Consider the following 72,089-nt stretch of genomic DNA (forward strand, 5'->3'; position numbering starts at 1 on the left):
AATAACAGAACGCCACTAGCCGTCACCTTCAGCCCCCAACTAAAACCCCTCCAACGCATTATTAAGGATCTACAACCTATCCTAAAGGATGACCCAACACTCTCACAAATCTTGGGAGACAGGCCAGTCCTTGCCTACAGACAGCCCCCCAACCTGAAGCAAATACTCACCAACAACCACATACCACACAACAGAACCACTAACCCAGGAACTTATCCTTGCAACAAAGCCCGTTGCCAATTGTGCCCTCATATCTATTCAGGGGACACCATCACAGGGCCTAATAACATCAGCCACACTATCAGAGGCTCGTTCACCTGCACATCCACCAATGTGATATATGCCATCATGGGCCAGCAATGCCCCTCTGCCATGTACATTGGTCAAACTGGACAGTCTCTACGTAAAAGAATAAATGGACACAAATCAGATGTCAAGAATTATAACATTCATAAACCAGTCGTAGAACACTTCAATCTCTCTGGTCACGCAATCACAGACATGAAGGTCGCTATCTTAAAACAAAAAAACTTCAAATCCAGACTCCAGCGAGAAACTGCTGAATTGGAATTCATTTGCAAATTGGATACTATTAATTTAGGCTTAAATAGAGACTGGGAGTGGCTAAGTCATTATGCAAGGTAGCCTATTTCCCCTTGTTTTTTCCTCCCCCCCCTCCCCCGACGTTCTGGTTAAACTTGGATTTAAACTTGGAGAGTGGTCAGTTTGGATGAGCTATTGCCAGCAGGAGAGTGAGTTTGTGTGTGTATGGGGGTGGGGGGGATGTGAGAAAACCTGGATTTGTGCAGGAAATGGCCCAAGTTGATTATCATGCACATTGTGTAAAGAGTTGTCACTTTGGATGGGCTATCACCAGCAGGAGAGTGAATTTGTGTGGGGGGGTGGAGGGTGAGAAAACGTGGATTTATGCTGGAAATGGCCCAACCTGATGATCACTTTAGATAAGCTATTACCAGCAGGACAGTGGGGTGGGAGGAGGTATTGTTTCATATTCTCTGTGTATATATAAAGTCTGCTGCAGTTTCCACGGTATGCATCCGATGAAGTGAGCTGTAGCTCACGAAAGCTCGTGCTCAAATAAATTGGTTAGTCTCTAAGGTGCCACAAGTACTCCTTTTCTTTTTGCGAATACAGACTAACACGGCTGTTACTCTGAAACCTATGTATTTATACTCACTTTTTACAGTTGAGCTTACAATTGGGGTAAATTTGTAGGCCTAATTATCACAGCAGACAAGTTCTCTGTGCTGCAATGGCTATTTAATTATTTATAAATAAGGTGGAACAGCTGCAACAGGAATGATTGAGAAAGACCAATACCAAAATAACCCACAGCTTGAGGGGCTAGGGCACTCTTTTACAATATGAGTGACCCTAATTCAAATCCCTTCTGTGCATCAGGCAGAGAAAAAACTGAACTTGGGTTTCCCGCATACAGTGTGAGTGCCCTAAGTGCTAGGCTAAAGGTTATAAGGGAGGCCCCTACCCCACCCCATCATTTTGTGAATCTAGTCCTCCTTTGCTTTTGGCAAATGGCCCAAAATTGAAATGAAAAATGTTGAGGTTTCGATCAAAATGAAACGTTTAGTTTTGACACTACCAAAACATTTCAGTGTTTTGGGTTTGGTCAAAACTATTCAGTGTACTCAACACAAATTTGCAAATAGTTTTGGATTGACTGAAACTGCATTTTCCAGTGAATAAAAATTATGCCAAATGAGTAAACTATTCTCCAAAAACATTTCACCCAGCAATAATCCAGAAAAAACAGAGAATGGGGGCGGGGTTTGGGAAGCAGTTGGGAGATTTGGTGGAATTTATATCAGCGTCTCTGACTGCAGGAATGTGACTGCCATTTGTAATGCAGGTGTGAAATTTGGGTGTGTTGTTAGAGCCTAGGGTACTTCTGGATACACTGGTAGGAGCTTTAGTAAAGAGGGTTTTTTGATTTGTGCCTGGCAAGAAGAGTGTGACTTTTTCTCTCTGATAGCAGTCTTTGCCACAATTTTGTCACATTAAAATTAAATGATATAATTAGCTGTATATTGTATTGTCCCATGACATACCCTCAACGCACCAATGTCCTCTCCATAACTATTTCTATTGACCTTTCATTTATAGACCCAGGTTCAACTCTTTTGTTGTTATAGTTTTTCACATAAGCATGACAGGATTCCACCTTCCGGCTCTTAATCTGGATTATACACCAAAACATCATGCACTGGGTTCAAAAGAGAGTTGTGATACATTATCAGGTATTGCTTTGCTTGGAGTAGGATATGACTGTAGTTATTTGGTCTCTGATTTATGAGTTCCAATGACAGCATTCTCTTCCCTGACCTTTGCAGATATCATCATACCCCTATGGGACAATGACTTGGTCATTGATAAGGACACCGACATGCTCAGAACTTGAACTGGGATGGTATATGGCACCTCTTGCAAACCTTCTTGTTCTCCAGAATTTCAGCTTTCATTTAAAAACCACTAAAATCTCTAGCTGTTACAGTTGTGAAGTAAACCTTAAAACACAAACAAAAAGTCCATCCAGATGACAAGAAAAAGTACTTTTTGAAATTGAGGTAGCTAATGTAGTTTGAAATGCCCCTTAACAGCTAGTGTAGCCATAGTTTAATACTTTAAAGGAATCTGTATCAGTTGAGTAAATACTGGAGCTGGCTGCAGTAGAGGAAAGTCAGGTAGGGAAAAACAAAGAGGGCCCCTTGCGGCCAGGAAGGCTGAGGAGTACAAGGCACCTCAGTTGAGTGTATTGATGCTGACAGTCAGGGCTTGCCTTAGGGAAAATAATGCTCTGGGCGAACTTGTATTTTGGCACCCCGACCCCCACTGATTCCCTGGCTCCCCATCCACCCCCTCATCGCCCCAGCTGCCTACTTGGGCTCCCCATGACTGGTCAGCAGCCCAAGAGAAAGCACAGCAACAGCAGGGCACCAGAGTCGTGTGGTGGCAGGGGAGCATGGTGACCTGAGAGCCCAAGAAAAGGGAGAGGGAACCCAGAGGAGTACAGATAGAGTCTCACTTGTGTGTGGATGCGGGGCAGAGACTGGGGGCTCCAGAAGAGCAGATTTCTCCACACACCCAATATTCAAGTGCCCCTTCTCGGTTCCAGGGAAGGTAGGTTATTGTGGGGTGGGAGGAGGTTAAAATGAAAACACTCCAGTGTACTGGAGGTAGCTAGGGTGCGTGGTTATGGTGGAAGGTTCGCTCCTGAAATATCCCCGACCCACTGCACAGACACCTCCCTTTGGGATGAGCAAGAAAAAGCTGGGGAGCATAGGGAACTGAGGGGTCAGAGTGTGGTATGGGGGACCTCAAAGACCTGGGGGACATTCAGAACTGGGGAGGTTGGGAGCTGGGTGGGCATGGAGGGGGTGGGGACCTGGGAGTACAGGAAGGGGCCCATTGGGAGCTGGGGCAGGGGGTCAGGACCACCCCCAGACTTACTCATCTCTTTCCCCTTCAGTTTCAGCCCTCTTATCTCAACCTGGAAAAGGCTGGCAAATTCCAGCTCCCATTGGCCAGGCAAGATGCCATGCTCACCTTTTATTGGGAGAATAGCTAATGTGATGCCAATTAAAAAAAATAAAAAGAGAGATTCCAGAGATGACCCTGGCAATAACAGGTCAGTAAGCCTTCAATACCAGGCAAATTGGTTGAAACTATAGTAAAGAACAGAATTACAGTATCAGACACACAAATGAACATGAGTTGTTGCGGAAGAGTCAGCACAGCTTTTGTAAAGGGAAATCGTGGCTCAATCTGTTAGAATTCTTTGAGTGGGTCAACAAACACGTGGACAAGGGTGATTCAGCAGATATAGTGTACTTGGACATTCAGAAAGCACCCCAACAAAGGCTCTGATGCAAAGGAAGAGTCCTCTCCCGGATCAGTAACTGGTTAGAAGATAGCAAACAAAGGGTAGGAATAAATGGCTAGTTTGCAGAATGGAGAAAAATAAATAGCGATGTCACCCAAGGATCTATATTGGGACCAGTGCTGTTCAACATAGCCCTGGTCTACACTAGGACTTTAGGTCAAATTTAGCAGCATTAAATCGATATAAACCTGCACCCGTCCACACGATGAAGCCCTTTATTTCGACTTAAAGGGCTCTTAAAATCGATTTCCTTACTCCACTCCTGACAAGTGGATTAGTGCTTAAATCGGCCTTGCCGGCTCGAATTTGGGGTACTGTGGACACAATTCGACGGTATTGGCCTCCGGGAGCTATCTCAGAGTGCTCCATTGTGACCGCTCTGAACAGCACTCTCAACTCAGATGCACTGGCCAGGTAGACAGGAAAAGAACCGCGAACTTTTGAATCTCATTTCCTGTTTGGCCAGCGTGGCAAGCTGCAGGTGACCATGCAGAGCTCATCAGCAGAGGTGACCATGATGGAGTCCCAGAATCGCAAAAGAGCTCCAGCATGGACCGATCGGGAGGTATGGGATCTGATCGCTGTATGGGGAGAGGAATCCGTGCTATCAGAACTCCCTTCCAGTTTTCGAAATGCCAAAACCTTTGTCAAAATCTCCCAGGGCATGAAGGACAGAGGCCATAACAGGGACCCAAAGCAGTGCCGCATGAAACTGAAGGAGCTGAGGCAAGCCTACCAGAAAACCAGAGAGGCGAACGGCCGCTCCGGGTCAGAGCCCCAAACATGCCGCTTCTATGATGAGCTGCATGCCATTTTAGGGGGTTCAGCCACCACTACCCCAGCCGTGTTGTTTGACTCCTTCAATGGAGATGGAGGCAATACAGAAGCAGGTTTTGGGATGAAGAAGAAGATGATGATGATGAGGTTGTAGATAGCTCACAGCAAGCAAGCGGAGAAACCGGTTTTCCCGACAGCCAGGAACTGTTTCTCACCCTAGACCTGGAGCCAGTACCCCCCGAACCCACCCAAGGCTGCCTCCTGGACCCAGCAGGCGGAGAAGGGACCTCCGGTGAGTGTACCTTTTAAAATACTATACATGGTTTAAAAGCAAGCATGTGAAAGGATTACTTTGCCCTGGCATTCGCGGCTCTCCTGGATGTACTCCCAAAGCCTTTGCAAAAGGTTTCTGGGGAGGGCAGCCTTATTGTGTCCTTCATGGTAGGACACTTTACCACTCCAGGCCAGTAACACGTACTCGGGAATCATTGTACAACAAAGCATTGCAGTGTATGTTTGCTGGCATTCAACCAAAATCCGTTCTTTATCTCTCTGTGTTATCCTCAGGAGAGTGAGATATAATTCATGGTCACCTGGTTGAAATAGAGTGCTTTTCTTCAGGGGACACTCAGAGGAGCCCATTCCTGCTGAGCTGTTTGCCTGTGGCTAAACAGAAATGTTCCCCGCTGTTAGCCACAGGGAGGGGGGAGGGTTGAGGGGGTAGCCACGTGGTGGGGGGAGGCAAAATGCGACCTTGTAACGAAAGCACATGTGCTATGTATGTAATGTTAACAGCAAGGTTTACCCTGAAAGAGTGTAGCCACTGTTTTATAAAATGTGTCTTTTTAAATACCGCTGTCCCTTTTTTTTTCTCCACCAGCTCTATGTGTTTCAATGATCACAGGATCTTCTCCTTCCCAGAGGCTAGTGAAGCTTAGAAAGAAAAAAAAACGCACTTGAGATGAAATGTTCTCCAAGCTCATGCTGTCCTCCCACACTGACAGAGCACAGACGAATGCGTGGAGGCAAATAATGTCAGAGTGCAGGAAAGCACAAAATGACCGGGAGGAGAGGCGGTGGGCTGAAGAGAGTAAGTGGCAGGCTGAAGAGAGTAAGTGGAGGGCTGAAGACAGGGCTGAAGCTCAAATGTGGCAGCAGCGTGATGAGAGGAGGCAGGATTCAATGCTGAGGCTGCTGGAGGACCAAACCAGTATGCTCCAGTGTATGGGTGAGCTGCAGCAAAGGCAGCTGGAGCACAGACTGCCACTACAGCCCCTGTGTAACCAACCGCCCTCCTCCCCAAGTTCCATAGCCTCCACACCCAGACGCCCAAGAACGTGGTGGGGGGGGCCACCGGCCAACCAGCCACTCCGCCACAGAGGATTGCCCAAAAAAAAGAAGGCTGGCATTCACTAAATTTTAAAGTTGTAAACTTTTAAAGTGCTGTGTGGCATTTTCCTTCCCTCCTCCACCACCCCTCCTGGGCTACGTTGGTAGTCATCCCCCTATTTGTGTGATGAATGAATAAAGAATGCATAAGTGTGAAGCAACAATGACTTTATTGCCTCTGCAAGCGATGATCGAAAGGAGGAGGGGAGGGTGGTTAGCTTACAGGGAAGTAGAGTGAACCAAGGGGCGGGGGGTTTCATCAAGGAGAAACAAACAGAACTTTCACACCGTAGCCTGGCCAGTCATGAAACTGGTTTTCAAAGCTTCTCTGATGCGTACCGTGCACTCCTGTGCTCTTCTAACCGCCCTGGTGTCTGGCTGCGCGTAACCAGCAGCCAGGCAATTTGCCTCAACCTCCCACCCCGCCATAAACGTCTCCCCCTTACTCTCACAGATATTGTGGAGCACACAGCAAGCAGTAATAACAGTGGGAATATTGGTTTCGCTGAGGTCTAAGCGAGTCAGTAAACTGCGCCAGCGCGCCTTTAAACGTCCAAATGCACATTCTACCACCATTCTGCACTTGCTCAGACTGTAGTTGAACAGCTCCTGACTACTGTCCAGGCTGCCTGTGTACGGCTTCATGAGTCATGGCATTAACAGGTAGGCTGGGTCCCCAAGGATACATATAGGCATTTCAACATCCCCAACAGTTATTTTCTGGTCTGGGAATAAAGTCCCTTCCTGCTGCTTTTGAAACAGACCAGAGTTCCTGAAGATGCAAGTGTCATGTACCTTTCCCGGCCATCCCACATTGATGTTGGTGAAACGTCCCTTGTGATCCACCAGAGCTTGCAGCACTACTGAAAACTACCCCTTGCGGTTTATGTACTCGGCGGCTTGGTGCTCCGGTGCCAAGATAGGGATATGGGTTCCGTCTATGGCCCCCTTACAGTTAGGGAATCCCATTGCAGCAAAGCCATCCACTATGACCTGCACATTTCCCAGGGTCACTACCCTTGATATCAGCAGATCTTTGATTGCGTGGGCTACTTGCATCACAGCAGCCCCCACAGTAGATTTGCCCACTCCAAATTGATTCCCAACTGACCGGTAGCTGTCTGGCGTTGCAAGCTTCCACAGGGCTATCGCCACTCACTTCTCAACTGTGAGGGCTGCTCTCATCTTGGTATTCAAGCGCCTCAGGGCAGGGGAAAGCAAGTCACAAAGTTCCATGAAAGTGCCCTTATGCATGCGAAAGTTTCGCAGCCACTGGGAATCATCCCAGACTTGCAACACTATGCGGTCCCACCAGTCTGTGCTTGTTTCCCGAGCCCAGAATCGGCGTTCCACAGCATGAACCTGCCCCATTTGCACCATGATGCATGCACTGGCAGGGCCCAGGCTTTCAGAGAAATCTGTGTCCATGTCCTGATCACTCACGTGACTGCGCTGACATCGCCTCCTCGCCCGGTATTGCTTTACCAGGTTCTGGTGCTGCATATACTGCTGGATAATGCGTGTGGTGTTTAATGTGCTCCTAATTGCCAAAGTGAGCTGAGCGGCCTCCATGCTTGCCTTGGTATGGCATCCGCACCGAAAAAAGGCGCGGAACGATTGTCTGCCGTTGCTCTGACGGAGGGAGGGGCGACTGACGACACGGCTTACAGGGTTGGCTTCAGGGAGCTAAAATCAACAAAGGCGGTGGCTTTACATCAAGGAGTATTTCAGGCAGGACTTCACAGAGGGTTCCATTAAGAAATAGTGCACCTAAGTTATTGTTCTTATTGGAACAAGGAGGTTAGCCTGGCCTCTGATTGATACATGGCTAGATTTACCTCGCTGCACCTTCTCTGTGAGTGACTGCAGTGTGACCTAGAGGAATGAGTCCCCTAGACGGGGGAGGAGGCAAATGAGTACAAAACAAATCTGGTCTATTTCTTGTTTTGATCCACTCCATCTATCTTTTACATCTTTGGCTGGCAGCAGACGGTGCAGAAGGACTGCATGCCATCCACATCTCATGGCTGCTCAGCAGAAGATGGTGCAGTAGGACTGCTAGCCATCCTCATCTCTTGCCTGCCCGGCAGAAGATGGTACAGTACGACTGCTAGCAATCCGTATCGCTTGCCTGCTCACCATAAGACGGTTCAATAGGACAGACTGCAGGACTAAAGAAAATGACCTGGTCAAGTCACTCCAAATTTAGTCCCTGCGCCCATGTCTGCCCAGGTGCTCCCAGCCGACGTGGCCAGGAGCACCTCGGACACGACGAGGACGGCTACCAGTCGTATTGCACCGTCTGCTGCCAGAAGGCAATGGGTTGCTGCTACTGTGCAGCAAAGCCGTACCGCGTCTGCCAGCACCCAGGAGACATAGGGTGACGGTTACCTGAGCGGGCTCCATGCTTGCCGTGGTATGGCGTCTGCACAGGTAACTCAGGAAAAAAGGCGCAAAACGATTGTCTGCCCTTGCTTTCACGGAGGGAAGGAGGGAGGGAAGGGGGGCCTGACGATATGTACCCAGAACCACCCGCGACAATGTTTTAGCCCCATCAGGCATTGGGATTTCAACCCAGAATTCCAATGGGCAGCGAAGACTGCGGGAACTGTGGGATAGCTATCCACAGTGCAACGCTCCGGAAGTCGACTCTAGCCTCGGTACTGTGGAAGCACTCCGCCGAGTTAATGCACTTAATGCACTTAGAGCATTTTCTGTGGGGACACACACACTCGAATATATAAAACCGATTTCTAAAAAAACGACTTCTATAAATTCGACCTTATTCCGTAGTGTAGACATACCCATAGAATCATAGAATATCAGGATTGGAAGGGACCGCAGGAGGTCATCTAGTTCAACCCCCTGTTTAAAGCAGGACCAATCCCCAACTAAATCATTCCAGCCAGGGCTTTGTCAAGCCTGAAGTTAAAAACCTCTAAGGAAGGAGATTCCACCACCTCCCTAGGTAACCCATTCCAGTGCTTCACCACCCTCCTAGTGAAAAAGTTTTTCCTAATATCCAACCTAAATCTCCCCCATTGCAACTTGAGACCATTACTCCTTGTTCTGTCATCTGCTACCACTGAGAACAGTCTAGATCCATCCTCTTTGGAACCCCCTTTCAAGTAGTCTTCTGCAGACTAAATAATCCCAGTTCCCTCAACCTCTCCTCATAAGTCATGTACGCCAGCCCCTAATGATTTTTGTTGCCTCCGCTGGACTCTCTCCAATTTGTCCACATCCTTTCTGTAACGGGGGGCCCAAAACTGGACACAGTACTCCAGATGAGACCTCAATGCTGAATAGAGGGAAATGATCACGTCCCTCGATCTGCTGGCAATGCTCCTACTTATACAGCCCAAAATGCCATTAGCCTTCTGGGCAACAAGGGCACACTGTTGACTCATATTCAGCTTCTCATTCACTGTAACCCCTAGGTCCTTTTCTGCAGAACTGCTGCCTAGCCACTTGGTTCCTAGTCTGTAGCAGTACATGGGATTACATATTCATAAATGATCTGGAGAAAGGGGTGAAGAATGAGGTGGCAAAGTTTGCAGATGATACAAAATTACTCAAGATAGGTCAGTCCAAAGCAGACTGTGAAGAGTTATGACAGGGGATGGATCACTTGATAATCGCCCTGTTCTGTTCAGTCCCTTTGAACCACCTGACATAGGCCAATGTCAGAAGACAGGGTAGTGGGCTAGATGAACCATTGATTGGAGTCAGTATGATTGTATTAGCACACTGAAGCACTCTTTTTCTGTCTTTCAAAGAGTGCAGATTTTATTTTTGAATTTTGTTTGAGGGTTTTTTTTTTAAACTTTTCTTATTTGTAAAACAAGTGCTTCAATTTCTAATTTTCTTTGCAATAGTGACAGAATCAAAGAAATTAGAGATGGAAAAATCCTTTAAAATCATCCAGTGTATCTGTCTGAAAATACAGGAATTACATATTTTATAATGCATATGTAATTCATATTAATGTTTATTTTCTCTGATGTCTATGCTTTCCCTTTTGACAATGTTAGTAACATGGTAAAACACTGGAAAAACAAGAACAAAGAAAGTTGTTATTTTAGCAACGCATGAGAAATTTACTCTGGCTAGGTCAGCATCTGAAACAGCCATCTGTTGTTTAGCTAACCTTAGTATATACCTCATTGATCCAGTCAGACATGGCTCCCCAACTAGTAAAGTTTATAAAGATTTTTCCCCTCAGCTGTCATTAAAGAACCATTGTCCTTATTTCAGCAACCAGTGCCATGACTCCTATACACTCTACCACAGTCTAAGCCGGACATTCATTAGTATACATGAGCTCCAAGATTCTCCCTCTAGTTGACCTAGTTACATATCCACCTGTTGTATATCAGAACCTTAAAAAAAAGAATCTTCCTCTAAAATTGTAGTGTAAACATAAATAAATCTTCCTTCATTGATAAATGTAAATTATTTTCAGAACTTGACTGGTGATGAGAAAGTAAATAAGGAAGTGTTATTCCCTGCTTCTCATAACACAAGAATGAGTAAAAAGAAAAGGAGTACTTGTGGCACCTTAGAGACTAACCAATTTATTTGAGCATGAGCTTTCGTGAGCTACAGCTCACTTCATCGGATGCATACCGTGGAAACTGCAGCAGATATTATATACACACAGAGATCATGAAACAATACCTCCTCCCACTCCAGGTCTCTGTGTGTATATAATATCTGCTGCAGTTTCCACGGTATGCATCCGATGAAGTGAGCGTGTGGGAGGAGGTATTGTATTGCCTGATTGCTTTTTTTCAGTTTTTATTCTGGACAGTCTATTCCCTATGCTGACTGGACGTATGCTCCAGTTCTCTCCTGTAGTCTCTTCATTTCAGCCTCACTCCGTTTACCCTCCATGCTTTTTCCTTTCCCACTCTCTCAACCTATATCCCTTCCTTTGTGTCTTTTAGCTAATCTTCTATGAACAAAAGCCCACCTCCCGCCGCACCCCCCCAAAATGAGAAAAAAGCCCACCAACACAAAACCAACAAAAATCATGGAACTATGTTTACTGACCATCATTCTTTTCACTCAGCTTGTCTCCCTCTTCCCTGTTAGCACTTTGACTGAATTGTTTATTTAGACTGTCAGCTCTTTAGGGCTGGGACTGTCTTTTATTGTTTGTGCAGTGCCAAAGGCCGCAATCTCAGCTGAGTTGGTACTATCATGCAATGAATAATAATTAATAAGTGTTTTGATAATTTTCTTCAGTGATCTGTAATCCGCTCCTTTGAAATTTCACAAGAGTACAGAACAAAGTTTGCCACTGCCAACGCTAATCCTTTTAGTTTTTAACATTAGTCATTCGAAAATAAAATACTATTTCCATTGCAAGTGGAAGGTACCACTATGGACAAATACACACAGCCTGTGACCAAAAATTAAATAACTAAACATAAAAAAAATATTGCTTAAAGGCAACAGTAAAAAGAAAGTAAGCACATGCAAGTTCTCAGTGGCTGTCACCATCCCTGAGTGGTACTGAAGTACTGTTATCCCCATTCTACAGATGGGGACCTGAGACACAGAGAGACTAAGGCCCTGAGATATTTAGGTTCCTAAATTCCATTGATTTACCTTTGAGGATCTGGGCCTAAGTGACTTGCCCAAGGTCTCACAATCTGTGGTAGAGCAGGGACTTGAATCCAAAGCTCCCAGGACCCAGGCTAGTACACTAATGACTACTCTATCTTTCCACCTCCCCATTTTAAGGATGAGAACTGAAGCATCGTGAGATTAAGGCCAATATATGCAACAGTCCCCACTAATTTTGGGCACCTTAATGATTGCACTAAAATGAGACACGGCTAGAGTCTGATTTTTCAGAGCACTTAGCTATTTATATTCAAACACTGTACAGAGGTGGATTATATCACCCCCCTGGGGATACCAGTATTAGTACCCCCATTTCACAGATGGAAAAATTGAGACAGAAAGACAAAGTGATTTTCAAGGTCACACAATGACAGAACTAGAATTAGAACCCAGAACCTCCTGTTTTCCAAGCCTATACTCAATCCTCCAGAATACATTATTTTACTACCAAAACAGTTGAGCATCCATAGCTATTTACTTCAATTATGTTTTTTAGAGTTCTGCACTTCAGGTCCTAATATCTCACATTGGTCACCCAGAAAATAAGGAATACACAAATAGTAGCCACCTACAAACATTTTATTTTATGTGAACTGCTCAGCATCACACAAGAAATTGTGGCAGAGACAGAGATAAAACTGAGTCCTCCTGGGTGGCATTCAACTGCTTTAATCACAAAGCAATTCTGTCATCCCCTCTCTCATTCTGTATACATATTCCAACTTTTACAGCAAATGAGACAGGGATCCTACAGACAACAGTTTAAGTCACTGTGCAACCTTAATCTACTTCCAGAGCACCACCCACTTTGCTCATTACATTCAGTGGCAGGAGTTCTGTGGAAAAAATAGTATGTGTTCACATAATTAAAAACTATCATGAAGCATATGCAGAAGTGGCAGAATTAAGGATGCAGGGGCAACATCAAAGCTGGCATTTCCTAACTTTTGCAACCCACATTTTCTTTTGTTTCTGTAATTTCCTAGCACTTCTTTTTAAAGGGAAAAAAAGACAAAAATGTTCTATGTACAATTGCAACAACCCCAATCACACAGCAGCAGCAAGGTTTAAATCTTTCACCTTCCGCACAGTAGATTTGTATCACTTAAGCTAAAGGATTGACTTTAGCAGCTGGAGGTGGTCATCCTCTGTGGACCAGCGCAGTGATGGTGGTGGGTTACAAACTCTGTCCCACACATCATACCTAATCCCAAGGTTCTGTTTCCCATCACAAGCTGGTCCAGTCCCACTGTCTGAACAGTACCCAGCCTGTTCTGAGGCAAGCCAACCACTGAATTCCATACGCTGTTAAGTCGTATGGGTCTGGATAGCAATTGATCACTGTTCCTAGCTCTGGGACACAGGTGTATTCCACAGGTGCAGACCCCATGCCTGGCACCCCTCTTGGCAGTGGGACCCCAAAGCCAGGCACCTAGAGCCCAAGACCAGTGCCTCAGCCATCCTGAACTCCCCAGTTGCTTCAACACATTTCTCCCAGAGGTCATCTGGCTGTGTGAGCTGTTTTTCCTGGTAATACCCTTCAGGGATCATATCATAGAACAGCTACAGGCTTAAAGGAATTTCTTAAACCCATCCTTTACTCTTAAAAAGCACGAGTTACAATTTGGTCCTGAAAGCAATCTCCCTCAGTCTGATCTCAGCCCTTTTTATGAGTCTCTGGTTTGGTCCAGCTTCTTCTGGATTGTCTGGTTCTGGCAATGAAAGTTTCATTGGCTTGGAGAAGCACACTTCTTAAACAGTCTCTTGTCCCTCTTTTTTCAGATGGAGAAAGCTCTCCCACCCAAGATTTCTGTGTAGGAATTCCAGGCCTTCCCTCCTACTCCCAAAAACAGACTGTTAGAGGTAAGCTATTCAAATGCAAAGACAATGCTGGAAGAAACCTCATTGTTCAAGCAGATCAGGATCATTTAATATGGTAGGCCCCTTGCTTGCTTGGTCACAACTTTTCTACATGTCAAGTTCCTGCTACAAAATGATCTAATTCACAATAAGTACAAGTAGTGTTCAGAAAACAAAATGAAATTCATAACTCAACAGAGATATTTCACAGTCACCCCACTCCATGTTGTGTGGCCCCCACATCCACTGCTGTTTCAATTTTATCGGTCCTGACTGAGGTTCAGCTCTCTGTGGAGCACTTATGAGGCAATGGAAAAAGTTGCATGCAAAAAAATCCTTTAAGAACTTCAGTTTTGGGCATGCAAAAAAAGTATGTTTTGTGAGACCAGTCAGGTAATAGCAATTTTCACCATATAACTGGGCTAAATTTGAATAGATTTACAGGCAACCAGCAAAATGCATACCCTGGGCTCCAAAGTTATCAATACTGCCAAATTTCAAAGGATTGCTGGACACACTGGTGTTCAGCTATTCAAAAAAACCAAACAAACAAAACAACAAAAACAGTCAATAACCTTTTATAATGGAGAGTGTTAAAAAAAGAGAAAAGAGAGCTCATAGCCACTTTCCCCATACACTATGTATAAGGGATCACATCATTATAGAAACACACTGAAAATAATGTGGATCCTAATATGAGCAGGTGACATGTGTGTGCATTTGGTACAAGGAGCTCCTGGCTCTCAGAGACTGTGTACAGGCTTTGGAGACCAGGGTGTCTGAACTGGAGGAGCTAAGGAAGAGAGAGGTGTACATAAATGAGACCTTCTGGGATACACTAGAACGGTCCAACCCCCGGTCTGACAGCCTCTCTGTTGTTGAGGAGAATGAAAGTCTCAGAGAAGGAGAACACGCAACTGGAGCTGAAGGAAATGATCCCCTAGTTTGGATTTTTCTTCCAGATGATGTTGTGGTATCCTCTTGCACTGAGGATACCTTTCTGGGGAAGGGAACTCCAGTTATTAGGAAGAGACAGGTAATAGTTATGGGGGTCCAATCATTAGAGACATATATAGCTAGTTTTACGATTATCGGAAGAACCATATGCTGACTTGCCTGCCTCGTGCAAAGGTTGCAGATCTCTTGAGATATCTAGATAAATGTATGTGTAAAACTGCCAGGAAGGATCCAATCGTTGTGGTATTTGTAGGTACTAATGACATAGGGAAAGATAGGAGAGACATCCTGGAGGCCAAATTTAGGCTGCCAGGTAAGAGACTGAAGTCCAGGAACTCCATAGTAGCATTCCTGAAATGCTTCAGTTCCACGCACATGGCCACTGAGACAAGCAGAAATGCAGGCTCTCAATGCGTGAGATGAGAGGATGATGTAGGGAGGAGGGAGTTTAGATTTATTAGGAACTGGGGAAACTTTTGGGAAAGGGAGAACCTATACAGGGAGGATGGGCTCCACCTAAACCAAAATGGAACCAAATTGCTGGCACTTAAAATTAAAAAGGTCGTACAGTAGTTTTTAAACTAAGGGCTGGGTGGAAGCCAACGAGTGCAGAGGAGCATGTGGTTCAGACAGAGACATCCCTGAGGGGTAAGTGCTCTCTAAGCTGTGTGGCAGGCTATCAAGGGCTGTGCAGGTGGGGAAAGGTGCCTCTCTCCGGCCCCAGCGCTGACGTAGGAAGAGGGTTGAGGGGAGTCCTCTTTGCAGCCCCCAACCCTCTCATTCCCACCCCACCCCAGAGCCCGCATCCCCAACCCTCTCCCCCAGCCCTGAGCCCCCTCCCACACTCCAATCCCCTCGGCCCTATCCCCGTCCCACATCAGCTCCATAGTGGTGCATGTAAAATTCTCCGTACATGGATGAAAAAGAGGGAACATTGTTTTTATGCGAGGATCTATTAATGGAGATTCTCTATGTCCTAGTAAGGAGGAGAGGATGGAAGATGATAAAATACGGGTAGGATCTGATGAGAAACAGTCAAACAAAAAGAGAGTCCCATTCAATTACATCATGTAATGGCAGACAGCAAAAAAGTGACAAGTGATTAAATACAAATACTAAAAAATAAGATCGAATAAGATGTGCCTCATATTAAATAAGGATATTGATAGAATACGGATAACAGAAACTTGATGGAATGAGAATAATCAATGGGACACAGTACTACCAGGGTACAAAATATATTGAAGGACAGAACAGGTCACGCTGGTGGGGGAGTGGCACTATATATGAAAGAAAGCGTAAAATCAAAGGAAGTAAAAATCTTAAATGAGCCAAACTATACCACAGAATTTCAATAGATAGTAATTCCATGCTTTAATAATCAGAATATAGCAGTAGAGCTATATTACCGACCACCTGACCAGGATGGTGATAGTGATTGTGAAATGCTCAGGGAGATTAAAATTGAATCATAGACTATCAGAGTTGGAAGGGACCTCAGGAGGTCATCTAGTCCAACTCTCTGCTCAAAGCAGGATCAATCCTTCTTGTAGTGTGGGGCCCAAAACTGGACACAGTACTCCAGATGAGGCCTCACCAATGTTGAACAGAGGGGAATGATCACATCCCTTGATCTGCTGCCAATGCCCCTACTTATATAGCCCAAGAGGGCACACTGTTGACTCATATCCAGCTTCTCATCTACTGTAACCCCTAGGTCCTTTTCTGCAGAACTGCTGCCTAGCCATTCGGTTCCTAATCTGTAACGGTGCATGGGATTTTTCCATCCTAAGTGCAGGACTCTGCACTTGTCCTTGTTGAACCTCATCAAATTTCTTTTGGCCCAATCCTATCATTTGTCTAGGTCCCTCTGTATCCTATCCCTATCCTCCAGCATATCTACCACTCCTCCCAGTTTAGTGTCATCTGCAAACTTGCTGAGGATGCAATCCACGCCATCCCCCAGATCATTAATGAAGATACTGAACAACACCGGCCCGAGGACCGACCCCTTGGGCACTCTGCTTGATATCGGCTGCCAACTAGACATGGAGCCATTGACCCACTACCCGTTGAGCCCGATGATCTAGCCAGCTTTCTCTCCACCTTATAGTTCATTCATCCAGCTCATACTTCTTTAACTTGCTGGCAAGAATACTGTGGGAGACTGTGTCAAAAGCTTTGCTAAAGTCAAGGCACAACACATCCACTGCTTTCCGCTCATCCACAGCCAGTTATCTCGTCACAGAAGGCAATTAGATTAGTCAGGCATGACTTGCCCTTGGTGAATCCATGTTGACTGTTCCTGATCACTTTCCTCTCCTCTTAGTACTTCAGAATTGATTCCTTGAGGAGCTGCTCCATGATTTTTCCAGGGACTGAGGTGAGGCTGACTGGCCTGTAGTTCCCCGAGATACTTCCCCTTTTTTGAAGATGGGCACTACATTAGCCTTTTTCCAGTTGTCCGGGACCTCTCTTGATCGCCAGGAGTTTTCAAAGATAATGGCCAATGGCTCTGCAATCAAATCCGCCAACTCCTTTAGCACCCTCGGATGCAGTGCATCTGGCCCCATGGACTTATGCTCGTCCAGCTTTTCTAAATAGTCCTGAACCACTTCTTTCTCCACAGAGGGCTGGTCACCTCCTCCCCATGCTGTGCTGCCCAGTGCAGTAGTCTGGGAGCTGACCTTGTTTGTAAAGACAGAGGCAAAAAAAGTATTGAGTACATTAGCTTTTTCCACATCCTCCGTCACTAGGTTGCCTCCCTCATTCAGTAAGGGGCCCACACTTTCCTTGGCTTTCTTCTTGTTACTAACATACCTTAAGAAACCCTTCTTGTTACTCTTAACATCCCTTGCTAGCTGCAACTCCAAGTGCGATTTGTCCTTCCTGATTTCACTCCTGCATGCCTGAGCAATATTTTTATACTCCTACCTGGTCACTTGTCCAATCTGCCACTTCTTGTGAGCTTCTTTTTTATGTTTACAATCAGCAAGGATTTCACTGTTAAGCCAAGGTGGTCACCCGCCGTATTTACTATTCTTTCTCCACATCGGGATGGTTTGTTCCTGCAACCTCAATAAGGATTCTTTAAAATACAGCCAGCTCTCCTGGACTCCTTTCCCCCTCATGTTATTCTCCCAGAAGATCCTGCACCATCAGTTCCCTGAGGGAGTCAAAATCTGCTTTTCTGAAGTCCAGGATCCATATTTTGCTGCTGTCCTTTCTTCCTTGTGTCAGGATCCTGAACTCGACCATCTCATGGTCACTGCCTCCCAGGTTCCCATCCCCTTTTGCTTCCCCTACTAATTTTTCCCAGTTTGTGAGCAGCAGATCAAGAAGAGCTCTGCCCCTAGTTGGTTCCTCCAGCATTTGCACCAGGAAATTGTCCCCTACACTTTCCAAAAACTTCCTGGATTGTCTGTGCACAGCTGTATTGCTCTCCCAGGAGATATCAGGGTGATTGAAGTCTCCCATGAGAACCAGGGCCTGTGATCTAGTAACTTCCGTTAGTTGCCAGAAGAAAGCCTCGTCCACCTCATCCCCCTGGTCCGGTGGTCTATAGCAGACTCCTACCACGACATCAGCCTTGTTGCTCATACTTCTAAACTTCATCCAGAGACTCAGGTTTTTCTGCAGTTTCATATCTGAGCTCTGAGCAGTCATACTGCTCTCTTAGATACAATGCAACTCCTCCTCCTTTTCTGCCCTGCCTGAACAGTTTATATCCATCCATGACAGTACTCAAGTAATGAGTGTTATCCCACCAAGTCTCTGTTATTCCACTCAGCAGCTAGTCCTGAACACACAAGAGGAAAGGCAACTCTTGATTTAGTCCTAAGTGGAGCACAGGATCTGGTCCAAGAGGTGAATATAGCTGGACTGCTTGGTAATAGTGACCAGAATATAATTAAATTTAACATCCCTGTATCAGGGAAAACACCACAGCAGTCCAACACTGTAGCATTAAATTTCAGAAAGAAGGACTACACAAAAATGAGGAAGTTAGTTAAACAGAAATTAAAAGGTCCAGTGCCAAAAGTGAAACCCTTAAAAGTGGCATGGAAACTTTCTGAAGACACCATAATGGACGCTCAACTTAAATGTTTATCTCAAATTAAAAAAACATAGTAAGCGAACCAAAAGTGCCACCATAGCTAAACAACAAAGTAAAAGAAGCAGTGAGGCAAAAAGGCATCCTTTAATAAGTGGAAGTTAAATCCTAGTGAGGAAAATAGAAAGGAGCATAACCTTTGGCAAATGAAGTGTGAAAATATAGTTAGGAAGGCCAAAAAAAATTTGAAGAACTGCTAACCAAAGACTCAAAAATAGCAATTTTTTTTTTTTGAGGTACATCACAAGCAGGAAGCTTGCTAAACAACTAGTGGGGCCACTGGACGATCAAGATGCTAAAGGAGCACTCAAGGATGATAAGGCCGTTGTGGAGAAACTAAATTAATTCTTTGCAACAGTCTTCCCGGCTGAGGGAGAGTCTCAAACCTGAGCCATTCTTTTTAGGTGACAAATCTGAGGAACTGTCTCAGATGGAGATGTCATTAGAGGAGGTTTTGGAGCAAACTGATAAACTAAACAGTAATAAGTCACCAGGACCAGATTGTATTGACCCAAGAGTTCTGAAGGAAATCAAATGTGAAATTGCAGGACTACTAACTGTCATTTAAATCAGCTTCTGTACCAAGTGACTGGACGATAGCTAACTTGATGCCAATTTTTAAAAAGGGATCCAGAGGTGATCCCGGCAATTACAGGCTGGTAAGCCTGACTTCAGTACCGGGCAAACTGGTTGAAACTATAGTAAAAAAACAAAATTGTCAGACACATAGATGAACGCAATTTGTTGGGGAAAGATGGTTTTTGTAAAGAGAAATCATGCCTCACCAATCTATTAGAATTCTTTGACGGGGTCAACAAGCATGTGGACAAGGGGGATCCAGTGGATATAGTGTACTTTGGTGAGGGACCTTGTCAAAGTCTGGACATCTAAGGCTCTTAAGCAAAGTAAGCTATTATGGGGTAAGAGGGAAGGTCCTCTCATGGATTGGTAACTGGTTAAGAGATAGGAAACAAATAGTAGGAAGAAATGGTCAGTTTTCAGAATGGAGAGATGTAAATAATGGTGTCCCCACGGGTCTGTACTGGGACCAGTGCTATTCAACATATTCATAAATGATCTGGAAAAAGGGGTAAACAGTGAGGTGGCAAAATTTGCAGACAGATGACACAAAACGACTCAAGATAGTTAAATCCCAGGCAGACCGTGAAGAGCTACAAAAGGCTCTCTCAAAACTGGTTGCCTGGGCAACAATGGTAGATGAAATTCAATGTTGATAAAAACAAAGTAATGCACATTGGAAAACATCCCAACTATACATATAAAATGATGCGGTCGAAATTAGTTGTTACCACTAAAGAAAGATATTGGAGCGACTGTGGATCGTTCTCTGGAAACATCCTCTCAATGTGTAGCATCAGTCAAAAAAGTGAACAGAATGTTGGGAACCATTAAGAAAGGGATAGAAAATAAGACCGAAAATAATCGTATTGCCTCTATATAAACCCATGGTACGCCCACAACTTGAATAATGCATGCCCATGTGATCACCCCATCTCAAAAAAGATATATTGGAAGCGAAAAAGGTTCAGAATAGGGCAACAAAAATTATTAGGAGTATGAAACGGCTTCCGTATGAGAAGAGATTAGTAAGACTGGAACTTTTCAGCTTGGAAAGAGATGACTATGGGGAGATATGATAAATAAAATCATGACTGGTGTGGAGAAAGTAAATAAGGAAGTGTTATTTACTCCTCATAACACAAGAACTAGGAGTCACCAAATGAAATTAATAGGGAGCAGGTTTAAAACAAATAAAAGGAATTATTTTTTCCACAGAATGCACAGTCAACCTGTGGAACTCCTTGCCAGAAGATGTTGTGAAGGCTAAGTCTATAACGGAGTTCAAAAAAGAACTAGAAAAGTTCATAGAGAATAGGGCCATCAGTGGCTAATAGCCAGGATGGGCAGGGATGGTGTCCATAGCCTCTGTTTGCCAGAAGCTGGGAATTGGTGACAGGGGATGGATCGCTTGATAATTACCTGTTCTGCTCATTCCCTCTGAAGCACCTGGTACTGGCCACTGTTGGAAGACAGGACACTGGGCTAGATGGACCATTGGTCTGAACCAGTATGGCCATTCCTATATTCATAAAGTTCATATTCACTATATGGATGCATACCGTATATACTCTTTCATAAGCCGAATATTTTTGATAAAAAAGCGACGCATCAAAGAGCGGGGGGTCGGCTTATAAACAGGTCTACACCAAAATTTGATGATTTTAAACTCTAATATGAAATAATTGAATTGAATATCTAATACATTGTTGTTTTGTTTACCTGGAGCATCTGCAGGCATGGAGCCCCTCAATTCCCTGTGGCCAATGAGAACTGTAGGAAGTGGCGCGCAGTGACGGTAATTTTGGAAGTGAATACGTATTTGTTCAGTTATTGTTCAGTCAGGGTAAGCTACTGGCGGGTCGGGACGTTTTGTTTACCTGGAGTGTTCACAGGCACAGAGCCCCTCAGCTCCCAGTGGCCGCGGTCTGCCGTTCCTAACCAATGGGAGCTGCAGGAAGCAGCACCACTTCCCGCAGCTCCCATTGGCTGGGAACAACAAACCACGGCCACTGGGAGCTGAGGGGTTCTGTGCCTGTGAACGCTCCAGGTAAACAAAACATCCTGCCCCATCAGCGGCTTACCTTGATGGGCTGGGATCCAAAGTTTGCCACCCCTGAAATATAGGGTCGGCTTATGAAAGGGTCATACAGTTTTTAGTATTTTTACCTATCTATCTGGGGGGGTCGGCTTGTAAACAAACAGGCCAATGAACGAGTATACACGGTATATAATTAATACTGATTTTTAGAAAAACGAACTTACCATTAGCTATTAATGGTGAGCAACTGCCATCTTTGGTGGATGAAGATCTGCATACTCATACGTAAACTTGACTAGCTTACGTAAACTAAGGCTTTGTCCATGCACAAAAGTTTTACTGCTCTAACAATACCACTTGTAGTTATAGTAGTAAAATGCTGCCCCACTGCAAAGCACATTTATATTGCTAAAGATGTCTTCACACTAGGGGTTACACCAGCATAAATGTATTAGTAAAAAAATAAGTCAAACCTCTGAAAGTTATGCCAATACTGTGTGTATATCAGTTACAGGGATTGACAAAATCACACAACCAAGTAAAACACTGCGTTTATACCTGTTTAATTTTTTTAATTAGGCTTTTGATTGATAGCATTTATGATATACCAACAAGTAGTTGTAGCACAATTATCACTGTTATTGCACTACTTACTACAGGCTGTTCCACTTCAAATTACTATAATTATTTTATCTTGATTCTGAACTGTAACTAGCATTAAATACCTTACAACTTTACAGACAATGAAAACGTAGCTCCACTATTGCCTATTCCCTTAAGTGGTGGAAAAATTATATTCATTTACAAACATTTTAATGATTACCTCCACGCTTACTAGAGAAAGTAAGAAAACATCATCATTGGAGGATTTGTTTTTCTATTTTATTATTGAGCATCATATATGAAATGTTAGTTTGAAATAGCATCATACCAAAAATAAGAATTAAAAATACATGGAACTCAAAGTAAATTTAAGTTCTAAACACAAATATTATTTTGAGAGTCTAGTTACTATAATGACAGTCATTTACACCACTTTTTCTGATTACAGGCCATAGCTATTATAGAAACAGATCAATCTACCAGCTAGTGAGAAACCCACAGCTCAGTAGCCATTCACGTGTATCCTGGTACTATATGCAATCTTTACAGCGATCACCATTTCATATGCAGAATTAACTTAGTATTTTCCTCCGGAAACTTACTAGTCTTTTGAGGGACATTTTCAAAGAACAGGCGTTTTGCTTGCATTAAAAAACTGAAATTATGCCTGTCGTTGCTTGTGTCTGGGATGAGTTTTACAGTACACAAACAGTCGTCCACGTCTGCGAACAATAAAACAGTCCTTACAACGCCTTTTGATTACACCTTTTGTTTTCATCCCCATAACCGTCTGTACGACTGGAAGCTGGCTGCTTGCAAGCAGTGGCTGACCTGCCAGGCTGCGCTTCTTGGCGACCAACGCTGGCGCGGCCGCTAGGAAGTGTCCGAAGCCCAGGGAAGAAAAGGGCAGGCGCGGGGGCGCGCCGTGCCGCAGGTAACGCAGCGGGGTGGCGGCAGCCGCCAGTAGGGTCTTCACGAGCAGAGCCGCCATGTTGTCACACCTGCGGCAGAAGAAACAAGTGAGCCCCAGGCGCGCCCAGGCAGGGCCCTAGCGACCCCACCCCACTGGCCACCAGCGCAGCCACCAACAGACCGCGCCCCGCCGGCCGCGGGGAACGGGCCCAAGCAGGCACCCGGGCTGTCCCGGCTCACAGCGGGGCAGGGAAGCCCCTGGACCCCGGCGCTGCCATGAGCGGGACACAGCCCGGCCCGTGCGAGGCGGGCCCCGCTCGCCGATAGGGAACTGGCGAACCCGGGCCAGGCCCCCGCAACGGCATCGCCCCCCGTCCGAGCCACCGACCTTCGCTCGCCAGCGCCGTAGCAGTTGCGGCAGGGACTGAGGCGGCGGGGAGCAAGGAGCGCGGCTCGGGATCGGCGGGGTCACGTGAAGAAAGCGGCGCTGCCAGCTGTCGCGAGCCGAGCCCTCGCGCCACAACCCAAGCGAGTCCGCGCCTGCGCCACCCCAGCGCGGCCCACAGGGAGGGACGGCGGGCCCCATACTGCGGTGTCACGTGCCGAACTGCGCCTCCTCCGGGGCAAAGCGTGCTGCGCATGTGCAGTGGCAGCACCAGGCTGCTCGATCACGTGGTGGAGTCAAAATGGCAGCGTCGTGCTCGACCTTCCGCGGAGTGTTGTTGCTAAGGCGCCTCGCTCCACTTCGGGTGGCGGCCGCTCCCCCGCAGAGAGGCCAAGGCGCGCGCGTGTCTGCGAGTGGCGAGAGCGTGACGCACACGGGACAGGTAACGTTACTGTGCGGGCTGGGGCTGCTGGCTTCCCCGAGCTGTGCCGCCCCGGGTGGGGTCGCTGAGTGGCCCCAAGGGACGCGGTCCCGGCCACAGCACAAAAGCCAGGGGGCTTCCCGGCGTTGGGAGCTATTTGCCGGCTCCGGGGCGCGCGGCTCCTGCGCCGCTCTCCTATTTGGGTTTCCTGTGTCTTTAGTGCTTTGCATGTCCTGGGGGTAGGGTGTCACTCCCCTGCCCCTTCCGCTCCCTTTTAACCTGGTGTGTTGTGGTAGCCAGAATCCCCAGTCAGATCAGGGCGCTGCTGCGTTTGTGCACAGTACAAATATGTGATCAGGTCTACTTTGTTGGAGTGTTCAAATCGGTTTGTGCTTTTGATTAAGGGCATCCACGCTAGCGATTCCCTGTTGCTATAATACTTGCACCTGCGCTAGAATTAGCTTTTATCAATGGAACTGTGTGTTGTTCTCTTTAGCAGGCCCCTCAGCTGATGTATGTAATTCACCAGCTGAGGGCATGTCTACACTTACTGGGGGATCAGCTGTGCTGCAATCATTGCAGTGAGTGTCGATTTAGTGGGTCTGGTGAAGACACCCCAAATCAATGAGAGAGCACTCTCCAATCGATTTGTGTACTCCACCTTCCCAAGGGCTTGTCTATGCTTACTGGGTGATCGATGCATCAGCGATCAATTAGTAGGTCTAGTGAAGATCCCCTCGACTTCTGTACTCTACCTGAACAAGAAGCGCAAGGGGAGTCAACAGGAGAGCGTAATGTAGTGTGGACAACGCAGCAGGTAGATCTAAGTATGTCAACTTCAGCTATGTTATTCACTTTGCTGAATTTGCATAACTTAGATCAATCTCTCCCCATAGCGTAGACATAGCCTGGATGGGAGACGCTCTGCTGTCGACACAGCGCAGTGTAGCCACGTAACTGAAATTGCACAAATTAGATAGATTTACCATAGTAGTGTAGGCCAGACGTGAGATTGCACTTTCACTGCCATGCTCTTTACAGCCCCTCACAGTATTTCTCCTCCCCAGCAATGCCCCCATGGGTCCTCTCTATATTCCTCCCTTACTTTCTCTACAGGCCCTGGATAATAATTCAGTTGTGGATTGGTGACTGAGACTACAGCCCTCACAGTATGTCTCTCCCTCTCTGTATGATTTCCCCTTAACTCTAGTAATTGTCTCCTGTCTCTGGTTCACCAACTGAGGAGTGTCACAGAACTAAAGATAACTACTGCAAGTGTTTGGTACGTGGACATATACGGTAGACGTGGCTGAGTGGATTATTATGTGAGGATTACGTGATGAGAGTGCAGTCTCATCTGATGATCCCCAGCTGGATTGTTTGCTAAGGACCTAGGGGCAGATTTTGGGGAGGTAACTGGAAAATGGATGGAAGGGGACACTTTTGGGGAGAGTAGAATACTGTGTGGGGGTGAGTAGAATGGGGAATGGCCAGGGCTCTATTAACCTTTTGTGGGTCTGGCACCAAACATATTTGTGGGCCCCCATGTAGTCGTTATGGGCCCCTTCTGAATGTGACCCCGGCATCATTGGCCCTATAGTAAACCCTGTACTGCTGGGATGCGGATGAAAACATTTATTCAAAAAGAAAATAAGATATTTGAAGCCACACTGTATCGATACCTCCACTCAGCCTGTTGAGAACAAATTGGGCTAACATCAATATACTCAGGGTACTCTTGAATTTGGTTTATTTATGTGGGAGTGGTTGTTCGTTTGTTTTTTCTTTTTTTGTTAAAACACTCAGGGCCTGCTTGGGGCCTGAGCACACAAGTTTAATTAGCACATTTTTGAGCCATATTAAGCCCAGTCAGTGGAATTGCACCTGCACCTCCCCACCGCCTCCACCCAAAATTATGTTTTATGAATACATTTTTTGAAAGCTGTATTTTCTACTTTGGTACAATAATATTTACAAAACCTTTTTAAATGTTAGTTTCTTTAGCCTGTTTCTCCCTTTGCCTCACCATCTCTTATGACTCCAAGTGAAACTGTTAAGTTACTGGGGTGGAGTGTGGGGAATTGTTGGTGCCCATCTTTTGCAGGGAGAAAGGGCCACTGGGAGAGACATGCTTTACCACCAAGGCTACCACAATCCAGCCTCAAGCCAGTCCCCCATCCTTCACACCTGGGCTCTCCCCCTTGTCCATCATACTGTTCTCCCCTCCCTGCCCCCAACTAAATCCCACTTCACACAAGGGCTCTCCTCAATCTCCTTTATACTGCCAGTATACTCCTGTGGTAATTCTGCACCACTGCACATGCAGAATTTGCACAGAAATTAATGTTGTGTGCACAGAATTTCCTTTTTCTCCCACAGAAATGGGCTGCAGAGCTGTTGGTGGCCACGAGGGGCTTCTGGACTATACACTGTGGGGGGAGGAGGGAGAGAGGAGCAGCAGGGGGGTTCCTGGAGGAAGGAGGCAGCATGCAGGAAATTCCACAGAAGCCTGGGACCCAGTATCAGGCTATTTCTTCCTCTGGATCCCTAGGCTCTGGAGGGTGGTGGTGGGGAGGGTGCAGGGGGAGGGGTGCTTGCAGTTGGGCTCTGGGCAGTAGGGGGTCCCTGGGCTAGGAAGGCTCCACATCTGGGCTCTGGGTGAGGAGGGAGTGTGTGTGTCTGGACTGGGGGGACCCCTGTGACTGGGCTCTGAGGGGTAGGGGGTGCGGGTATCTGGGCTGGGGGGGCCCCACGCTAGGTTCTGAGGAATAGTGTGTGAGTGTCTGGGCATGGGGAGCTCTGCAGCTGGGCTCTGGGGGAACAGGGGGTGTGGCTGTTTGGGGGGGCACCCCATAGCTGGGCTGTGGAGGAGGAGGGGGGTATGAGTGTCTGGGCTGGGGGGGTACCGCGGCTGGGCTCTGTGGGTGGTAGGGGGTGTGGATGTCTGACCCTCCCCCTCCCCCCCCCCCAGCTGGGCTGAGTGAGGGGGCAAAGAAACAGGGGTTTCTTTCTCTGCTCCTGCGGGAATTTTTTTGTCTGTATTGTTAGACATAGTTGCTGACAGGTATTTCAAAATGAATTACCAAATAATTGAAACTGGTGTGATTACGTAGTGTTGTTTTGACAAATAAAATATGCAGAATTTTGCGGAATTTTAAAATATTGTACACAGAATGTTTAATTTTGGGTGGCAGAATTCCCCTAGGCTCATCCCCCACTTTCACCCACAGGGCTGTCGCCTCCCTCCTACTGTCGTTCCCGAGCCAACCCCCACCTTCAACCCAGACTCTTTTCTCTGCCCCCTCTCCCTCCCGCCAGTCACCGCCAGGTCCTCCATTGCACCCGGACTCGTTTCTTTCCCCCAAACCGTGCTCTACCACCTCCCCTCCCTGGAGTGCAGAGAAATGTTTCTGGGCATTCCCACTGGCAGGGGGCATGGCAGCCAGCACCCCCAATGGTGCTCAAGGGCTCCCCCTTCTCTTCCCCCCCATCGCAAAGCTGCAGGGTTGAGACAGTGCCCAGAAGCCCTTAGCCAGGCATCAGGGTCACCTGGGCGAGGGTGCTGGGGGGCACACACTGGGAGTCACAGCATTGCTGCTACCCACTGCCCCATCAAAGCAGGGGAGATGCAGGAGTGGGAAGGGCTGAGCCAGGAGCCTCCACCCTGTGCCCCATGTGGGTGGGAAGCATGGGGGGGATCAGCACCCCCAGCACCAGGAACCTTCTCCCTGCGCCATTTCCTTGGTTTGGATTTTTTTTTTTTTTTTTTGGTCTGCTCCACTGCCACCTGCAGTTAAACTGGGGCAGTGTGGCATGGGGCATTTTGGGAGTAGTCGTGCAGCTGGCGGCGCAGGTCCAAAGGCCCTGGTGGAACGCAGCAGTGTGCGAACTACAACTCCCAGCATACTCCGTAACACCAAGTCCCTGTTGCGCCTGCATGCTCTGCTTCCTGGACTGCTGAGCATTTTCAGCAGGTGCTGGGAAGTTGCTGACTCTTCACATTGCCAGGCTGTGGTTAGGGCTGGATTAACCTTTTGTGGGTACCCATGTAGTCGTTATGGGCCCCTTCCAAGTTTGGGCCCGGCACGATGGCACCATTGTAAACCCTGTACTGGGTGTGGCTGTGGGGCAGAGAGGAGATTCTCTAGTGGCAAACACAGGAGGTTCACTGACTGAAGGAGTTGTCTACTCTGACAGCAAATCTAAGAGACCAGTCCCTGGTTTGAAGACTTTTTAAGATTAATTTTCATTATAGTGTAGATTTAAATGAAAACTGAATTTGAAGGGGAAGAGGAAAGCTAAAATTGTCATGATGATCACAAGCATCCTACAGGCGTAACATTTGTGCCACTTTTTCTCTCTGTCCTCTGTGTAGGAGGAGCCTGCTTAATGGGAGATTTAGTTTTTAACCCTGCTCAGACTGTAGTCAATTTGACAATGAGCGTTCTGAGAGCAGACAGCAGTGTCACAGCTGCTTGTTATCCCCAGAGCCCCTTCTGCCAGAATGATTGGTCAGAACTAAGGCTTGTGCTTAGTGTTTCCATTTCCTTCCACTCACTGCGGCAGTGTCAGAGAAAGGCAGAATTGAGTGCTTTGGTTGTCCCTCAAAATGTACTTGCAAAGCAGAATTTATCTAGTATCTCCAGGTGATGATAAAGTGAGATACATACAGTACTTCACAGGTACTTTTGTAGGGCAGAGTAAAGAGTTGGAGAGTAGTATTAATTATAGAAACAAACTAGTTAATTTTAAAATAGGAGTTGATTATTTGGGGAATGTCATAGTTATAGAGTTTAAGGCCAGAAGGGACCATTAGATCATCCTAATCTGACCTGTAAGTTGCAGGCTACCAACACCATCCAGCACACTGGTCTAATTTTGGTTGTTGGGTTTAAAGTATTACAGCTCACAGGAGACTAGGCTATTATGTGCCAGAGACAGAGAATAGGAGGTACCAAGGCATACCAGGACCCAAGGCCTACAGAATAGTAGGAAAGTGATGATCTGATAATCCTGACAAGTGACCCACACCCATGTGCTGCAGAGGAGGCAGAAACCCATAGAGTCATTGCGAGTGTGACTTGGGGGTAAAATTCCTTCCTGACCTCACATATGGTTAGATCCTGAACATGTAAGCACCTGAGAGAGAAAATGCTCTGTGCCACCTCAGAGCCCTGGCCTAGCCCACCAGTGTCTCATCTCCAGCTGTGGCCATCCCTGATGTTTCTGAAGACTGAGATATTTTTTTTTAAAAAGAGTACAGTGAAGGGGGTGGGCAGTGGATCCTGCTCTGAACACCTGCCGTTAGCTAGCTGAAACCCTGAAACAACAGTAAGTTACCAGGACCAGGTGATGTTCACCCAAGAGTTCTGAAGGAAATATGAAACTGCAGAACTACTAACTGTGTTATGTAACTTGTCATTTAAATCAGCTTCTGTACCAAATGACTGAAGGATAGCTAATGTGACACCAATGTTTAAGAGAGGCTCCAGAGGTGATCTTGGCAATTACAGGCCAGTAAGCCTAACTTCAGTACCAGGCAAATTGGTTGACGCTATAATAAAGAACAGAATTATCAGACACATAGATCAACTTGTGTTGGGGAAGAGTCAACAGGGTTTTTGTAAGAGGAAATCATGCCTCACCAATCTATTAAAATTCTTTTGAGGGGGTCAACAAACATGCGGACAAGGGTGATCCAGTAGATATCGTGTACTAGGACATTTAGAAAGTCGTTGATAAAGTCCCTCACCAAAGACTCTTAAGCAAAGTAGGCAGTCATGGGATAAGAGGGAAGGTCCTCTCATGAATCAGTAACTGGTTGAAAGATAGAAAACAAAGGGTAGGAATAAATGGTCAGTTTTAACAGTGGAGAGAGGTAAGTAGTGGTGTCTCCCAGGGATCTGTACTAGGACCAGTACTGTTCAATATATTAATAAATGATCTGGAAAAGGGGCAGACAGTGAGGAGGCAAAATTTGTAGATGAGACTCAAGATAGTTAAGTCCAAAGCAGACTACAAAGAGTTGCAAAGGGATTTCACAAAATTGGGTGACTGGGAAACAAAATGGCAGATGATATTCAATGTTGATAAATGCAAAGAAATGCATATTGGAAAACATAACCCCAACTATATATACAAAATTATGGGGTCTGAATTACCAGTTACCACTCCCTAAAGAGATCTTGGAACGGACCATGTTTATGGATTGGATGCAGATATAAATTTTGTATCAGAGCAGGGATCTATTAAGACAGAAGATATCATAATGTCACTATATAAATCCATGATATGACCACAACTTGAATACTGCATGCAGTTTTGCCACCTTCTCAAAAAAGATATATTAGAAAAAGTACAGAAAAAGGCAACAAAAATGATTAACGGTATGGAACAGCATCCATATGAGGAGAGATTAAAAAGACTTGGAGTTTTCATTTTGGAAAAGAGATGATTATAAGAGGGGATCTGATAGTGGTCTATAATCATGACTGTTGTGGAGAAAGTAAAGGAGGACCTGTGGAACTCATTGCCAGGGGTATGTTGTAAAGGCCAAACTATAATGGGGTTAAAAAAAGAACTAGATAGATTGATGGATGATAGTTCCATCAATGTCTTTTTAGCTAAGGTGGTAAGGGATGCAACCGCATACTCTGGGTGACCCTAGCCTCTGATCGCCAGAGTGGATGACGATGATTGCCTATTCCATTCATTCCCACTGAAGCACCTGCCATTGGCCACTTTCAGACGATAGAAAGGCTAGATGGACCATTAGTCTGACTCAGTATGGCCGTTCTTATGTTCTAAATGGTATCATTTGCCCATTTGAAATATTTTGTGGGAAGTGATAACTCCATCCTCAATCCCCATCCTCGAGATGTCAATGAACTTGAAGCCCAGAAAGCCAATTTCACTTTTGTTTTGAACTGCCAGCAGATTTTTATTGTATTTTAAATATTCGTATCCCTTAGTCATGGTAACTGCTTTCTAATTAAGATGCAACTTATTTTGTATTTCAGGTTTATGAAGAAAATGACTACAGGAAGGTTCGATTTGTTGCACGACAGAAGGAGGTAAAACACATTGTATCTAGACTCCTCAGGATATGATTTTAATTTTCTTGGGTAATGATGCCTTAAATATTCAGGTTTATTAAAATAAATATTTTTAATGTCCACAATTTTAAAAATTTGTTACAAAGTAGAAATTACGGATCTGTTTTACTCTGTCTTCGAACCAGTTACTCCTCCAGACTCTCGCTGATGTGTACTGCTTTGCTTTGATGTCAGACTCCTCTGTTCCACAGCTTTGATCTAGGGAATTGTCTACATGTGGATTCAGAGTAACAGCCATGTTAGTCTGTATTCGCAAAAAGAAAAGGAGTACTTGTGGCACCTTAGAGACTAACCAATTTATTTGAGCATAAGCTTTCGTGAGCTACAGCTCACTTCATCGGATGCATACTGTGGAAAGCAGAGAAGATCTTTTTATATACACAAACCATGAAAAAATGGGTGTTTACCACTACAAAAGGTTTTCTCTCCCCCCATCCCACTCTCCTGCCGGTAATAGCTTATCTAAAGTGATCACTCTCCTTACAATGTGTATGATAATCAAGGTGGGCCATTTCCAGCACAAATCCAGGGTTTAACAAGAACGTCTGGGGGGTGGGGTAGGAAAAAACAAGGGGAAATACCTTGCATAATGACTTAGCCACTCCCAGTCTCTATTCAAGCCTAAGTTAATTGTATCCAATTTGCAAATGAATTCCAATTCAACAGTCTCTCGCTGGAGTCTGGTTTTGAAGTTTTTCTGTTGTAATATCACAACTTTCATGTCTGTAATCGCATGACCAGAGAGATTGAAGTGTTCTCCGACTGGTTTATGAATGTTATAATTCTTGACATCTGATTTGTGTCCATTTATTCTTTTACGTAGAGACTGTCCAGTTTGACCAATGTACATGGCAGAGGGGCATTGCTGGCACATGATGGCATATATCACATTGGTGGATGTGCAGGAGAACGAGCCTCTGATAGCGTGGCTGATGTAATTAGGCCCTTTGATGGTGTCCCCTGAATAGATATGTGGGCACAGTTGGCAACGGGCTTTGTTGCAGGGATAGGTTCCTGGGTTAGTGGTTCTGTTGTATGGTATGTGGTGAGTATTTGCTTCAGGTTGGGGGGCTCTCTGTAGGCAAGGACTGGCCTGTCTCCCAAGATTTGTGAGTGTGTTGGGTCATCCTTCAGGATAGGTTGTAGATCCTTAATAATGCGTTGGAGGGGTTTTAGTTGGGGGCTGAAGGTGACGGCTAGTGGCGTTCTGTTATTTTCTTTGTTAGGCCTGTCCTGTAGTAGGTGACTTCTGGGAACTCTTCTGGCTCTATCAATCTGTTTCTTCACTTCCGCAGGTGGGTATTGTAGTTGTAAGAAAGCCTGATAGAGATCTTGTAGGTGTTTGTCTCTGTGTGAGGGGTTGGAGCAAATGCGGTTGTATTGCAGAGCTTGGCTGTAGACAATGGATCGTGTGGTGTGGTCAGGGTGAAAGCTGGAGGCATGTAGGTAGGAATAGCGGTCAGTGGTTTTCTGGTATAGGGTGGTGTTTATGTGACCATCATTTATTAGCACTGTAGTGTCCAGGAAGTGGATCTCTTGTGTGGACTGGACCAGGCTGAGGTTGATGGTGGGATGGAAATTGTTGAAATCATGGTGGAATTCCTCAAGTGCTTCTTTTCCAAGGGTCCAGATGATGAAGATGTCATCAATATAGAGCAAGTAGAGTAGGGGCGTTAGGGGACAAGAGCTAAGGAAGCGTTGTTCTAAGTCAGCCATAAAAATTTTGGCATACTGTGGGGCCATGCGGGTACCCATAGCAGTGCCGCTGATTTGAAGATATACATTGTCACCAAATGTGAAATAGTTATGGGTAAGGACAAAGTCACAAAGCTCAGCTACCAGGTTAGCCGTGACATTATTGGGGATAGTGTTCTTGACGGCTTGTAGTACATCTTTCTGTGGAATGTTGGTGTAGAGGGCTTCTACATCCATAGGGGCCAGGATGGTGTTATTCAGGAACAGCTATTAACCCACTGGGTTAAGATAAACAGGAACAAGGCACTCTAAGGGCTTGTCTACACTTACATTTTATAGCGCTCTAACTTGCTGGCTCAGGGGTGCGAAAAATCACCCCTCTGAGCGCAGCAAGTCTGAGCACTTTAAAACGCTAATGTGGACAGGCTCCAAGCGCTGGAAGCCTTGCTCCCAGCGCGCGGAGCTAATCCCCTTGTGAAGGTGGATTACCAGGAGCACTGAGAAAGCTCTCTCCCAGTGCTCACGTGCACCCACACTCACACTTCAAAACCATGCTGCGGGAGTGCTCCCGCGACAGTGCTTCAGAGTTTCCAGTGTAGCCATGCCCTTATTCTGGAATAAGTGTGTCTACATATGTAGTTATCTGGAATAGCACCATGAGTAGACAAGCCTTAAATGTGTATTTACTAACTCCTACTCCCTCAAATATTGTTACTCTGGAGAATTTCCTCTTACACTTTTTAAAACTTTTATATATTGGTTACTAAATTTTAGGTAATAACAATATATTTTATTCCATCTACTCAATGAAAATCAAATTCTCCCAAACTGGATTAAATCCATAGATTAATGTAAAAGTATTCAAGGAAAATGATAGCGATTAGATATTTGATACATATTTATTATTTGAATTGTGGTAGCACTTAGAGTCCCTAATGACATGAAGCCCCTATTGTTCTAGGTGCTGTAATAACACATAGTGAGAGAGGAACCACATTTCATACAGAATTTTAGTACTATATTACTGTTTGACTGTCCTTTATAATAATGAATGATCTTTCTGTGGAAGCTTACTTTGTCTTGATCTTTCCAGCTGCAGTTTCAAATAGAGCAACAATAGTGCTCAATTATAGCAGAGTACTGATCACGATTCGCTTAGTTAAAATCACATAACATTTTCCATTATAACTGACTTTTCAGTTGTTACAGTTGGTTGAAAACTTTCTATGTTTTGTCTTAGTCTAAAGGCTGAGTTGTTTTGTAAAGTTGAGCAAGAATGTTTCATCTGTTTTTTTGAGCATGACAAGGTTGATGAAAGAATTGGAAAACGTACCTTATTACTCAAAGAACTGTTATGATAATTGGACCTACAAATTTACTTTACTTGTTAGCTCAACTGTTAGCTCAACTTACACTAATAAGCAGTGTAAGTTCATGAGATGTCACAATAACCTGTAACAAATATTGACGGGAAAAGGTGCAAAAGTGAGACAGACTGAATTAGTCCAAACAAAAAAGATAAGACTCAAGGACTGTGTTAAGATCATGCTTGGTAACAAGAGAAGTGTAGAACCAGAAATCAGTGAATCAAAATTGGTGTGTATGAAACTAGGTGTAATTGGTGGACAAAATAATGAGGGGATGGGCTATTCCTCCCATCATTCCCTTTTGGGGTCCTTAAAGAAAGCATTTGGGAGAAAAATTGGTTACTGGAATGAGCTTCGTTATCATGGCTGCTATCCTCCCTCCCTCTGGTCTCCTTGGACTCACGATGAGGATGAAGAAGGTTCAGAGAGATGTCCTGAGCAGACCAGACCAGGCAAGGAAGAAGGAGCCAAATAACATTGCTACCTCCACTGGCTTTGGCTAAATCCCAAATACCACCTGAGATGTGAGACTTTTTCTTACCCTTCCCCCACTTGCGTGTTCTTTTTCCTTCCCTACCTGATTTCTTCTCTTTTACGATTCTTTTTCCATCTCTCTAAAAAGAGTCTGGCTTAGTCTGCTAAGACTTTATATTTTGCAACACTGCTATAAGCCTGTGACTAGCAAGAGGCAGCTAAAACCGATGCCTTAAATAACCTGACGCTTGTATGAGTTTGCCAGGCCTGAGAGTGCATGATAAGACTGTACTGTGCCTGTGTTTCTCCAGCAGTAAGGTTGCAAGTGAAAGTCAACACCAGAGACACAACTGCAGCTTCTGTCTTTGCTGTTCTTTTTCTCTCCCTTTGTGTGTGTGTTTCTTGTTTTGTCATCTTAGGAAACAGGATTGGACTTTAACAACAACAGCAATAACAAGAGCTCTAGCTCATCTCTACTAAATTCTTATTTCCCCAAAAGGACAGTTATTACTATCTTTAATATCACTTAAAAGATTGTCAAACAAGGATTTTTTTCCTTCTTAAAAAGTCTCCGGTTAAAGGGAACAAGGGGGGCATGTTGAAATGAAAGTCTTCTTTATATTTCAATATATATATATTTTATATATATAAAGTCTGCTTTATATTTCAGATACTTTGACTGTTATCAACCTTCTTTTCTGTATCTTTAATAAAAAGTTAGGATTTTTAATGGTCTGTTTGCCATGATTCTAAGCAGGCTTATGTCTCTGTATACCAAAGCTTGTTTAAAACTGCTTAATGTCGGACAGTAATTGGGTCATATTGACACCTTTAACTGCTTGGGCTCGTATATTCCATTGGCCTTCTTGGCAACAAGGGCACACGGTTGACTCATATCCAGCTTCATCCAGCTTTTGGATGAAAGGAAAGCAGTGGATGTATTGTTTCTTGACTTTAGCAAAGCTTTTGACACGGTCTCCCACAGTATTCTTGTCAGCAAGTTAAAGAAGTATGGGCTGGATGAATGCACTATAGGGTGGGTAGAAAGTTGGCTAGATTGTCTGGCTCAACGGGTAGTGATCAATGGCTCCATGTCTAGTTGGCAGCCGGTGTCAAGTGGAGTGCCCCAGGGGTTGGTCCTGGGGCCGGTTTTGTTCAATATCTTCATAAATGATCTGGAGGATGGTGTGGGTTGCACTGTCAGCAAATTTGCGGATGATACTAAACTGGGAGGAGTGGTAGATACGCTGGAGGGATAGGATACAGAGGGATCTAGACAAATTGGAGGATTGGGCCAAAAGAAATCTGATGAGGTTCAATAAGGATAAGTGCAGGGTCCTGCACTTAGGATGGAAGAACCCAATGCACAGCTACAGACTAGGGACCGAATGGCTAGGCAGCAGTTCTGCGGAAAAGGACCTAGGGGTGACAGTGGACGAGAAGCTGGATATGAGTCAGCAGTGTGCCCTTGTTGCCAAGAAGGCCAACGGCATTTTGGGATGTATAAGTAGGGGCATAGCGAGCAGATCGAGGGACGTGATCGTTCCCCTCTATTCGACATTGGTGAGGCCTCTTCTGGAGTACTGTGTCCAGTTTTGGGCCCCACACTACAAGAAGGATGTGGAAAAATTGGAGAGAGTCCAGTGAAGGGCAACAAAAATGATTAGGGGTCTGGAACACATGACTTATGAGGAGAGGCTGAGGGAACTGGGATTGTTTAGTCTGCAGAAGAGAAGAATGAGTGGGGATTTGATAGCTGCTTTCAACTACCTGAGAGGTGGTTCCAGAGAGGATGGTTCTAGACTATTCTCAGTGGTGGAAGAGGACAGGACAAGGAGTAATGGTCTCAAGTTGCAGTGGGGGAGGTTTAGGTTGGATATTAGGAAAAACTTTTTCACTAGGAGGGTGGTGAAACACTGGAATGCGTTGCCTAGGGAGGTGGTGGAATCTCCTTCCTTAGAAGTTTTTAAGGTCAGGCTTGACAAAGCCCTGGCTGGGATGATTTAATTGGGGATTGGTCCTGCTTTGAGCAGGGGGTTGGACTAGATGACCTCCTGAGGTCCCTTCCAACCCTGATATTCTATGATTTTCGTCCACTGTAACCCCTAGGTCCTTTTCTGCAGAACTGCTGCCTAGCCATTCGGTCCCTAGTCTGTAGCGGTGCATGGGATTCTTCACTTCAGGACTCTGCACTTTTCCTTGTTGAACCTCATCAGATTTCTTTTGGCCCAATCCTCCAATTTGTCTAGGTCCCTCTGTATCCTATCCCTACCCTCCAGTGTATCTACCACTCCTCCCAGTTTAGTGTCATTTGAATCCATATTGAGGGTGAAATCCACGCCATCCTCTAGATCATTAATGAAGATATTGAACAAAACCAGCCCAAGGACTCACCCCTTGGGCAGTCCGCTTGATATCGGCTGCCAACTAGACATGGAGCCATTGATCACTACCCATTCAGCCCAACGATCTAGCCAGCTTTCTCTCCACCTTATAGTGCATTCATCCAGCCCATACTTCTTTAACTCGCTGGCAAGAATACTGTGGGAGACCGTGTCAAAAGCTTTGCTAAAGTCAAGGAATAACATGTCCACTGCTTTCCCCTCATCCACAGAGCCAATTATCTCATCCTAGAAGGCAATTAGATTAGTCAGGCATGACTTGCCCTTGGTGAATCCATGCTGACTGTTCCTGATCACTTTCCTTTCCTCTAAGTGCTTCAGAATTGATCCCTTGAGGACCTGCTCCATGATTTTTCCAGGGTCTGAGGTGAGGCTGACTGGCCTGTGGTTCCCTGGATCCTCCTTCTTCCCTTTTTTAAAGATGGGCACTACATTAGCCTTTTTCCAGTCGTCTGGGACCTCTCCTGATCGCCATGAGTTTTCAAAGATAATGGCCAATGGCTCTGCAATCACATCTGCCAACTCCTTTAGCACTCCGGCCCCATGAACTTGTGCTCGTCCAGCTTTTCTAAATAGTCCCGAACCACTTCTTTCTGCACAGAGGGTTGGTCACCTCCTCCCCATGCTGTGCTGCCCAGTGCAGTAATCTGGGAGCTGACCTTGTTCGTGAAGACAGAGGCAAAAAAAGCATTGAATACATTAGCTTTTTCCACATCCTCTGTCACTGTGTTGCCTCCCTCATTCAGTAAGGGGCCCACACTTTCCTTGACTTTCTTCTTGTTGCAAACATACCTGCAGAAACCTTTCTTGTTACTTTTAACATCTCTTGCTAGCTGCAACTCCAGGTGTGATTTGGCCTTCCTGATTTCACTCCTGCATGCTTGAGCAATATTTTTATACTCTTCCTTGGTCATTTGTCCAATCTGCCGCTTCTTGTAAGCTTCTTTTTTGTGTTTAATATCAGCAAGGATTTGACTGTTAAGCCAAGCTGGTCGTCTGCCATATTTACTATTCTTTCTACACATCAGGATGGTTTGTTCCTGTAACCTCAATAAGGATTCTTTAAAATACAGCCAGCTCTCCTGGACTCCTTTCCCCCTCATTTTATTCTCCCAGGAGATGCTGTCCATCAGTTCCCTGAGGGATTCAAAGTCTGCTTTTCTGAAGTCCAGGGTCCATATTCTGCTGCTGACCTTTCTTCCTTGTGTCAGGATCCTGAACTCGACTATCTCATGGTAACTGCCTCCCAGGTTCCCATCCCCTTTTGCTTCCCCTACTAATTCTTCCTGGTTTGTGAGCAGCTGGTCAAGAAGAGCTCTGGCAGGTCAAGAAGAGTTTCCAGGCAGAATAGTTACCTGCCTTCACTGTGTTATTCGTAGCAAAGGACAGTCTCTGTCTAAGCAGGTCTGCTTGCTTCTCTCCTCAGACGGTAACCAGTATAATTGCCCCAGTTATGTTACCTCACCACTTTTCTTAAGCAAACATATTTTATTCTATGATAAAAGCAATACAGAGAAAGCATAGAAGAACCACCATGCATACTAATAAGCTTACCAGACATCACCTCATGCAACACGGGCTCTGGTAGGAGCAATACTTCAACCATGGTTTTAAGTTAATCAAACCCTTTGCTCTGAACAAGAATAACCCATGACTCATTTATCCAGTTTGGCTCTTTGAAGAGACACTGAAGAGGTCATTAGCCAGGCAATGGGTTCCTGCTGAAAGTACAGTTTCAGTAGGATGGATTTGAGGTGGGTCATTTGCATTTTCTCCCCTCCCCCCACCACCTAAGTATTTTTTAGGAAATGCATTTTGCAAGTATTGTCCCAAAAGTCCTTTGAAGTGCCTAAGATCTCCCACAAATTGCATTAGTCCTATTTTTCTGCTAAAGAATTTCCATGCAATTCCCACAATAGTACACAAACCTTTGCATTTTCAATACAATGGACTGCTAAAATACTTGCACTTTAATTCAGTAAGGTTTGTCCAGTATTTTACAGGACATTGTCATATCTGTCTTACTGTTTAAACAACAAACTATGTATCCTAGCTTCAAGTCGCCCAAGAGTAGTGCTAGTGTAACGTAGGAAGCATATGTGAGAGAACATGAGCTGTACTATATTAGATTCTGCTTCTTGAACACACAAGGGACAGAATGTGTGTGTATGCGGGGGGGGGGGGCATTATCCTTATTCTGCTGCTGCCTTAAGGGAGGAAAAGAGATTGAGGTCAGAGTTTCAATCCGAACTCTACATTTCCCACCTTCTGAGTGTCTGGTTGGCTTTTCAGTATGAATGTTGTAAATTAAGAGATACATATAATTCATTTAGTAAGCATAAGAAGCAATTAATTAATGCAATTAAACTAGGAAAGTGGAAAAAATTGAAATATACAGCAAGGGCAAGTATAACTGAGATCAGTTGCTTTATTTCTCCATGTCTGTCAGGTTTAAAATATCAGTCCAGGGAATTATAATAAAAGTCATTCATAGCAACATACTAACCTAACTCATAGTTGTAGCACTGTGTGCATCAGAACAGCACCCTGAAACCCCCATATTCAGCACTGTCATAGAATTGTATATTTTTGGATAAAGTATGCCTTGAGAGGTATCATTTTAAAAGTTTTGATCTGTTGAACATACAGTCCAACAGGACAATAATATGCTGTCATGGTATGTGAAGTTATGAAGTTTTGCTATATGTTGTGAGGTTGGGAACACCCACAACCAGCCTTTCAGGTACAACAGTGGAGCAGCCAGATGTGCTAATGGCCCTTTAAAGGGAATCCACACTCACAATGACTATCATAGGACCTGTATACAATGGAGACTTCTCAGGCCTTGGCTACACTTGCAAGTTAGAGCGCATTAAATCAGCCCCGAGTGCCCTAACTCCTGAGGTGTCCACACTGGCAAGGTACATAGAGTGCCCAGACTCTGTGGCTGAAGCGCCCCGGTAATCCACCTCCACGAGAAGCATAAAACTTGCTGTGCCTCAGCTGGAGCACTGCGTTACCAGTGTGGACACCCTGGTCTATTAATGTGCTCGGATTGGCTTCCAGAAGTGTCCCACAATGCCTGTTCTAGCCGCTCTGGTCATCATATCTACTGCCCTGTCCTCAGGTGACCAACCGTCAGACCCACCCTTTAAATTCTCTGGGAATTTTGAAATTCCCTTCCTGTTTGCTCAGCAAGGCGTGTAGTGCTCTCAGCACATATTTCCAGGTGACCATGCCTCCATGTGCCAGGCGATCCCCAGTATGGAGCAATGGCGAGGTGCTGGACCTCATCAGTGTTTGGGGGAAGGAAGCTGTCCAGTCCCAGCTGCACTCCAGCCATAGGAATTATGATACCTACGGGCAGATATCAAGGGCCATGAAAAAAAGGGTCATGACCAGGACGCAGTGCAGTGCAGGGTTAAAGGGAAGGAGCTGTGGACTGCCTTCCACAAAGTGTGGGAGGCAAATGGCCGCTCTGGCACTGCCCCCACAAACTGCCATTTCTACAAAGAGCTGGACATGATACTTGGGGGCAACCCCACCTTCACTCTGAAGAACACCATGGACGCTTCAGAGGCCGTAGCAGCCCAGAGTTCAACAAGGCAGGAGGAGGAAAGTGGGAGCAAGGGTGCTGAGAAGGAGGGGGGCCCAGAGCCAAAGGACGGCCTGGCATCCCTAGATGCATGCAGCCAGGAGCTGTTTTCAAGCCAGGAGGAAGGTAGCCAGTCGCAGTGGACAGTGCTTGGGGAAGAACAAACATCAGAGGAAGTGCCCGGTAAGCGGCTTTCATTTTGTGAAGGTAATTGTTCGGTGCGGTCTCTTGGGGCGAGGAGGGTTGCAGAAAAAAGGGTTAGGGCTGCCTAGATGTGGAATAGGGCGTTGATGTGCTCTCTCACATTGCGGTAATCGGCCTCCGTGATCTCTTCAAAGATCTCATGCAGAAGCTGGGCAATCCACTTGCGCAGGTTCCTTGACAGAGCTACTGTGCTCCTTATCCCAGTAAGGCTAACATGTCCACGCCACTGTGCCATGAGGGGCGGGGGGACCCTTGCTGCACACAGGCAAGCGGCATAAAGGCCAGGGCGGAAGCCGCATTGTAGTAGAAGACCCTCCCTTACTTCCCAGGTCACCCTCAGCAGCAAGATATCTTCCAGGACTAACTCATCCTGTGGAAAATGTGGGGACAGTGTTCAGTATAGGGCCCCCCCTGCAGCTGTTGGCTCTCCCCAAGGCACAGAACCCCAGAGGACAGTATGGCCCTGTAACAATCAGCCCCCCTTGCTCCTGTGGTTACTCACCTTTGGGGCTCCTGTGGGTTATGTGTACTCACTTTGGGATGGGCACTTTCTACTATTGTGTACACTGTACTTGTCTTTAAGTATGGCTGAACCATTGCTCTGTCTAGTGTGAACAATGCTGCGTCTGTTAAGTGTTGCATTTTGGCTTTACAGATGCAACCTTCCGATTCCAGCCTCCTTGATATCAATGGCCGAAAGACTGCAGAGAATCAGGAAGTGTCCGCAGAGAACCAAAGAGGACCTGCTGCATGAAGTCATGCAGTAGTCCCTTATTGAAAATCAAAAAGTATAGGAGTGGTGGGAGACTGAAAGGAGGCTCCACCAGCAGAATGCAGATCGCCGGCACCAAAGCACAGAGCAGCTCCTAAGCATTATGGAGCGCCAAGCGGACTTGATGCAGGCGCTCATAGCACTGCAGATAGAGCAGATCCGCGCCCGCCCCCGCAGCCTTTGTCTCAAAACTCTTTCCCTTGTACCCCCATGTCACTGCTAACCCACTTCCCCCAACATCCGGTTTCTTATCCCCACCAGCTGTCTCCAACACCTGTAGCTTCACCACCCAGTCCTGCAAACTATGACGCTTACCCACTGCACTCAACCCCCATCACCATGCATTTTAGCCAGCCTGAAGTGCAGCACTCAATGCACAGCACTCCAGACAGGAAGGCTGAGTATGATAACAGGACATATGCAAATCTGTGATTGTCCCGTTCTCCACACGGCCCCCTTCCCTACTTCCACATAGCACAGATATATCATACCCTTTCTGTTTCCCCAGCAGTTGTCTTTTTAATAATTGAATTTTTTTGACTTTGAAAACATTCTTTATTGCATTAAGTAAAGGATACCATAGTCCAGGAAAGCAACAGCACTGCAAGTCAGTGCATCATATGTAGCAAACACAGATGCCTACTAACACTGGAACCACTGCACTTCACTACTGTGCAGGGCACCAAACATTAGTGGTGGCTTTCAGCATCGAATTGCTCTCTCAAGGCATCCCTAATCCTTACAGCCCTGTGCAGGGTCCCTCTAATAGCCCTGGTCTCTGGCTGTTCAAATTCAGCCTTCAGATGTTGAACCTCCATGGTCCATGCCTGAGTGAAGCTTTCACCCTTCCCTTCGCAAATCTTATGGAGGGTACAGCACGTGGCTATAACCATGCGGATGTTATCGTCGGCCAGGTCTAGCTTCCCATACAGACAGTGCCAGCGGCCCTTTAAACGGCAAAAAGCACGCCCAGCAGTCATTCTGCACTGGCTCAGCCTGTTGTTGAACCGCTCCTTGCTGCTGTCAAGGCTCCCTCTGTAGGGTTTCATGAGCCATGGCATTAAAGGGTAAGCGGGGTCTCCAAGGATCACAGTGGGCATTTTGACTTCCCCTATGGTGATCTTCTGATCTGGGAAGAAAGTCCCGGCTTGCAGCTTCCTGAACAGGCCTGTGTTCTAAAAGATGTGTGTGTCATGCACCTTTCCAGACCAGCCTGCATTAATGTCCATGAAATGGCCACAGTGATCCACAAGCACCTGGAGAACCATTGAGAAATACCCCTTCCAATTTATGTACAATTTATGTACAGGTGGTCTGGTGCCAGAATTGGAATATGTGTCCCATCTGTTGCTCCTCTGCAGTTAAGGAAACCCATTTGTTCAAAGCCAGCCACAATGTCATGCATGTTGTCCAGAGTCATGGTTCTTTTGAGCACGATGCGATTAATGGCCCTGCAAACTTGCATCAACATGATTCCAGCGGTCTACTTTCCCACTCCAAACTGGTTACCAGCGGATCAGTAGCTGTCTCGAGTTGCCAGCTTCCAGATTGCAATAGCCACCCGCTTCTCCACTGGCAGGGCAGCTCTCAATCTTGTGTCCTTGCACGACGGGGTGGAGGCGAGCTCAGCACACAGTCCCCTGAAAGTGGCTTTCCTCATCCAAAAGTTCTGCAGCCACTGCTCCTCATCCCAGACTTGCATGACGATGTGCTCTCACCACTCAGTGCTTGTTTCCTGAGCCCAAAAGTGGTATTCCACTGTGGCGAGCATGTTCGTGAATGCTACAAGCAATCTTTTGTTGTATGCGTTATGTGAGTAAACATCATAGTCAGAGCCCTCACTGTCAGTTTTTTAGCTTAAGGAGTAATTCTACTGCAATTCGTGACGTGCTGACGAGACCCATCAGCATATTCCTCACAAGTTCAGGATCTATTCCCGCAGACTGGAAGGGAAGCCAGAGCGCGCTGTACAAAAACCCTTGAAAGATGGCGCCAAATGTGGATGGAAGCGCTGGGATGCAAAGTGATGCATCTTGGGGCATTGGGACAGGACCCAGGATGCCCTGCACCCCTCTCCCCCTTCCCACAAGCCACAGTGCCAGAATGGGAAGATGTGCTCTGTGGGATAGCTGCCCATAATGCCCCGCTCCCAGTGCTGCTGCAACTGCCACAAATATGGCCACGCCACTGTGTTTGTAGCTGACAGTGTGAGCACACGGCAGTGCTTTTCCTTCTGCGGTCTCTGAGGGCCGATTTAACTCTTGGCACTCTACATCTGCAAGTGTAGCCATGCCCTCAGAGAGAGCACGTAGAAAATGGAGAATGCTTGACCAATGAGGGTGGACCCCCCATATCAGGAGCAAAGATCTTTCCAGCAAGCTGGAAGAATCTGTAAAAGAGGGGAAGTGACCTCATCACTTGGCCTCACTCCCCCAACAACTGAACAACTAGAAACACATCTAGAGGACAAAGACTGAAAGGGGGAAGGTGGTCCCGAGCTGGAGGGGAATTCCAGCCTGTGTATTGTAGCTCTTTTAACTGGCTTGCACTATCTATCACGATGAGATACTGCTTGATTCAAATCCTGTTTAGTTTATAAAACTTAACTGTGTGCTTATTTTTATTTATTTATTTATTTATTTTTGGTAACCATCACTGTCCTTTATGCTTACCACCTATAATCACTTAAAATCTATCTGTAGTTAGTAAACCTGTTTTATGTTTTTTGTATTTTGTTTGAAGTGCTTGGGAAACCTCAGCTCAGGAACAAAAAAACTGGTGCTGCATGTCATCTCCACATTGAGAAGGGACGGACGGGTGATAAATGTATTCTGGTCAGGCTGGTACAGCTCAGGGGAATAAAGTTGGGGGGAATTGTTAATTCATGAGTGGCTGGGAGAAGGATTCATGTAACTCAGCTGGGTGTGTCCCTGCCTGTGAATGTCTTTGTTAAATGCAGTACCTATCAGAGGTTTGCAAGCTTGTCACAGCTACACAGGGTGAGAAGGAATCCAGGTTGGTGGGACAGAGGGCTCCAAGTTTCAGGTGGCACCCAGGAAAACCCGTCACAATAGTCCAAGCCAAAGAATATTAAAATTATAAAGTGAGGAACTCCACTGGTAGTAAATCTGAAATCAAGGTAGCCTTGTAACCTTAATTCTCCCCATCCCATGCATGTGCATTATGTTACTGTCCTTAATTACTTGATTGCTTATTATTTTTCCATATGCTCCATGCAGGTTGAACGGTACATGAGACATAGTTGTGTAGTGCATGAGGCAGAGGTTCCCTTGGCAAAGGAAATTTTTGGGCATTGACTAAATCTTGGGAGAGAGATGGGTTCTATTCCTGCCTTTGCATCAGCTATACTTCAGAGCCATATCTCCTTCTGTGCTCCCTGTCACGTATTATATGGAAGGAGGTGGACTTCTTCCATGCACACTTTCACAATTACCTAAGTCCTCCCACATTAACTGAAGTTCCACCCAACTTGTGAATACATGCATAATGCCAATGAGATTCTGAGGCACTGGCTCAGCAAAGATTCTGTATTTATGGTGATTTGATCATTTTAAAGTTTTGTATTTTGAAATACAATCTCTAATTTTGCACATGTGTATTTGTAGATAAATAGCTAAAACTTGGTTCAAAATGGAAATTATTAACATCTTTAGCTACCAAAAATTCAGTCTGGATAATTGATTTGATTAATGCAAGATTGGAAAATTAATGTAGCTAAAGAATTTAAATCCTAGGTGGAAGACATAATTTGGGGGCAGGGAATCTGTTATATGATGCCATATGCCAGAACTGTAAAGTAGGTCTTCAGGATTCACCTAATATAAATATACGTACCTTTATGCTTATATTCTCCATGAGTAGCTGCATTTTTCAAAACCAATCAAATTGCACGTTTTGTATAAAACTTACGAAGATACGCACATAGCAGAAACTGCCTCTTTTGATTGACATTGCAGAATATTTTATACTCTTGTGTATAAAAAACTGATTTTTTAAAAAAATACCCAGCTTTTCTAGTAAAGTAGATGCCAGCGTCACACATGCATGTATTAACTAAAGTTATTCTTTTGGGAAAAGTGATATTTTAGTCTGTGTCCAAGCCCTAAAGGGAAAATGATGTGTATATTCTTCATTGACAATACGGATCAATTAAAACTGCTAGAATAACTTTAAGTGTTTCTCCACATGTTTGTATTTTAATTGAATACAATAAGCCGTACTTTAATAGCTGTTAAAGTTAGTGTTCAATACTTACAGATAATCTCCAGATATTTTTTCTAGACTTTCTCCCATTTGGTCTGTGAGATCAAAGTTAAAGCCTATTTGCTGTTCAGGAGATACTGTGTGTATAAAAATATGAATTAATTGTGTTGAATTCTACATTTGCTCATTTGAACTTATTAAAGTTAGTGAATGTTGTGTTCACATTTGAGGGCAGAATTTGTTCCTTAGCATAAAAGCAGAGTTCACGCTCCTAGTTAGAAGTGTGTGTAATCAAAGGTAAGTGGGCTGAGTCTTTGAAGAGTACAGGTGAGTTGCATCATACACGCATTTAACTTATGTGAATTCAACTATCTGCACTTGGCAAAAAAAATAAAATAAAAAAAATAACAAGATACCTGTAAATAGTGCGGGTGATTCCGCCCACCATTCCACTCAATGAGCGTATGCCCTGGAGTGAGCATGAGATGGGAGACTTAAATCTGCTGTTCCCTCAGTTGGTCTTAGTTCCCACGTGCCTCTCATAGTGTGAGCATCTCGCCACGCTGAGTGTGAGTCTAGTGTTTAAAGATACTGTACATATTTTTCATAAAACATGGCCCCTAAATGCAAGCCAACTACTTCATCTGGTGCTAAACCGAAGAAACAGCAATCTGTTCCAACACTGGAGGAAAAACTGGCTGTGTTGGATTATTGAGAGATGTTATGTCGGTGTCCAACATGGTGCGTAAATATGGCCACAACAAATCTTGTATCCATGCCATCAAGATTAGAGAGAGAGAGAGAAATTCATCAAGCCGTGGCATCAGGTGCTCCAATAACTGCTAAGTTGATGAGCCAAGTGCATGTTAAGACTTTAGTGAAGACTGAAAAGGCATTAAACTTATGGCGGGAAGACATGAACTGTAAACGTCTGCCTATCAATGACAACATGTTGCAAGAAAAGGCTCTTAACCTCTACGTACTGTTCAAACCTCCCGCCGAAGAGGGACAGCCTTCTGATGAGAAGAAATTAAAGCCAGCCAAGGTTGGCTTAACAGTTTTAGGAACCGCTTTAACCTCAAAAATGTTCAAACTACGGGTGAAGCTGCATCTGCCAAAGAAGAGGCAGGAAAAGCCTACCCCGAACAATTAAAGAAAATCATAGAAGAAAAGGGCTATCTTCCTGAACAAGTTTTTAATGCTGATGAGACTGGGCTCTTTGGAAAAAAAAAAAAAAATGCCAAACTGCACTTACACTTCGAAATCAGAAAGACCAGCCCCTGGCTTCAAAGCAGCTAAAGACCATGTGACTGTGTTGTTTTGTGGCAATGCGGCTGGGCATTTAATAAAGCTGGACTTGCTCTACAGGGCTGCCCTGTGCCCTAAAAGGCAAGAACAAAAATCTCCTGCCTATGTTCTGGCAATCAAATAAAAAAGCTTGGGTGACGGCAGCATTATTTTTGGATTGGTTCCACAAGTGTTTCATTCCGGAGGTCAAGCGGTAACTCGAAGAGAAAGGACTTGACTTTAAAGTTTTTTTTAAAGGGTTAAACAATGCTCCTAGGCACCCTGCGGCACTCCGGTTTGCACATTCTCCTCACCCACAATACCGCCTCCAACCTCTTGACCAAGGTGTGATTCACTGTTTCAAGGCCACGTACATGAGGCTTACGTTCTCATGGATGCTGATCCCAATCTTAATGTGATGGAGTGTTGGAAGTCCTTCAACATTGCCGATTGCATCACTTATATAAACAGGCAATGGAGTCAATCAAACCTGAAACAGTCAATACATGTTGGCGAAACCTATGGAAAGAATGTGGGCACCAATGATACTGCCAAGAATGACCTTGAGCGGATCACTGCGGACTATGTGGCTCTAGGAAGAAGAATAAAGGAGTTGGAGGCGCAAGTGGTGTTCTCGTCCATCCTCCCCGTGGAAGGAAAAGGCCTAGGTAGGGAGCGTCGAATCGTGGAAGTCAACGAATGGCTACGCAGATGGTGTCGGAGAGAAGGCTTTGGTTTCTTTGACCATGGGATGGTGTTCCATGAAGGAGGAGTGCTGGGTAGAGACGGGCTCCATCTTACGAAGAGAGGGAAGAGCATCTTTGCCAGCAGGCTGGCTAACCTAGTGAGGAGGGCTTTAAACTAGGTTCACCGGGGGAAGGAGACCAAAGCCCTGAGGTAAGTGGGAAAGCGGGATACCGGGAGGAAGCACAGGCAGGAATGTCTGTGAGGGGAGGGCTCCTGCCTCATACTGGCAATGAGGGGCGATCAACAGGTTATCTCAAGTGCTTATATACAAATGCACAAAGCCTTGGAAACAAGCAGGGAGAACTGGAGGTCCTGGTGATGTCAAGGAACTATGACGTGATCGGAATAACAGAGACTTGGTGGGATAACTCATATGACTGGAGTACTGTCATGGATGGTTATAAACTGTTCAGGAAGGACAGGCAGGGCAGAAAAGGTGGGGGAGTAGCACTGTATGTAAGGGAGCAGTATGACTGCTCAGAGCTCCGGTACGAAACTGCAGAAAAACCTGAGTGTCTCTGGATTAAGTTTAGAAGTGTGTGCAACAAGAGTGATGTAGTGGTGGGAGTCTGCTATAGACCACCGGACCAGGGGGATGAGGTGGATGAGGCTTTCTTCCGGCAGCTCACGGAAGCTACTAGATCGCATGCCCTGATTCTCATGGGTGACTTTAATTTTCCTGATATCTGCTGGGAGAGCAATACAGCGGTACATAGACAATCCAGGAAGTTTTTGGAAAGCGTAGGGGACAATTTCCTGGCGCAAGTGCTAGAGGAGCCAACTAGGGGGGGTGCTTTTCTTGACCTGCTGCTCACAAACCGGGTAGAATTAGTGGGGGAAGCAAAAGTGGATGGGAATCTGGGAGGCAGTGACCATGAGTTGGTTGAGTTCAGGATCCTGACGCAGGGAACAAAGGTAAGCAGCAGGATACGGACCCTGGACTTCAGGAAAGCAGACTTCGACTCCCTCAGGGAACGGATGGCCAGGATCCCCTGGGGGACTAACTTGAAGGGGAAAGGAGTCCAGGAGAGCTGGCTGTATTTCAAGGAATCCCTGTTGAGGTTACAGGGACAAACCATCCCGATGAGTCGAAAGAATAGTAAATATGGCAGGCGACCAACTTGGCTTAATGGTGAAATCCTAGCGGATCTTAAACATAAAAAAGAAGCTTACAAGAAGTGGAAGGTTGGACATATGACCAGGGAAGAGTATAAAAATATTGCTCGGGCATGTAGGAATGTTATCAGGAGGGCCAAATCGCACCTGGAGCTGCAGCTAGCCAGAGATGTCAAGAGTAACAAGAAGGGTTTCTTCAGGTATGTTGGCAACAAGAAGAAAGCCAAGGAATGTGTGGGCCCCTTACTGAATGAGGGAGGCAACCTAGTGACAGAGGATGTGGAAAAAGCTAATGTACTCAATGCTTTTTTTGCCTCTGTTTTCACTAACAAGGTCAGCTCCCAGACTGCTGCGCTGGGCATCACAAAATGCGGAAGAGATGGCCAGCCCTCTGTGGAGATAGAGGCGATTAGGGACTATTTAGAAAAGCTGGACGTGCACAAGTCCATGGGGCCGGACGAGTTGCATCCGAGAGTGCTGAAGGAATTGGCGGCTGTGATTGCAGAGCCACTGGCCATTATCTTTGAAAACTCGTGGCGAACCGGGGAAGTCCCGGATGACTGGAAAAAGGCTAATGTAGTGCCAATCTTTAAAAAAGGGAAGAAGGAAGATCCTGGGAACTACAGGCCAGTCAGCCTCACCTCAGTCCCTGGAAAAATCATGGAGCAGGTCCTCAAAGAATCAATCCTGAAGCACTTGCATGAGAGGAAAGTGATCAGGAACAGCCAGCATGGATTCACCAAGGGAAGGTCATGCCTGACTAATCTAATCGCCTTTTATGATGAGATTACTGGTTCTGTGGATGAAGGGAAAGCAGTGGATGTATTGTTTCTTGACTTTAGCAAAGCTTTTGACACGGTCTCCCATAGTATTCTTGTCAGCAAGTTAAGGAAGTATGGGCTGGATGAATGCACTATAAGGTGGGTAGAAAGCTGGCTAAATTGTCGGGCTCAACGGGTAGTGATCAATGGCTCCATGTCTAGTTGGCAGCCGGTATCAAGTGGAGTGCCCCAAGGGTCAGTCCTGGGGCCGGTTTTATTCAATATCTTCATAAATGATCTGGAGGATGGTGTGGATTGCACTCTCAGCAAATTTGCGGATGATACTAAACTGGGAGGAGTGGTAGATACGCTGGAGGGGAGGGATAGGATACAGAAGGACCTAGACCAATTGGAAGATTGGGCCAAAAGGAATCTGATGAGGTTCAATAAGGATAAGTGCAGGGTCCTGCACTTAGGACGGAAGAACCCAATGCACAGCTACAGACTAGGGACCGAATGGCTAGGCAGCAGTTCTGCAGAAAAGGACCTAGGGGTGACAGTGGACGAGAAGCTGGATATGAGTCAGCAGTGTGCCCTTGTTGCCAAGAAGGCCAATGGCATTTTGGGATGTATAAGTAGGGGCATAGCGAGCAGATCGAGGGACGTGATCGTTCCCCTCTATTCGACATTGGTGAGGCCTCATCTGGAGTACTGTGTCCAGTTTTGGGCCCCACACTTCAAGAAGGATGTGGATAAATTGGAGAGAGTCCAGCGAAGGGCAACAAAAATGATTAGGGGACTGGAACACATGAGTTATGAGGAGAGGCTGAGGGAGCTGGGATTGTTTAGCCTGCAGAAGAGAAGAATGAGGGGGGATTTGATAGCTGCTTTCAACTACCTGAAAGGGGGTTCCAAAGAGGATGGCTCTAGACTGTTCTCAATGGTAGCAGATGACAGAACGAGGAGTAATGGTCTCAAGTTGCAGTGGGGGAGGTTTAGATTGGATATTAGGAAAAACTTTTTCACTAAGAGGGTGGTGAAACACTGGAATGCGTTACCTAGGGAGGTGGTAGAATCTCCTTCCTTAGAGGTTTTTAAGGTCAGGCTTGACAAAGCCCTGGCTGGGATGATTTAACTGGGAATTGGTCCTGCTTTGAGCAGGGGGTTGGACTAGATGACCTTCTGGGGTCCCTTCCAACCCTGATATTCTATGATTCTAATGTGTGAATGATTTTAAGGGTTTCCCGACCATTGACAAAGAAGTAAAACACATCGTTCAGGTGGCCAGGCAAGTGGGTGTTGATTGTTTCGTCGACATCCTTGAGGAAGAAATTGAAGAATTAATTGAGGGCCATAGAGAAACATGGACTAACGAAGAGTTAGAGGAACTGATAAAATTGTCTACAGAAGACGAAGATGATGATGACGACGAACAAGAAGAGCCAGCAAGTTGGAATCTTCAAAAATTTGCTGAAGTGTTTCAAGCAGCAAAACACTTGAATGATTTAATTTCTGAATACGATCCCTCTATGGAACGGAGCCTCAAAATCACATGTAGTATTACAGACGATTTGAGACCGTATCAAGAAAAGTTTGAGCAGTTCAAGAGACAACAGCTACATTTGCAGATCACCATGTTTTTCAAGGAAAAACAACCAGCAGGAGATGAGCCTACGCAATAACTTCTCAAGCTGAACCAGAGCCAGCCACTTCATCTAGGACTTGCTGTCCATCACCCTAGCTCTCCGTCACCTCCGTCCTCTGGATCAACATCAAGCCCTGATGACCCCCTGTAATTATCCCCTATAATTAAAAATACAGTAGTGTAAAATTATATTTTGCATCTGTACTCTTTATTATATACTGTACATTACTGTATCCATTATACATTTATATATATTACTGTACAGGGTTGCATACACAAAACCATGTACAGTATACTGTACTTTATGGGCAATTTAAGGGATTTTCAAGGGTAATTTTGACTATATGCGATTTTCGCCTTACGCGCTGACTTTAGAACCTAACCCCCACGTAAGATGCGACTCCACTATGTACATAATGGATTTGGGAAAGCCTGGACAGATAGGTTTGTGACAAGACCATATTTGAATGCAGTTGAATAGATCTAAAGTTATTTTTGAACTCTGTTTGCTTCAAGTTGAGGTAATTATTATTTTAAATGTCTATGAGCTATTTATAAAATACAAAATTTCTGTTTCAGATATATTCTGTTAAAGGAGTTTCTGTGTACTTCAGAGTTCACTATATTAAAAAATCCCAGTGTTTTGCCTAACATGAAGAGGTTTAAACTGCTGTTCTACTAAAGGAAGGAAATTTACCCATAGTTTGGTAGAAATTAGATAAGCTTTGCTTAATATTTAGTATGTGATTTGTTCCCTTAAACAATACCTATTGTTATCTGTTCAATATTTAATAATGCTTCTTTTAAAAATTACTATGCAGAATTTGGTTTCTGAGGGACTCAGATGGTGATCTTCTGAGTTGTATCTTTGTGCAGTGAACCTCAGGAAAAATCTTTTCTCTTGTTCTGTTATTGCAGGTGAATGAGACCTTTGCTATTGATTTAATAGCAGAGCAGCCTGTGAATAAAGTTGAAAGCCGAGTGATATCATGTGATGGTGGTGGTGGAGCTCTGGGACATCCTAAAGTGTACATAAATTTGGTAACAGAACTTTAATCTCCTCTTTTGCTATTCCCTGTATCACATGTAGTATATTTTATTTACTAATTTATTTATGGTAGGTAAAATCGCTCTCTCTTTTGATGTTTTGGCTTAGTGAGTTGGAAAGGAGGGAGTGACTGTCACTTATTATTTCTATAATAACATAGGTGAGCATGGCACTCTAAACATATAAGGGTAAGGTTTTCTGCTCAGAAGACTTTACAGTCTTAAATGACTGAACATGACCCTCATCTCAAGTCCATTGAAATCAACAGGATTCTTTTTGTTAACATCAATAGGTTTTAGATTAGATCCGAGGAAGTGGAAGAAATGGCATGACCAAACAAAGGCATAGTGGAAAGTGAGCTAGGGAAAGATCAGCTAGGAACAAATAATGCCTTATAAACAAAAAGTAGGAACTTCCTTTGAGACATTTCTGTCCTGAATATCTATGCAGATTCATGATGATCTATTTTTCCAAGTAAGAGTTTTTTCTTAGATATGCTTTAATTTTTTTAAAAAAATTCTGTTAGTTTCCTGCTTGTATAAAATGCTGGCTTGACAGTTTTGAGGATGAAAGTCCGTTATATATCCTAAGAGAGCGTGTGCAGTATGAACTTCCCCTCACTATCTTGCTGTTCAGAAGTACTGACAGTTTCCGGGATGCTGCCCTACCAAAGCATATCATTTTAGAGGAACCATCTCTAAGTGTAAGTAGGATGTGATTATTGATGACCTGGTAGCATGCTGGGTGCTCGCCACACACACAAGACATGGTCCCTGATTAAGAGTTCACAATCTGAGTTTAAATAGTCATTCTCTATGTCCTCTTGGCCTCTGGCTGAGAGAACCATCAAGAATGCCTTCTTTTTCTTTTTAATTGGTGGTTTTATTTGGTGTCAACATCATTGTGATTTTTCCCAATATGGAAAAACCCCATACATTTTATGAAGAAAACACATGCTGTGATTCATTTTATAAGCATATTTATTACTCAGACATGGAAAGGCTCAATTATATCTAAAATTTAAAAGTCTGTGATTCTATAAATGAAACAAAATAATGGAATCCACAGTCTATAAGGCATATCTCTTAGATCTGGTGTGAAAGATTGAGATGTTTTTACCAGCTAAATTGCTATTTTAGTTCCTAGCGCATTGTGTAGCTTTGAATAAACTAATGTGAGTATGCTGAAAACTTGTTAAATGGATGTGGAGCTGAATGGACAGAAGTGTAGATATTTTAATTCACAGTTCTGAATTAAGTTGTCTCTTCTTCTGTGACTTAACTTTCACAATTTCTCACTGTTTGTTTCAGTTCAGTGCAACATATCACCTTTATAAATATGTATTTGGGTAGTAATCTGGATCTTTGGTTCTAATGGTGGAAGATTCTTTTAGTTTCTGTATTTTTCCCCTTTTTCTTCACTTGAAATATCTGACAGTGGATCCGAGAGTTAAATCCATCTGGAGGAAATGTCCAAGGCAAAGTGCTTCAGTCCCTTTTATTTAATTGCTAGTTAGGATAAAAGAAGATTGGAATGTTTTTCTCAAACTGAAGTCTTTGCTTGTCAGTTATTTTTGTGGCACAATCACTAATGGATTTATGCCATTTGTGGGGGCTGTTAAAGATGAGTGGAGACTGCTCCTGAATGAACTTGATGTTGAAGAACAGCTGGAATGCCAGTGACAAGTGCTTAGCTCTTATGGTAGCTTATGTTTGAGGATGAGAAATGCATAAAAATGTCTTGCTGGCAGAATCAGTCAAACTCTGTGTTCTATGGTCTGAGTTCAGTAAACAAACTAATTCTATGGTACTTTGGATCTAAAAAAACAAACAAATTTTCTGCACTTTGAGATGAGCTCTCAAGGTCCTTTCCAGTTCTGTGATTCTACAAATGCTTTTTAAATTGTTACTTAACAACTCTTGGCTATATTTGCCTGGACTTTTCACAGTAATCTTATTCTTCCTCCAGAGTTCCCCTTTAGGATGGCCCTCAGAAGTCAGCCTCTGAACTTTCCTTCTCTTTGTCAGCTACACTATAGGACTGTTCAATTGTCTGAACTCCTAGTGTAGACATGTCTTAAGACAATTACTCTCTACTATTTTGAATAATCAACATATAATGTTTGTAAATTGCAATCAGTGACATCTGTGCAAACCCAGTGAAGTTACTTTTTGAGGTAACTTTGCAACTTGTGGGGTTGCACAGGTGTCAGAGGGTCCAGTTTGGCTTTTACTGTTCTTATACTAATTTTCAGATCCCACTTTGCGCTTATAGAGCTGCCATTTTTAAAAGGAGGAGAGAAATAACTTGGAAACTGGGCATGATATGGAAGTCAAACATGACCCTTTCAATGCCACTTCTAGTCAATTTTCAGTGTAGATACCACAATTGAAATATGTAAAGTTAACTACATTTTAATCAGAATGTTAGTCATTTTAGGAAAAAGGTAAATATGCAGGTAATTTAGTGAAGTGCAATTTTTAAAATCTACAATAGTAAAATAAAATTATATTTGGCAAGTCTTATATTTTTTATTGAGATCTCTTCTTTTTGCAGGACAAAGATACAAAAACTGGAACATGTGGTTACTGTGGACTTCAGTTTAAACAGAAACATCACCACTGAAAGATCATCCCTTCATGCCCTGCAGAATTCTGTCAGTATTTCAATGTTAAAATATTAACAATAAATGAAATTTAAAAGCTCAAAGCCTTTTTATTTGTTTAAAAAAATATCTTGCACGAATGGAGTTTCCATAGCTTAAAATTTGAAAAACTAAGGGCTTCTGTACAGGGTGAGGTAATGTACCTTGCAGGGTTGGGGGGTGATTTTTATAGAGCATTAACATGTTGCACGTTAATTGGTCCATGTAGACTCTGCTGATGCACAGTAAAGTTTCCCTAGTGTTCTTTAATGTAGTGTACAGTACTGTGTTAAGGCACACTAGAGAACTTTTAGTGTGCACCAGCAGAGTCTAAACCATGGGTAGATTGTGGACCAAAGCTAGATCACCAGATGCTTTTTAACAGACCCCAAAATCTTTTTATTTACCTATTAATAGTATTATTGTTGTGTTTTTCTTTATTTTCTCTGGAACCTGGACAAACTTCTAGGGCTGTCAAGTGATTAAAAAGTTAATCGTGATTAATTGCACTGTTAAACAACAATAGAATACCATTTAATTATTTTTGGATGTTTTCTACATTTTCTAATGTATTGATTTCAATTACAACACAGAATAAAAAGTGTACAGTGCTCACTTTATAATTATATATAATTTATAATAGTATTTTTCAATTCACTTAATACAAGTACTGTAGTTCAGTCTCTTTATCATGAAAGTTGAACTTACAAATGTAGAAAGAAAAGGAGTACTTGTGGCACCTTAGAGACTAACCAATTTATTTGAGCATAAGCTTTCATGAGCTACAGCTCACTTCATCGGATGCATGCAGAGGAAACTACAGTGGGGAGATTTATATACACAGAGAACATGAAACAATGGGTGTTACCATACACACTGTAACAAGAGTGATCAGGTAAGGTGAGCTATTACCAGCAGGAGAGTAGGGGCGGGGGGAACCTTTTTTTAGTGATAATCAAGGTGGGCCATTTCCAGCAGTAGACAAGAACGTTTTGTTGGGTGGGTTAAGGGAACCACTGTTGTGGCCCCTTGTGGCATATAGTAGTTTAGATAGTGTAGTGTCCTTTTTCTTTTGTAGAGAAGCAAAGTGTGTGTTGTAAATGGCTTGTCTAGTTTTTGTAAAGTCCAGCCACGAGGAAGTTTGTGTGGAAGGTTGGTTTTTTATGAGAGTATCCAGTTTTGAGAGCTCATTCTTAATCTTTTCCTCTTTGCTATAGAGGATGTTGATCAGGTGGTTCCGCAATTTCTTTGAGAGTGTGGCACGAGCTCTCAGCATAGTCTGTGTGGTATGTCGATTGTAATGGATTTTTTACCTTCAGTCCTTTTGGTATGATGTCCATCTGTTTGCATTTGCAAAGGAAGATGATGTCCGTCTGTATCTGTACGAGTTTTTTCATGAAGTTGATAGATTTCCACTCCATACGGCTAAGTTCAGTGCCTTGCATAATGACAGGTTTCAGAGTAGCAGCCGTGTTAGTCTGTATCCATAAACCTGGAAATTCTGGACGCCTAATGCCCCTACTCTGTTTGCGCTACATTGATGACATCTTCATCATCTGGACCCATGGAAAAGAAGCCTTTGAGGAATTCCACCATGATTTCAACAATTTCCATCCCACCATCAACCTCAGCCTGGACCAGTCCACACAAGAGATCCACTTCCTGGACACTACGGTGCTAATAAGCGATGGTCACATAAACACCACCCTATACCAGAAACCTACTGACCCCTATGCCTACCTACATGCCTCCAGCTTTCATCCAGACCACACCACGCGATCCATTGTCTACAGCCAAGCTCTATGATACAACCGCATTTGCTCCAACCCCTCAGACAGAGACAAACACCTACAAGATCTCTATCAAGTGTTCTTACAACTACAATACCCATGTGCGGAAGTGAAGAAACAGATTGACAGAGCCAGAAGAGTACCCAGAAGTTACCTACTACAGGACAGGCCCAACAAAGAAAATAACAGAATGCCACTAGCCATCACCTTCAGTCCCCAACTAAAACCTGTGAAGTTCTGTGGCCTAATTTCTAGAGCATATTCTTTAGGAAAAAAGTCCAGTGTTATGGAGGAAACTAAACCAATATAACCAAGTTTAAGTGAATATAAATGCCTCCTTGCAGCAGTTTGTACTGACTTAACTGAATGCAGAGGGAATGTGAGGAGAAACATGGCCACTTGTTGAAACTGGATCATTTGTGGTTCAGCTTCCTGAGAGCTTGACCTGTGGCACTTTTTAGCAGTAGGATGAGTGACTTCACATGTGTTTGTCTGTGCCTTTATTTGTGGATTCTGGCAGAGCCTGCATGGCTCATTTAGATGTCTTGTGATGGAAGAGAGGGAAGTATCAGTAGGGGACAGGCCTGCTGGCAGTGTTCCTTCAGGCATGTGCAGTTAGCTAGCCTGTCACTTCATTGTCTTATTTCTTCAGGTGACCAGAATCTGCGGGGTTAAAAAAAAACACAAAAACCTAGAATAAGGCACTGTTTTATGTCAGTCACTCAGGGACATTAGAAGAGGTCCTCAAAACAAGACTTGAGTTTTCAGAAGTACTTAATCACCTTATATCCATTCTTACTCGTGCACCAGAACATCTCTCACTATGCTCTGGGCGCCATGGAAGAGCTTGGCGCAGTGGATATTTAACACTTGAGGTGGGGAAGTGGTTCACCCAGACCAGCAAGGGGTTTTCAGCACCTGCCCTATAATCCTGGGGTTTCTGGACTGTGCTGCTTTGGCTCAGAGCCCAAACACCAGTCACCTACTCACAGCACAATGGCTTTCCCTAGCTTCCCCCAGCTTGGTTACTCCTTGCAGCAGGACACCAATAGTCTTTCCAGCCGTGAGTCTCCCCAAAACAATCTTCCCTGCTGTGTCCAGTCCTCATTGCACCCTCACAGAAATTGTAAAGTTTGCTTCCTCCAAAGAGACAGAGCACATACCAGCCTGTTGATTTGGATGAGGATTTTACGTAGTACTGAGATGGTTTCATAATAAAACAAAAGTAAGTTTAACAACCAAGAACAGATGAGAGAAATAGAAAATGTATGGTTTTAAGTAAAACAAGACATAATATGATTTCTATTGACTAAAACTTAACTTCAGCAAGCTACTTTGTCTAGACCTATTTCTTCCCTATAATTAGTTCCCAGAGACTTCAGCTCCCTTTGCTTGAAGGATACAGTGACCTCAGCTTGTGAGAGCTCTGGCCCCTTGTGTCCATCCAGTGATGGATGACCAAATGGCTTTTTGCCTCTGCATATATCTTCTCAAAGTTCACTCACACTGTTTCAAGCAGTAGGAAGGTTTCCTCAAGGGTGCAGTCTCCAATCCTTGCCAAGATTAACTGGTCATCTTCCCCCACTTACTCACCTGTTGGCTTTGGTTTACTTTACTTGTAAGTGTACTTTTCATTCTCTTTGGTCACATCTTGCTTAATTTACTTTGGAGACACAGTCAACCCTGGAAAATGACATTCCTTTGTCTAGAGCAGGCTAGACTTAGGGGGGGCCTGCCAAACATTTTAGGAACATTTCCAGCACATATGTATAATTCTTTATTCATCATCCCTACATACATCATGCAATAATATTAAAGGCAAGCCTCTTACCAGTTTGCGTACGACACCTTTTAGATACAGATTATGACAGTGAGTGTGTCATGCGCGAAGTGAGTTGTGTTGTGGTGTGTCCTCTTCCTGTTGGTATGGATGGACACCCTGGCTCACAGTGTTAAAACTGTGGGTTTATGCAGCACTTAACAGTGGCCTGTAGATTGCTAGGTGAGTAGTGCTTGCTCTGCACTGCTAAAATGCATTCAAAGGTGGTGCAAAATAAACCAAGTACTTTCCCAATATCACTTCTCTGTGTAAGCAATTGAGCTGTTGCCACAGGGTGTTTAATCTCATGAATGATCAATATAATCCAGAATGGAAGGGGATGTGGGCCAGGATAACCTTCTATGAAGCAGTTTTCATTGTGGAAAGTGTCCTGTAGTGTTATCTCATATACACGGCTGTTCTCTCTTCCTTTCAGCTATAGGTTCACTTAATATGTTTTGTTCAACTTCTTTATTAATGATCTGGATGATGGGATGAATTGCACCCTCAGCAAGTTTGCAGGTGACACTAAACTGGGGGGAGAGGTAGATACGATGGAGGTTAGGGATAGGTTCCAGAGTGACCTAGACAAATTGGAGGATTGGGCCAAAAGAAATCTGATGAGGTTCAATAAGGACAGTGCACGGTCCTGCACTTCGGAAGGAAGAATCCCATGCACCGCTACAGGCTGGGGACCGACTGGCTCAGCAGCAGTTCTGCAGAAAAGCACCTGGGGATTACAGTGGATGAGAGGCTGGTATGAGTCAGCAGTGTGCCCTTGTTGCCAAGAAGGCCAACGACATATTGGGCTGTATTAGTAGGAGAATTGCCAGCCAATTGAGGGAATTGATTATTCCCCTCTATTTGGCATTGGTGCGGCTACACCTGGAGTATTGCGTCCAGTTTTGGTTCCCCCACTACAGAAGGGATGTGGACAAATTGGAGGGAGTCTAGCGGAGGGCAATGAAAATGGTTAGGATGCTGGGGCACATGACTTACAATGAGAGGCTACGGGAACGGGGGTTATTTAGTCTGCAGAAGAGAAGAGTGAGGGGGGATTTGATAGCAGCCTTCAACTACCTGAAGGGGAGTTCCAAAGAGGATGGAAGTGGCTGTTGACAGAATAAGAAGCAATGGTCTCAAGTTGCAGTGAGGGAGGTCTGGGTTGAATATCAGGAAACACTATTTCACTAGGAGGGTGGTGAAGCACTGGAATGGCTTACCTTAGGGAGGTGGTGGAATCTCCATCCTTAGAGGCTTTTAAGGCCTGGTTTGACAAAGTCCCGTATGGGATGATTTAGCTGGGATTGGTCCTGCTTGGAGTAGGGGATTGGACTAGATGAGCTCCTGAGGTCTCTTCCAACCCTAAAATTCTATGAATGCCTTTTTTCCTCCCCCTTCAAACACTTTGTAGTTATGGTGATATATTGGGTGTAGTTTATCACCCTGAGTAAATATTGCTCAGTATTCAAACTGATGTCCTCTAGATCAGTGGTTCTCAAACTAGGGCCACCACTTGTTCAGGGAAAGCCCCTGGAGGGCCAGTTTGTTTATCTGCTGCGTCCGCAGGTTCAGCTGACCGTGGCTCCCACTGGCCACAGTTCGCCGCTCCAGGCCAACGGGTGCTGTGGGAAGCGGCATGGGCCGAGGGATATGCTATCCACCCTTCCTGCAGCCACTATTGGCCTGGAACGGCAAACTGCAGCCAGTGGGAACCACGATCGGCCGAACCTGCGGACACGGCAGGTAAACAAACCGGACCGCCGGGGGCTTTCCCTGAACAAGCGGCGGCCCTAGTTTGAGAACCACTGCTCTAGATGGCTATTTTATTATTTGTTTCTAGTACACTTCCAATTTAAGAGCAAGACTAAGGCTTCTGATGTCTCAGCATGTCTGTGTTTAAAAAAACCAACTCTTTATTCGTGGTTCTCCAGTTTTACTGAAGTTACATCTTTTAAAAATTCACTTTATTATCGTAGATTAAAGTGATCTAAAGTGACCTCTTATGGGCTACTTAAAGTGATTTTGAAGCAGCCAGATATGTGGCTAGAATGGTTAAAACTTGTGTGCAATAAGAAGTCAAACCTGTATTTTCTCATATAATTGAGGGGGGAAAGGCCTTTTATCAATAGAGAAATTACAAATGTGGAGGAAAGATGTTAGGCAATAGAGCTCTAAAATGAAGTTTTGGTGAAGTGAGCTGGGCAAATACTGCAAAATCTCTGGTTTCAGAGTAGCAGCCATGTTAGTCTGTATTCGCAAAAAGAAAAGGAGTACTTGTAGCACCTTAGAGACTAACCAATTTATTTGAGCATAAGCTTTCGTGAGCTACAGCTCACTTCATTGGATGCATACTGTGGAAAGTGTAGAAGATCTTTTTATACACACAAAGCATGAAAAAATACCTCCCCCAACTGGATTTGTGCTGGAAATGGCTCAACTTGATTATCATACACATTGTAAGGAGAGTGATCACTTTAGATAAGCTATTACCAGCAGGAGAGTTGGGTGGAGCGAGGTATTTTTTCATGCTTTGTGTATAAAAAGATCTTCTACACTTTCCACAGTATGCATCCGATGAAGTGAGCTGTAGCTCACGAAAGCTTATGCTCAAATAAATTGGTTAGTCTAAGGTGCCACAGGTACGCCTTTTCTTTTTGCAAAATCTCTGAGTATTCACTAATTTAAAAATGAACTTGTTTCAGCTGTAATCATGTATGTCCCTTGTGTTAGCTTTCCTCAAATATTTAAGTGACTGTGCTTGAGGGGCATAAACGAGTGCTGACAACACATTTCAAACTTGCAGATTTAGAGTACTTATGGATAATGCATTTTAAACTTGCATGCACCTGCAGTGATTTTATTTGGGGTAGAATACAGTTTGACAAAGGATATCACACCACCCTCCTCCCACTACAACCCTGACACAGAATCAATTAGAGTGCCTGAAATCTGGTATCACTTTTCACAACTGAGCTACATACAGAAATAATTTGTGAATGTAATTAGAGATAATTTAAACACTATACCCAGATAATAAACCTTACATTAGCCTAATACCTTAGCTGCAGCAAGTAAAAGGTTTGCAATTTCTACTCCCTATTTAACTGCTACATCTCTCTATAATCTACCTCATTCAGCTTTAAGGTTCCACAGGCATCTTCATTTTCTCCTCTTGATTATTATGAAGGTGGTAGCACCCAACCTCAACTTCAAAGTTGCAACCCTTTTCCTATTATAAGCTCTAATTTTCACCTTCCTTTGACATGTACAAATAAAAACAATAGGTCTGAAAAGTGCTATGGCAGAGCTGGGCCCAAGACTGAATTTCTCTGATAGAATTCTGGTACTACTTATCTCTAAGAATTGGTTGGATGCTTCTACTTCACACATTCTAATGACTTTTTGTTGTCTCACTATTCACAAGCTTCAGGGATACAGATATGCAAGTCACTGGGCACTTAGTAGTATTCCATTAGATTTAGGATCCCCCCAAGGCTACGATAGCTGTAGGGTTCTGTTCTGGAATGGCAGTTCTGGCAAGCCACTTTGATTGCCTGCATACTAGTTTTCTCTGGCTTCCCAGTCCAGCATTTCCTGCTTGTCATTCATAGCAGGTCCATTTCTGGGGAAACTGAATTCCTAAGTCATTTAATAGATGAGCCCATGCTCCTTGTTCTGATGGAGGTGTCAGGCTTTCAGCAATTCAGGGCATAGGTAAGATGACTGTCTAGCTACTGCTGATTTTCTTCATCAATACACCATTTGGCCTAGGATAAGAAACAGTGGGTTGGAAACTAGGAGACAATGCATCCTCTCACTAAATGGCATTAATACTTCTGTATTTCACAACCATTAATGAATGAAACTTCGTATCCCTACCCTAGATGGAGGCAGCTATGAGATTCCTATCTCACATTCAGTAACTCAGGCCCAAAAAGTTTGCATAAGAACACTTCTGACGGAGACTCGATTTCTATTTTGAATTCTAACATAGGAGACCCAAGTTTCATCCACTTAGCCAAGCACCTAGATGTAATATATCCTTTTTGAGAGGCAGTCTGACTATGTTTGCAGACTGAGGCTACTGCTATCTAGTCACATTTACAAAACATTTGAGACCTACAGATGAATATTATGTAAATCATAGTAGAAAATAGCACCCAAGCATCAGGCAGTCAGTTCTCTACTAAACCACGTGCTATTCCCAGAGTCAAGAAGAGAACCCAGAAATCTTTATATGCAGTGTTCTATTGCTGGTTAATGAATAATTGCATATTGTGCAATTTCTGTGGATTAAATGAGGCAGGAGTCTACAGGAAGAGAAAGGATGGTCCTGTGTTTAAGGCAGTTTTCTAAAATTCAGGAGAACTGGGGTTTGGTGCCAAGCTCTGTGACAGGCTTCCTTTGTACTGCTGGGAATGCATTGAAATCAGAGGTGGTCACTGACTTTATTTTATGGATGCTTGTCTTGTGACACCTAGAACCTGACTTTTAGAAGTGGTGAATGCTCACCACATCCAGTGAAGTCAATGGCATCTGTGGGTGCTCAACACCTCAAATATTAGGCCCTTGGTGTCTTAAGGTGAGTGCACACCAGATACTGAAATCAGTAGTTCACCATAGTATCTCAGAGTATCAGAATGTCTAGGTGCTTTTGAAAGCTGCTTCTCAGAACCTATCTGCACCTTTAGGTGCCTAAATACCTTTAAAATTTAAGTGCCTTAGATGCTCAAGACCCATTTTCAAAAGTGTCTGTGTGACATAAAAGCCTAAATCCCATTGACTTTCTTGGAGACTCTACAATTCTCAGTGGCCAAGTCTAAGGAAAATGGTATTTAGGCTCCTAAGTCACGCACTTTTGAAAGAACTCTCTGGCATTGCAATGCAGATACACAGAATTAAGGTTGCAGAGGCCACAGAATTAATCTCTCTTGTTCTGAGAAAAAATGATGTAAGCATGAAAAAGATTCAAATAAAAAAAATGTACATGGATATCAAGGTTGTAGCTACACAACAGTGCTCCTCATGCTGCTTGTGCCCTTCTTGAAGATCAGAGGATCAGTCCCCAAAGGAAGCTTAAAAACCATGAGAAACCTGGGAAATGCAGAATTAATTTTACTTTCCCCATAGAATATAACCATACAACTTTAATTCTAGTCTCATAGGGATTTAGATTTATTAGGAACTGGGGAAACTTTTGGGATAAGAGGAGCCTATACAGGAAGGATGGGCTCCACCTAAACCAAAGTGGATCCAGACTGCTGGCACTTAACATTAAAAAGTTTACAGAGCAGTTTTTAAACTAAGATGGGGGAAAGCCGATTGCTGCAGAGGTGCACGTGGGTCGGACAGAGATTTGTCTTAGAGGAAAGTCTATTGATAGAGATTTTCTAGGTTTTAGTCAGGAGGAGAGGATGGAAGAGTTATGGGACAGATCAGACGAGAAACATTCACAAAGAATCTGACACATCAGAAAGGGGCAGACAAATAAACAGTGACAAGTTTTTAAAGGGCTTGTACATAAATGCTAGAAGTCTAAATAATAAGATGGGTGAACTAGAGTGCCTCATGTTAAAGGAGGATATTGATATAATAGGCATCACCGAAACCTGATGGAGTGAGGACAATCAATGGGACACAATCATTCTGGGCATGAAGGATTCCCGCATGACCTTGCAGACCCTGGGCCTTTATGTACTGCTGGCCAAAGCCAAGTTCAAGCCACAGCCCTGCCTAAGCTTCTCAGCCTAGATATAAGCCTGCCTATAACAGGTTTAAGGACCGGAAGGGGCGCCCTCAATGGCGTCGCGTCCTGCCCCTCAACCTGGGCCTGCTAAGAGCAAGCAGGCGGGAAAAAGGTGTTTTTGATGGGGCACCGGGAGGTACCCAGGCAACTCCCGAGTGGACTTCCCTTCCACAATCGCTTATGTGCTTTCCTCTTGAAATGGTCACTACTAACCTCGGACCAATGGGTCCTCAACACGCTGCAGTTTGTCTCACCCCCGCCCAACTGCCCCCCATCCCTCGCTGGTCTGGGGGTCCCCATCACATGTGGGCCTGTTAGAGCATGAGGTGGGTTGGCTCCTCAGTTTGGGAGCTGTGGAAATGGTGCCCGGGGAGTTCAAGGGCAAGGGGTTTTACTCCCATTATTTCCTTATCCCCAAGGCGAAAGGGGGTCTCAGGCCTATCCTGGATCTGCGGGACCCGAACGAGTTCATGGTCAAGCTCAAGTTCCGCATGGTCTCCCTGGCCTCTGTCATACCCTCCTTAGACCCCGGGGATTGGTATGCGGCCCTGGAGGATGCATATTTCCATATTCATATATTCGAGGGGCACAGGCGCTTCCTCTGGTTCCTAGTAGGGCAGAACCACTATCGGTTCAAGTTCTTCCCGTTTGGCCTATCCACTGCCCCCAGGGTGTTCACGAAGTGTATGTCAGTGATGGCGACCTACCTCAGGCGCCAGGGGGCCCAGATCTTCCCCTACCTGGATGACTGGCTGGTCAAGATGCAGGACCACGTGGTACTCCTTCTGTCCACTTGCGCCAACTTGGATCTGTTGGTAAACAAGGCCAAGTCAACATTAATTCCAGTCCAGCGCATAGAGTTCCTGGATGCCTCAACTGCTACAGCCTCCCTCCGGGCAGGTTCGAGACCCTGAAAGGGCTAATCGGCTCGGTCTTGAAATTTCCTGTGACAATGGCCACGGCATGTCTACAGCTCCTTGGTCACATGTTGGCGTGCACGTACATAGTATGCTACGCCAGACTCCGGATGAGGCCCCTCCAACTTTGATTGGCCTCACAGTTTTCCCTGGCCTGGGACAGTATGGACAAAGTCCTCTCTGTCCCCGACCCAGTGATCGCCTCCCTACGGTGGTGGTCCTCCCCAGGCAACATGCTCCAAGGGGTCCCCTTCCGGGACTTAGCCTCATCACTATAGCTAGTGTGAGACGCTTTGGACCTGGGTTGGGGGGCCCATATGGGGACAATTCAGACCCAAAGGCTGTGGTCAACCATGGAGTTGTCCCTTCATATGAATGTCAGGGAGCTCAAGTTGGTACGCCTGGCATGTGTGGCTTTCCGCTCATGCTTACAGGGCAAGATAATCAGGGTCCTCACGGACAACACGGCATCGATGTTTTACATCCTCATCTTTACTTGCTTCCTTGCTTTACATCAATGTTTTACAGCCTCGATCAACAGGCAAGGCGGGACCCAGTCCTTGGCCCTCTGCCAAGAAGCCCTCAGGCTGTGGGACTTCTGTCTAGCCCATGACATCTCCCTGAGGGCCTTCCACCTGCTGGGAGCCCGCAACATGTGGGCCGATTGTTTGAGCAGGGATTTCTCCTCCCAGCATGAGTGGTCTCTCCACTTGGAGGTGGCTCACCAGACCTTCTGAGCGTGGGGAATTCCCCAGGTGGACCTGTTCTCGATGAGGCAGAATAGGCGTTGCCCTGGGTTCTGCTCCAGGGTGGGTTTGGGACGGGATGCTATCTCAGATGCCTTCCTCCTGCCATGGTCAGGCCAGCTTCTCTATGCTTTCTCCCCATTCCCCCTGATCAGCAAGAGAAGGTGAAGTTAGACAAGGCACAGGTCATTTTAATCACCCCGGCTTGGCCTTGGCAGCATTGGTACAGGACCTTCATGAGCCTAGTGGTGGCCCCCGCCGCGGCCGTTGCCTCTCCGCACAGACTTGCTCTCCCAGAACCGAGGCCATCTCCTCCACCCCAACTTAGAGGCTCTCCGCCTCATGGTGTGGCTGCTCAATGGCTAGGTGGGGAGGAGCGGGCATGTTCAGGAGGGGTCCAATATGTCCTTCTGGAAAGTCGGCGGCCGTCTACACGCTGAGCCTAATTAGCAAAGTGGTCCAGGTTCTCCAGGTGGGCTGTTGAGCAGGGTGTTTTCCCAGTGGCCACCCTGATTCAGCTTATCCTGGATTACCTCCTCCACCTAAGGACCCAGGGCCTGGCCCCCTCCTCGGTCAAGATGCACCTGGCGGCCATATCGGCCTTCCATCTGCCGGTGCAGGATTGTACGGTGTTCTCCCATACTTTGACCGGACGGTTCCTCAAGGGATTGGACCATCTTTTCCCATATGCTAGGTCCCCTATCCCACAGTGGGATCTGAACTTGTGTTGTCCCGTCTCACGGGACCCCCCTTTGAACCTCTGGCCACATGCTCCTGGTCTCATCTTTCATGGAAGGTGGCCTTCCTGGTGGCCATCACATCAACCAGACAGGTATCGGAGCTCAGGGCTCTGACCTCTGGACCCCCATACATGGTTTTTCACAAGGATAAGGTCCAGCTCTGCCCACACCCCACGTTCCTCCCTAATGTGGTCTCTGCCTTTCACATGGGCCAGGACATCTTCCTGCCTGTCCTCTTCCCCAAGCCTCATGCATCCAATGAGGAACTCGTCCTCCATATGTGCATAGGGCACTAGCTTTCTATCTGCAATGGACTAAGCTGTTCAGTCTTCGCAACTGTTTATTGCTTTGGCTGAGTACATGAAGGGGCGGTTGATCTCCACCCAGCACCTCTCTCTGGATCACCTCGTGCATCCGCACCTGTTACGATCTGGCAGGAGTTCCTCCGCCACCGATTGTGAAGGCACACTCAACGCGAGTACAGGCCTTGTCAGCTGCCTTCGTGGCCCACGTCCCAATTCAGGACATCTGTAGGGCCACTGCCTGGTCCTGTGTTCACACGTTCACGTCGCACTATGCGATTGTCTCTCAAACCAGAGACGACGCTGGGTTTAGTAGGGCTGTACTCCGTCCCAGGAATCTGTGAACTCCTTCCCACCTCCAACAGATATAGCTTGGAATCACCTACTGTGGAATACGCATAAGCAATCAAGCGAAGAAGAAAAGACAGTTACCTTTTTGCATAACTGGTGTTCTTTGAGATGTGCTCATGTCTATTCCACATCCTGCCCCTCTGTTGGAGTTGTCCAGCAAGAAGGAATCGAGGGCATGCAGCTCCCCTTATACTGTGCCATGGAGGCACCACTTCAAGGGACGCAGCTGTGCTCTCCCTACGGGTACTGCTAGGGGAAAAATTTCCGGCACCGGTGCACACGGCGAGCATGCACACCTACTGTGGAATAGACATGAGCAACACATCTCGAAGAACACCAGTTATGGAAAAAGGTAACTAATATAGAGTTAAGGAAGTTATTGCATATGAATAAGTTGTGCTCACCCCCTCAGGGAACAGAACCTTATCTGACCAATCACAATCAATGAACAGAACTCAAATTTAAAATCAAGTGCTGACTTACCACAGCAAAGTGTTCATAGTCACTTTGGATAGTGAAAATAACCAAAACCAAAAGAGCTCAAAAGTTATTGAGGGGATCCTAATAATGAATAAAGTTTCCCAAGATGATGGATGATTTTTTACATTATATGAACAAATTAAGGATTGAGGCCCAAATTTGCTGAGCACCTAGTCCTCAGTGAAATCATTGATCTTTAAAACTGTAACTCTAACTTCTTGAAGTTTTAAGTTCAGAAATCTATATTGAGCAAAGAAATAAATTCCAAGGGCTGGTAGTTAGCTTTGTTCCATGACCCCATTCCAACTGCTTTGTGCAGTTCAGGGAGTGCAAAGTATTTGGAAGTCTACCCTAATGAAGCAGCTGGGGATTTTCCCAGTAAAGTGATACAGTGGAGTCACATCATACGCACATTTAACTTACGCAAATTCGCACTATACTATAGTAACTAAACTATATGCACTCGGCAAAAAAAAAAAAAAAGAAAAACAACAATTTAAATACTGTAGCGCGGGCGATTCTGCCCACTATTCCACTCAATGGAGTGTATGCCCTAGAGTGAGCTTGAGATGGGAGACATGAATTTGCTGTTTCCTCAGTCGGTCTTAGTTCCCACATGCCTCTCATAGTGTGAGCATCTTGCCACGCTGAGTGTGATTCTAGTGTTTAAAGATACTTACTGTATTTTTCATTTAACATGGCCCCTAAATGCAAGCCAACTACTTCATCTGGTGCTCAACTGAAGAAACAGTGATTTGTTCCAATGGTGGAGGAAAAACTGGCTGTGTTGGATTATTGAGAGACGGTATGTCGGTGTCCAACGTGGTGCATAAATATGGCCACAACAAATCTAGCATCTGTGCCATCAAGATTAGAGAGAGAGAAATTCATCAAGCCATGGCATAAAGTGCTCCAGTAACTGCTAAGGTGATGAGCCAGGTGTGTAAGACTTCAGTGAAGACTGAAAAGGCATTAAACTTATGGCGGGAAGACATGAACTGTAAACGTCTGCCTATCGATGGCAACATGTTGCAAGAAAAGGCTCTTAGCCTCTACGCGCTGTTCAAACCTCCTGCCAAAGAGGGACAGCTTTCTGATGAAAAGGAATTCAAAGCCAGGCAAGGTTGGCTTAACAGTTTTAGGAACCGCTTCAACCTCAAAAACGTGCAGACTACTGATGAAGCTGCATTTGCCAAAGAAGAGGCAGCAAAAGCCTACCCCAAACAATTGAAGAAAATCATAGAAGAAAAGGGCTATCTTCCGGAACAAGTTTTTAAATGCTGATGAGACTGGGCTCTTCTGAAAAAAAATGCCCAACCGCACTTACATTTCAAAATCAGAAAGACCAGCCCCTGGCTTCAAAGCAGCTAAAGACCATGTGACTGTTGTTTTGTGGCAATGTGGCTGGGCATTTAATAAAGCCAGGCTTGCTCTACAGGACTGCAAATCCCTGTGCCCTAAAAGACAAGAACAAAAATCTCCTGTCTGTGTTCTGGCAATCAAATAAAAAGGCTTGGGTGACGGCAGCATTATTTCTGGATTGGTTCCAATTCTGGAGATCAAGCGGTACCTCGAAGAGAAAGGACTTGACTTTAAAGTGTTGCTGATTGTAGACAATGCTCCTGGCCACCCGAGGCACTCCGGTTTGCACATAAAGACGTTGAAATTGTCTTTCTCCCCCTCAATACCACCTCCATCCTCTCGACCAAGGCGTGATTCGCTGTTTCAAGGCCACGTACATGAGGCTTACATTCTCATGGATACGTAGCGCTATGGATGCTGATCCCAATCTTAATGTGATGGAGTGCTGGAAGTCCTTTAACATTGCCGATTGCATCACTTATATAAACAGGCAATGCATTCAATCAAGCCTGAAACAGTCAATGCATGTTGGCGAAACCTATTTTAAGGGTCTCCTGACCATTGACAAAGAAGTGAAACACATTGTTCAGGTGGCCAGGCAAGTGGGTGGTGATTGCTTCCTCAAGGAAGCAAATGAAGAATTAATTGAGGGCCATAGAGAAACATTGACTAACGAAGAGTTAGAGGAACTGATAAAATCATCTACAGAAGACGAAGATGTTGACAATGAACAGGAAGAGCCAGCAAGTTGGAATCTTCAGAAATTTGCTGAAGTGTTCCAAGCAGCGAAACACTTGAATGATTTAATTTCTGAATACGATCCCTCTATGGAACGGAGCCTCAAAATCACATGTAGTATTATGGACTATTTGAGACCGTATCAAGAAAAGTTTGTGCAGCTCAAGAGACAACAGCAACATTTGCTGATCACCATGTTTTTCAAGGAAAAACAACCAGCAGCAGATGAGCCTATGTAATCAACTTCTCGAGCTGAACCAGAGCCAGCCACTTCACCATTGTCATAGTCGTCGTAGACTAGCAAGAATATCCAGGATGAATGGTGAGTGGTTAGGTTTACTATTTTCCTTTTTTATTCTTTCATTGTTCGTTCTCTTGCTCTCTTTTATGTAATTAAAAATACTATAAAATTATATTTTGGATATGTTCTCTTTATTATATACTGTACATTACTGTATACATTTAAACATATTACTGTACAGGGTTGTACAGTATACACAAAACCATGTACAGTATACTGTACTTTATGGGCAATTTACAGGACTTTCAAGGGTAATTTTGACTATATGCGATTTTTGCCTTACGCGCTGACTTTAGAACCTAACACCCGTGTAAGATGTGACTCCACTGTACCTCTATACAGCATAAAGCTGGCATCTTCAGCTCTACACTGCTTGTTCCTTTCTGTGTAATGGGTATATTGGAGGAGGCTGGGACAGGAGAGACTGTGGCTGGAATATCCTTACCACCAGCAGTTTAGAACAGGTATGCCACATTTATGGATGCTTTATGTTGCTGTAGAAGTGCAAAGTGGCTAGAGTGTTCTGGAAAATTCTGAATATGTCCTTTGTAACAATAAAAGCTACTTTCACAAGTGTTTTTCTTAAATCTGTACATGTAATACATGACATATGTAGTTTGCTAAAAATGAAGTGGGACAGCCTTTACTTAAAGTCAGTTGCCATTAGATTGATTATGTTTCTGGATGACAAACCAAAGGTTTACAGCAATAGCCAATTCACCACCTTATCACTGAGCAATTCCACCTGATTTTCTGGAGTTCTCAAATTTTGGAAACAATACTGATTTTTATTCTCTGGGCCAATATTATGGAGAGGTGGTCATCTTTTTTTGGATGGTATAAAGTATGTCATGCAAGTTACTTTGTATCACTAACTAGTACAGAAGCATGTCCATATGTTACAGATTGCCTTGTACCTGGAAGAGGAGGTTATAGAGACAAGTTACACAAATATCTATATAGCACTGCACTGAGGATAGGAATTGAACAAGGGAAAGCCCCATATCTATTCTTAAATCCTGAGATCCTGAATTCCCACTTTGAGGTTGGTCTAATTCCCAAAGGTAATCTTTGTTTTCAATTAAAGACAAAATGATCACTTCACTAAAATGAGTGTTGCCTAGGTGAAAGTCATCATGATCTAGTTATATTTATGTGCAAACAGAATATCATCCCAAACAGTAATATATTTTTTCAGTGCTTGAAAGTGGCCAAATTCCTGAAGCTGAACATAATTATGAGCAAAACTGATTGGGATGAAGAAAATTAAACAGAACATAAATAATTGGGAGGTGTATGTGTACATATGTAAATTTCATCTCAATCAATTTTGCTCATGGTTGTTTTATGCTGCCTACCACCTTTACTAGGATCACAAAAGGTGGCTTTGTCAGTTTAAATAAGAGGTAATCCTGGTTAAGAACAGATGTGAAAGCAACAATAAAAAGTGTTGTATATAACTGAGAATGTTTTTGATGAAGCTTGAAAAATGTAGATGAAAAAAGAAATTTTTGCAAAAAATATTTAGTCAAAAAATCATTTTTTGCTGAAAGTTTTTTTTTTTTAAAGAAAATGTTTTTACCAGTTCTAGTAACAACCCTGCCTGGATTAACAGAATTAGGGTTGACTTGTCAAGGTGGCTGCCACTTTCCATTTAATTTTTTGAGAATTAGTTTTTATAGTGAAAATTATGTCTTGTACATTATATAATTAACAATCTTAGCTGATTTTCAGGTCTGTCATTTTGGAACAGCACAAGTTGTTTAAAAAAAAATGTGAACCAAAACCCCACCATGATAGGCCTGCACATTTGTCAATGAAAGGGAGGGGTGTATCAAACTTCTGTCCTGAAACTGAATTCACCTTGTTAGGAGTGCAGCATTTTCAATTTGCTGATTGCCAAAGAACTTATCCAGTCAAGACCAAAGAAGTTTTGTGCTTGCTTCTTTCAATATGGCAACTAACCTTCTTATTGGATTCTCAGATCCCCAAATCAGAATACTCTATTCTCTGATAGTTACTTGGTAGGCAGCATGTATATAGTCTGCTTCAGGATTGGTACATTTCCATTTCTATCTCCATTAAATCCTGTTTCTTTTCCCATCTA

At 44.6% G+C, this 72,089-nt stretch overlaps 2 protein-coding genes across 2 annotated transcripts; one reads left to right on the forward strand and one right to left on the reverse strand.

Annotated features, from left to right (window-relative positions):
* Window positions 1–22,534: 22,534 nt before the first annotated feature.
* MRPL36 (mitochondrial ribosomal protein L36) lies at window positions 22,535–22,864 on the reverse strand (the record flags this gene model as incomplete). Its single annotated transcript, XM_084621099.1, has 1 exon — window positions 22,535–22,864. One exon carries the CDS (start codon window positions 22,862–22,864, stop codon window positions 22,535–22,537), a length of 330 nt encoding a protein of 109 aa, XP_084477225.1.
* Window positions 22,865–23,173: 309 nt separating this feature from the next.
* Window positions 23,174–54,752, forward strand: NDUFS6 (NADH:ubiquinone oxidoreductase subunit S6). The gene is made up of 4 exons (XM_084620300.1): window positions 23,174–23,612; window positions 30,611–30,664; window positions 51,914–52,036; window positions 54,600–54,752. Exons 1-4 carry the CDS (start codon window positions 23,472–23,474, stop codon window positions 54,666–54,668), a joined length of 387 nt encoding a protein of 128 aa, XP_084476426.1. The 5' UTR covers window positions 23,174–23,471; the 3' UTR covers window positions 54,669–54,752.
* The last annotated feature ends 17,337 nt before the right edge of the window (window positions 54,753–72,089 follow it).

The sequence above is a fragment of the Lepidochelys olivacea genome, assembly GCF_965140295.1.
Source record: "Lepidochelys olivacea isolate rLepOli2 genome assembly, chromosome: 2".
NCBI lineage: Eukaryota > Metazoa > Chordata > Testudines > Cheloniidae > Lepidochelys > Lepidochelys olivacea.

Coding starts and splice junctions, on each gene's coding strand:
- NDUFS6 (XM_084620300.1), top strand. CDS start 23,472: ATGGCAGCGTCGTGCTCGACCTTCCGCGGAGTGTTGTTGCTAAGGCGC. Junction 23,613..30,610: donor GCGTGACGCACACGGGACAG/GTAACGTTACTG, acceptor TTTGTATTTCAG/GTTTATGAAGAAAATGACTA. Junction 52,037..54,599: donor CTAAAGTGTACATAAATTTG/GTAACAGAACTT, acceptor TTCTTTTTGCAG/GACAAAGATACAAAAACTGG.